This window comes from Archocentrus centrarchus, unplaced genomic scaffold, assembly GCF_007364275.1.
Source record: "Archocentrus centrarchus isolate MPI-CPG fArcCen1 unplaced genomic scaffold, fArcCen1 scaffold_40_ctg1, whole genome shotgun sequence".
NCBI lineage: Eukaryota > Metazoa > Chordata > Actinopteri > Cichliformes > Cichlidae > Archocentrus > Archocentrus centrarchus.
The window spans coordinates 356070-428158 of record NW_022060266.1 but is presented as its reverse complement, the minus strand read 5'-3'; the positions used below and the strand labels follow the sequence as shown (position 1 = coordinate 428158).

Genomic DNA, 72089 nt, shown 5'->3' with positions numbered 1-72089 from the left:
TTTATCTTTTCGAAGACATCCGAAAGATAGGCAAGCTTTGCAACCCACTTCATGTCCTCCATGTGTTTTACCAGTGGAGAGTTGATTTCAGCGAGGAAAAGAAGGACTTCCTCACGGAGATCACAAAGGCGCGTGAGAACCTTTCCTCGGGAAAGCCACCGGACCTCCGAGCGCAGAAGCAGCTGTTTAAAGTGCGCGCCCATCTCGTTGCAGAGGATGGAGAAGAGACGGGCATTCATGGCGCGCGACTTTATAAGGTTAACAATTTTTACTGCCTCGTCCAGCACAGTGCGCAGCTCTTGGGGCATCCTCTTAGTTGCCAAGGCCTGGCGGTGGATTATGCAGTGCGTCCAAATAGCAGCCGGGGCGACCTCTTGCACCTTTTTTACCAGACCACTGTGCCGGCCTGTCATTGCCCTGGCCCCATCAGTGCATATTCCACAGCAGCGGCCCCAATCCACATTATTTTCCCACATGAAATCATTCAAAACCTTGAAGATTTCTTCTGCTGTAGTGCGCGAGGGCAGAGGGTGACAAAACAAAAACTCCTCATGCACATTTAGCTCTTTAACATAACGCACGTACACCATTAATTGAGCACAGTTGGCGACATCAGTCGTCTCGTCCAGCTGAAGGGAGAAGGAGGGGCTTTCACGAACACTGTCCACTACCTGCTGCCGCACATCTGCGCCCATATGTGAGATTCGGCGTTGGATGGTGTTGTCAGACAACTGGATGACATTCAGTTTGGCAGCAGCAGCTTCTCCCATCATTACTGAACACATGTCCTTAGCAGCAGGAAGGAGTAAAGTTTCACCGATGTTGTGGGGTTTCCCCGTCTTTGCAATGCGTAAGGCCACCCGATAAGATGCTTCAGTTGCCTTAGCGTTAACAGTACTGAACGTCTCTATTGTTTTTTTCTGTGTGCACAGCTCCTTCAGCTTCCTCTCAAAAAACTCCCGCGGCTTGGTCACTAAACATGGGTGCTTTGTTTCAATGTGACGCCGGAGCTTACAGGGTCTCATGCTATCATTAGCCAGAACCTCCTTGCAGATTACACATTGCGGCCTTGGAGCATCATCGGGAGCAGTCCAGGAAAATCCAAACTTTAAGTAGTCGTGGTCATACTTCCTCTTTTTTCTACTTACGCCAGAGCTTGTCTCCCCTGCCTTTTTCTTTACTAAAAATTTGTCCATTCTTTCTCTCACATCAGTAGACAGCAAGCAGATAGCTTCTTTTCCCGGTTTATTTTTTCCCTCGCACCGCGCCTCCCCTAAAGTGCTCTGGCGCCCCCTAGGGGAGGCGCGCCTCACACTTTGAAAACCGCCGGTCTAGTATACACGTTAGTGTACTTGGCTCAGTTTTTCCTCTGTCTTCTACTTACCGTCGCAGTTCTGCTGGTCACTTGTTTGCTTCTCTCTACACAGATCTCCCCGGTGTCCCCGAGTGAAAAGTAGTGGTGAGAGGCTCAGCTGGAGTTAGTTTGTTTGGGAGTTTTGGGACCCTGTCTGTTGGTGTGGAAGATCAGGATCGTTGCAAACCTGTCTCCTCATGGGAAACCTCCTCCATTGATTCGCAGTTTGTGTCTGATGAATAAACCTTTTATTCTTATTCTGCAAAGTCCGCGTTTGGAGTCCTTACTGACTGAGCCATGACAGAACCATCCAGCCACACATCGGACTGGCTCTCGCTCAACAGGAAGCGCAATTGGGCCGTCATGAGCGAATGCTTCATCAGCTTTCTGGTCGTATGGATGAAATGATCCAAATGATGGCAGCCTGGGGGGGTGTGTTAAGACCGGTGGCACCACAGTCGCATGTTTATTCTGCTCCTGCTTCTGCTTCCGCTTTCCCTCCACAGCCGCCGCTGCAGGTCGCTCAGCCCGCGACGCCACCTGAGGTCCCAGAACGGCCTCTCCCTGTCCCTGAGATCTTCACTGGTGAGTTAGAGAAGAGTGGGAGATTTTTGATGCAATGCTCACTAGTGTTCAGACAGCAGCCCCGCACTTATGCCACAGATTGCGCTAAGATTGCTTTTATGGTGGAATTATTCCGCGGTCGGGCGTTACAGTGGGGGCAGGCAGTGCTAAACGCACGCCCGGAAATCAGCTATGAGGATTTTGTGGCCAAGTTTAACAGCGTTTTTCTCAAGGGGACCGATACTGACGCTGCAGCGCATAGACTGTTCACGTTACGACAGGGTAAACGCTCCGTGGCCGACTATTCCGTGGAGTTTTGGATTTTGGCTGAGGAAGCGGGTTGGGAGGAGAAGGCACTCAGAGCCGCTTTTCTGCACGGGTTGAGCGAGGGTTTGCGAGGTGAATTAGCAGCTAAAGGTTTACCTGATTCTCTTGACTCCCTCATTGCCATGTGTATCAGAATGGACGACCATATCCGGGAGTTTCGACGGTTCAAAACACACAACCCCTCAGAGTCCCGGCCTCCAGCAGTGTCGTTTGAGCGGTTCCGCGAAACAGGGGAGCTCGAACTGGATAAACCTGAACCCATGCAAGTGGGCCAAGCTCACCTCTCACCCACTGAAAGGTTAAGGAGAATAACCGCCGGTGAGTGCGTCTACTGTGGTTTAAAGGGGCATTTTATCAACACATGTCCGCGGCGACCAAAAGACCGAGCCCGGCAGTGAGGGTGGGGACACTGGCGGGCAAAGGTTACTGTGAAACTTCTCTGCCAAGATGTATGCTGTCAGCTACACTAACCTTTCAATCAGTTTCTTTCCCTCTCCAAGCACTCATTGATTCAGGGGCTGAGCAAAACTTTTTGGATACCGAGGTGGCGGAGCAATTGGGCCTACCGTTGGAGCAGTTGTTAGCGCCCCTCCGGGTGTCAGCCTTGGATGGATTTTTTTTTTTTTTTTTTTTTTTTTCCTGCTCTTGTCGGAGACGGTCGCACTATCTCTCTGTCCCTGCCCTCCCCATCTCTCCGCTTGCTGCTTGCTGTGAGAGCGTCTTTTACACACTGTCCGAATAAGAACAAGATTGAAACCAGGAATTCGGCTCCCCTGCCGGCCTTGGGTTGGCAACCATATCTCTCTCCAGGGCTCTGTGTGCGGCTGCTCTTTCCCCCACTCCGCGTTGTGATTTGTGAAGCTGGGTCTGGTGTATCACGGCCGCTGATGAAATTCCACCACTATCAGCGAACTGTTTTGGCGGGATCCTGGCATCTGGCTCCACAATGCCCCCACCTCTCGGCTCCGTCTGCATCCCCTCCTGACCTGACCTCACCTACCGCCGCTGTCCTTGCTTTACATGTGCAAATGCTTTGCTAAGGTGGTTTTTTTGGACCCTGGTATAGTGCTCTTTCTGAGCACTGTACCAGATGACTTTTTTTTTAACCTAACTTCCCCATGATGTGTTGTTTTCTCCTCCTGCCAAAGGTAGCGCTGCAAGTCGGCTGCATGACCCGAGGACACATATCCCCCTATGTCTGTTGTGTTTGTGTATTCTTGGATGGTGTTCTGTAACTGCAATTTCCAATGTGTGAACTTGTTCACCCACATGGCAATAAACTTCATTCATTCTATGTTCTCTATTCTCTATGACTGCCGGAGGTAACCCACAGAACCCTCCCAATCTCACTCACTCTGTCAGGTAACCATTCTGAGCTTATCCAATTCTACCTGTTCAAAGCCCCCCTTACTCCATTGGTCTTAGGACATCCCTGGCTTAGTAAACACAACCCGAACATCAATTGGAGTAAAAGCAGCATAACTAGTTGGAGCAATTATTGTCACTTGGACTGCTTGCGATCAGCCGCCTCATCCATCCCTTGGTCACCGCACCCCAAACCCACTGAACCTCTTGATCTTTCTTCTGTTCCCAAAGCTTATCACGACCTCGCTGAGGTTTTCCGTAAAGATCTGGCCTTGTCGCTTCCTCCACACCGTCCCTATGACTGTGCAATCGACTTGTTACCTGGGGCCTCCTTCCCCAAGAGTCACTTGTACAGCTTAACCCAGCCAGAACGAGAAGCTATGGAACAGTATATCACTGAATCATTAGCAGCGGGTATCATTCAGCCCTCTTCATCACCTCTTGGGGCTGTTTTTTTCTTTGTAGCTAAGAAAGACAAAACCCTTCGCCCATGCATTGACTTTAGAGGTCTGAATGAGATAACAATAAAGAACAAATATCCACTTCCACTGCTGTCATCTGCTTTTGAACTCCTTCAGGGGGCCACAATCTTCAGCAAATTGGATTTAAGGAACGCCTACCATTTGGTCAGGATAAGAGAGGGAGACGAGTGGAAGACAGCATTCAATACCCATCTTGGTCATTTTGAGTATTTAGTTATGCCATTTGGTCTCACTAATGCTCCCGCAGTTTTTCAAGCTCTAGTCAATGATGTCCTCCGGGATTTTCTCAATCGCTTTGTCTTTGTCTATCTAGATGACATTTTGATCTTCTCTACCTCCCTGTCGGAACACGAGAATCATGTCCGCTTGGTGCTCCAACGCCTGCTTGAGAATCGATTATTCGTGAAAAGAGAAAAGTGTGAGTTTCACATTAAGTCTGTGTCATTCTTGGGGTTCATTATTGAGAGAGACCAGATCCGAGCCGACCCGGCAAATGTGCGAGCCGTGGTGGACTGGCCTATTCCCTCTTCCCGGAAACATCTCCAATGTTTTCTAGGTGTTGCTAACTTTTACCGACGGTTTATTCAGGACTTCAGTAAGGTCTCTCAACCACTCACCCAGCTAACCTCACCCAAAATTCCTTTTCAGTGGAGCAGTACCGCTCAACAGGCTTTCACCACTCTCAAAGACCTATTTGCCTCCGCACCGGTGTTGATCCAGCCCGACATCTCACAGCAGTTCATTGTGGAGGTCGACGCTTCAGATGCGGGCATTGGAGCAGTCCTTTCCCAACAGAGAGATGGTAGACTACACCCTTGTGCTTACTTCTCTTGTCGTTTATCACCTGCAGAGAGGAACTATGATGTGGGAGATCGGGAACTTCTGGCTATCAAAGTGGCTCTGGAGGAGTGGAGACATTGGTTGGAGGGAGTGGCGCATCCATTCATTGTCTGGACTGACCACAAAAACCTCACTTACCTCAGAACATTTCCGAGCATTTCCCTCCTGACTGCTTTCAGCTTTAACTCCTTTTCTTTGTGTAGCTGTCACTCGGTGTTGGCTCTCACTGCGGTATTGTATCACTTCCTGTTCCTGTTTCGGAGCACAGTGTTTTGCTGTCAGCTGTTATATCTGTATAACTCGATTTATCTGGATAATAACATATTTTAGTGTAATCTTCACCTACTTTAAATAGCATACTCTTTGCTGAATCACCTGTATTCACATTACTCACTTTATTTGTTTTTAGAAATTCGCTAGCTTAGCTTAGCTAGTAGCTTAGCCCTTAGCCGACTCACTACCAGCATGGCTTCTTCTCCTGTCTCTCCTGCACTTTCCTGCTCTGGGTGTCACATGTTTAGTTACTCCTCGGCCTCCTTTAGCAGTAACGGTACTTGTAATAAATGTAGTCTGTTTGTAGCTCTGGAGGCCAGGCTTTCTGAACTGGAGACTCGGCTCCGCACCCTGGAAAATCCTGCATCTAGCCAGGCCCCTGTAGCGGGTGCGGACCATGGTAGCTTAGCCGCCGTTAGCTCCCCCCCAGCAGATCCCGAGCAGCAGGGAAAACAGGCCAGCTGGGTGACGGTGAGGAGGAAGCGTAGTCCTAAGCAGAAGCCCCGGGTACACCACCAACCTGTTCACGTCTCTAACCGTTTTTCTCCACTCGGCGACACACCCGCCGAGGAACAAACTCTGGTTATTGGCGACTCTGTTTTGAGAAACGTGAAGCTAGAGACACCGGCGACCATAGTCAAATGTCTTCCAGGGGCCAGAGCAGGCGACATTCATGGAAATTTGAAACTGCTGGCTAAGGCTAATCGTAGATTTGGTAAGATCGTTATTCACGTCGGCAGTAATGACACCCGGTTACGCCAATCGGAGGCCACTAAAATTAATATTGACTCGGTGTGTAACTTTGCAAAAACGATGTCGGACTCTGTAGTTTTCTCTGGGCCCCTCCCCAATCAGACCAGGAGCGACATGTTTAGCCGCATGTTCTCCTTGAATCGCTGGCTGTCTGAGTGGTGTCCAAAAAATGACGTGGGCTTCATAGATAACTGGCAAAGTTTCTGGGGAAAACCTGGTCTTGTTAGGAGAGACGGCATCCATCCCACTTTGGATGGAGCAGCTCTCATTTCTAGAAATCTGGCCAAATTTATTAACCCTCCTAAAAACTGACTACCCAGGGTTGAGACCAGGAAGCAGAGTTGCAGTCTTACACGCCTCTCTGCAGCTTCTCTCCTCCTGCCATCCCCCCAAAACCCCATCCCCATAGAGTCGGTGCTGCTCCCAGACCACCAAAAACCAAAGCTAAAATCAGCAAAAAGCTATTTAAGCATAAAAATTCAAAAACAATAAATAATACAGCTTCATCAACTGCACCAAAGAATAAAACAATTAAATGTGGATTGTTAAACATTAGGTCTCTCTCTTCCAAGTCCCTATTAGTAAATGATTTAATAATTGATCAACGTATTGATTTATTCTGCCTTACAGAAACCTGGTTACAGCAGGATGAATATGTTAGTTTAAATGAATCAACACCCCGAGTCACAGTAACTGTCAGAATGCTCGAAGCACAGGTCGAGGAGGAGGATTAGCTGCAATCTTCAATTCCAGCTTATTAATTAATCAAAGACCCAGACAAAGTTTTCATTCTTTTGAAAGCCTGACTCTTAGTCTTGTCCATCCTAATTGGGAAAATCAAAAACCTGTTTTATTTGTTATTATCTATCGTCCACCTGGTCCTTACTCAGAGTTTCTGTCTGATTTCTCAGACTTTTTATCTGATTTAGTGCTCAGTTCAGATAAAATAATTATAGTGGGTGATTTTAACATCCATGTAGATGCTGAGAATGACAGCCTCAACACTGCATTTAATCTATTGTTAGATTCAATTGGCTTCTCTCAAAATGTAAAGGAGCCCACCCACCACTTTAATCATACTCTGGATCTTGTCCTAACATATGGCATAGAAACTGAAGACTTAACAGTATTCCCTGAAAGCCCCCTCCTGTCTGATCATTTCTTAGTAACATTTACATTTACTTTAATGGATTACACAGCAGTGGGGAATACGTTTTATTACAGTAGAAGTCTTTCTGAAAGTGCTGTAACTAAGTTTAAGGATCTAATTCCTTCATTGTTGTGCTCTTCAGTGCCATGTGCCAACACAGTGCAGTGCAGCTACCTAAACTCTGCTCCCAGTGAGGTCGATTATCTCGTCAATAGTTTTACATCCTCACTGCGTATAACTTTGGATACTGTGGCTCCTCTGAAAAGGAAAGCTTCAAATCAGAAGTGCCTGACTCCGTGGTATAATTCACAAACGCACAGTTTAAAGCAGATAACCCGAAAGCTGGAGAGGGAATGGCGTCTCACTAAATTAGAAGATGCTCATTTAGCCTGGAAAAAGAGTTTGTTGCTCTATAAAAAAGCCCTCCGTAAAGCTAGGACATCCTACTATTCATCATTAATTGAAGAAAATAAGAACAACCCCAGGTTTCTTTTCAGCACTGTAGCCAGGCTGACAAAGAGTCAGAGCTCTGTAGAGCCGAGTATTCCTTTCACGTTAACTAGTAGTGACTTCATGGATTTCTTTACAAATAAATTTTAGACATTCGAGAAAAAATTATTCATAACCATCTCAAAGATTATTCTTCATGTTCGGCTGCTTTCAGCACTGCTGGTATTTGTTTAGACTCTTTTGCTCCAGTTGATCTTTCAGAGTTAACTTCAATAGTTACTTCCTCCAAACCAGCAACATGTTTGTTAGATCCCATTCCTACTAGACTGTTCAAAGAAGTCTTTCCAATTATTGATGCTTCAATCTTAAAAATGATCAATCAGTCTTTATTAGTTGGCTATGTACCACAGACCTTCAAGGTGGCTGTAATTAAACCTCTGCTTAAAAAGCCATCAGTGACCCAGCTGCCTTAGCTAATTATAGGCCAATCTCCAACCTTCCTTTTCTCTCAAAGATTCTTGAAAGAGTAGTTGTAAAACAGCTAACTGATCATCTGCAGAGGAACGGTTTATTTGAAGAGTTTCAGTCAGGTTTCAGAATTCATCACAGTACAGAAACAGCATTAGTGAAGGTTACAAATGATCTTCTTAGAGCCTCTGACAGTGGACTCATCTCTGTTCTTGTCCTGTTGGACCTCAGTGCAGCTTTTGATACTGTTGACCATAACATTTTATTACAGAGATTAGAGCATACTATAGGTATTAAAGGTACTGCACTGCAGTGGTTTGAATCATATTTATCTCATAGACTCCAATTTGTTCATGTAAATGGGGAGTCTTCTTCAGACAGTAAGGTTAATTATGGAGTTCCACAGGGTTCTGTGCTAGGACCAATTCTATTTACATTATACATGCTTCCCTTAGGCAGTATTATTAGAAAGCACTGCATCAATTTTCATTGTTATGCAGATGATACTCAGCTTTACCTATCAATGAAGCCAGATGACACACATCAATTAGTTAAACTGCAGGAATGTCTTAAAGATATTAAGGCCTGGATGACCTCTAATTTCCTGCTTCTAAATTCAGATAAAACTGAAATTCTTGTACTCGGCCCCACAAATCTTAGAAACATGGTGTCTAACCAGATACTTACTCTGGATGGGATTACTTTGGCCTCCAGAAACACTGTGAGAAATCTTGGAGTCATTTTTGACCAGGATATGTCCTTCAATGCACATATTAAACAAATATGTAGGACCGCTTTTTTGCATTTGCGCAATATTTCTAAAATTAGAAACATCCTTTCTCAGAGTGATGCTGAAAAGCACATTCATGCATTTATTACTTCTAGGCTGGATTATTGTAATTCATTATTATCAGGCTGTCCTAAAAGCTCCCTGAAAAGCCTTCAGCTGATCCAAAATGCTGCAGCTAGAGTACTGACAGGGACTAGAAAGAGAGAGCAGATTTCTCCCATATTGGCTTCTCTTCATTGGCTCCCTGTTAAATCTAGAATAGAATTTAAAATTCTTCTCCTCACATACAAGGTCTTGAATAATCAGGCACCATCTTATCTCAAAGACCTCATAGTACCATATCACCCCAATAGAGCACTTCTCTCTCAGACTGCTGGCTTACTTGTGGTTCCTAGGATACTTAAGAGTAGAATGGGAGGCAGAGCCTTCAGCTTTCAGGCGCCTCTTCTGTGGAACCAGCTTCCAGCTTGGATTCGGGAGACAGACACCTTCTCTATTTTTAAGATTAGGCTTAAAACTTTCCTTTATGATCAAGCTTATAGTTAGGGCTGGATCAGGTGACCCTGAACCATCCCTTAGTTATGCTGCTATAGGCCTAGTCTGCTGGGGGGTTCACATAATGCACTGTTTCTCATTCACCTTATTTACTTTGTTTATACTCCACTCTGCATTTAATCATTAATTGATATTAATCTCTGGCTCTCTTCCACAGCATGTCTTTCTCTCCCCTCAGCCCAACCGGTCGCGGCAGATGACTGCTCCTCCCTGAGCCGGGTTCTGCTGGAGGTTTCTTCCTGTTAAAAGGGAGTTTTTCCTTTCCACTGTCGCCAAGTGCTGCTCATAGGGGGTCGTTTTGACTGTTGGGTTTTCTCTGTATTATTGTAGGGTCTTTACCCACAATACAAAGCGCCTTGAGGCGACAGTTTGTTGTGATTTGGCGCTATATAAATAAAATTGAATTGAATTGAATTGAACAGCTAAACGTCTGACTGCACGCCAGGCCCGGTGGGCCCTTTTTTTCTCCCGCTTTAACTTTGTCATTACCTATAGACCTGGCTCCCGAAATATCAAACCCGACGCTCTCTCCCGTCAGTTCATTTTGCCTGAGTCAGATTCTGAGGAGGCCACCATACTTCCTGCAACCTGTGTCGTTGGCGCCCTCACCTGGGAGATCGAGTCCGCCATCCGCGACGCCCTTCGGAATGATCCTGATCCAGGCGGTGGTCCACCTGGTCGCCAGTTCGTCCCGGCAAGTGTTCGTTCTAAAGTGATTCATTGGGCCCATTCGGCTAAATTTTCTTGTCACCCTGGAGTATTCCGGACCATCAGGCTGCTTCAGCGCCATTTTTGGTGGCCTACGCTGGCCAAAGATGTCCGCGAGTATGTGTCAGCTTGCTCTGTCTGTGCCCGGAATAAATCACTGACTTCTCCCCCAGCTGGACTCCTCAGACCCTTACCTATACCTGTGCGACCCTGGTCTCACATAGCCCTGGATTTTGTCACCGGATTACCACTGTCTTCAGGAAACACTGTTATACTAACCATTGTCGATCGTTTCTCTAAGGCAGCCCACTTCGTGGCATTACCAAAGCTTCCATCAGCCCTGGAGACGGCCCGGCTACTAACTGACCACGTGTTCCGCCTGCACGGGATCCCTCTGGACATTGTGTCGGACCGAGGTCCGCAATTTACTTCACAAGTCTGGAAAGAGTTTTGTACTGCCTTAGGAGCCAAGGTTAGTTTGTCTTCTGGTTTCCATCCCCAGACTAACGGCCAGACTGAAAGAACCAACCAGGAACTCGAAGCTGCCCTCCGGTGCGTCGTCTCTACTGAACCCTGCCATTGGAGTACCCAGCTTGCCTGGATCGAATATGCTCACAACTCTCTGACATCAGCAGCTACTGGTCTCTCGCCGTTTGAAGCAACCCTGGGCTATCAACCACCCTTGTTCCCTTCAGAGGAGGGTGAGTTGGCGGTCCCGTCGGTTCAGCACCACCTACGCCGTTGCCGTCGGATCTGGAGAACCACCCGGGCGGCACTTCTTCGGTCCACGGGGCAGAACAAGCGGCTGGTGGATCGGCGCCATACTCCAGCACCAAACTACCGGGTTGGTCAGTCTGTTTGGCTCTCCACTAAACACATTCCGTTGCGAACTGAGTCCAACTCTCACCCACTTTCATCGGCCCTTTCAAGATTGAGGCCATGATTAATCCTGTCTCTGCTCGTCTCCGGCTTCCTCGCACTATGCGAGTTCATAGGGTGTTCCACGTGTCCCAGCTCAAGCCTGTTCGGTCCAGTTCGCTGTGCCCTCCTTCCGACCCCCCCTCGCCCGCCCGGGTCGTGGGAGGTGGTCCTGTTTATACGGTGCGGCGTCTTCTGGGCGTCCGGCGCCGGGGTCGTGGCCTTCAGTATCTGGTGGACTGGGAGGGGTATGGCCCGGAGGAGCGTTGCTGGGTTCCCCGCTCGGCCATCTGTGACGCCTCCTTGGTTCGTGATTTCCATCGGCGGTTTCCCGGTGGTTCTGGTGGGTCGCCGGGTGGCTCCCATTGCGGGGGGGCCCTGTCACAGCCTGCCTCCCTGGAACCTGTGTCTTTCTTTTCTGTGTGTGGGTGTGTGTGTGTGTGGGTGTGGTGTTTTCGTGGGTGTGTCCGCCTGAGTCTCCAATTGGCCTCTGCAGCACACCTGTTGGGGATTCACTCATCTAGCCAGTACTTATGCTGTGCGGTGGCTATCAGTCGACGCTGGATGGTCTAGTATACACGTTAGTGTACTTGGCTCAGTTTTTCCTCTGTCTTCTACTTACCGTCACAGTTCTGCTGGTCACTTGTTTGCTTCTCTCTACACAGATCTCCCCGGTGTCCCCAAGTGAAAAGTAGTGGTGAGAGGCTCAGCTGGAGTTAGTTTGTTTGGGAGTTTTGGACCCTGTCTGTTGGTGTGGAAGATCAGGATCGTTGCAAACCTGTCTCCTCATGGGAAACCTCCTCCATTGATTCGCAGTTTGTGTCTGATGAATAAACCTTTTATTCTTATTCTGCAAAGTCCGCGTTTGGAGTCCTTACTGACTGAGCCATGACAACTATATAAAAGTCAGTCTCTGGAGCTTGAAAAGGCGACTGGACTTCTTTTTGTTTCTTGAAGACGTTTCACCTCTCATCCGAAAGGCTTCTTCAGTTCTCAACCAAATGGTGGAGAGACCCAGGTATTTAAACCCCTGTGGGCGTAGTCCCCTGGAGGTGGTTATGACCCTCTATTGATCATGTGCTTGAACACATGTGCCCAGGTGTGAAGGGGGCGTGGGTCATATTTAATCAGTGGTTTCAGTTGAAACCAATTTAGGACTCCGCTCCATTGTTTCCTGTGGCCTATTGAGGTCACTGGAACAAAGGTGTGAATGGGGGTTGAGACGTCTGGGAAGGGAGCTCAGGACAGCACTGTAAGCGGGGGAAAGTTGGTGACGTAATCCACCTCCTCTGTTCAATGATGGTTGTTCACAGTGGACATAGATGGCTTCTTTCACTCCTCTTTCAAACCATCTGTTTTCCCTGTCCAAAATGTGGACATTGGCATCCTCAAAAGAGTGCCCTTTTTCCTTCAGATGCAGATGTACTGCTGAATCTTGTCCTGTCGAGGTGGCTCTTCTATGTTGTGCCATTCGTTTGTGAAGAGGCTGTTTGGTTTCACCAATGTAGAGGTCCGAGCACTCTTCACTGCACTGAACAGCATACACTACATCGCTGATCTTGTGTTTGGCGGGTTTGTCCTTGGGATGAACCAGTTTTTGTCTTAGGGTGTGACTTGGTTTGAAGTATACTGAGATGTCATGCTTGGAGAAAATTCTTCTGAGTTTCTCTGACAAGCCTGACACATATGGGATGACAATGTTGTTCCTCTTGTCCTTCCCATTCTCTGTAGTTTGTGTTTGGCCTTCATTCCTGTGCATCTTAGCTGATTTGATGAAGGCCCAGTTGGGGTAACCGCATGTTTTGAGGGCTTTCTTAATGTGTGTGTGTTCCTTATGCTTCCCTTCTGCCTTAGAGGGAACACTTTCCGCACGGTGTTGTAGGGTCCTGATCACCCCAAGTTTGTGTTCCAGAGGGTGGTGGGAGTCAAAGAGGAGATACTGGTCTGTGTGTGTGGGCTTCCGGTAAACTTCAATGTTGAGGCTTCCATCTTCCTCGATAAGCACCGCACAGTCCAGGAATGGTAACTTGTTATCTCTGGTGTCCTCCCTGGTAAAACGTATGTATTTATCCACTGAGTTAATGTGACGAGTGAAGGCTTCTACTTCTTGGGTTTTGATTTTGACCCAGGTGTCATCTACATATCTGTACCAGTGGCTAGGTGCCTTCCCTTTGAAAGAACCAAGAGCTTTACTTTCCACTTCCTCCATGTAAAGGTTGGCTACAATGGGAGACACTGGGGAGCCCATGGCACATCCATGCTTCTGTCTGTAGAATCCATCATTGTATTTAAAATATGTTGTGGTAAGGCAGAGATCTAAAAGTGCACAAATCTGATCTGGGGTGAAGCTGGTTCTGTTCAGTAAGGAATCGTCTTCCTGTAGTCGTCTTCTGACGGTCTCCACTGCCTCAGTTGTAGGTATGCAAGTGAAAAGTGAAACCACATCAAAGGACACCATGGTTTCATCTGGATCCAGTACAAGATTCTGGACCTTGTTAGTAAAATCTGTAGAGTTTTCAATGTGGTGGGGTGTGATGCCAACAAGCGGTGATAAGATGGTGGCGAGGTGTTTGGAAATGTTGTAGGTGACCGAGTTTATACTGCTGATAATGGGTCGAAGTGGGACTCCTTCTTTGTGGATCTTTGGGAGTCCATAAATGCATGGAGTGGCTTCTCCAGGGTACAGGCGGTAGTAAGTGGGGCGGTCAATGGCTTTTTCCTTTTCAAGTTGTTGCAGGCAGCGAACAACTTTTTTCTTGTAGTTGCTTGTGGGATCACGTCTCAAGACCTCATAAGTATTGTTGTCACTGAGACCGTCAGAAGACGACTACAGGAAGACGATTCCTTACTGAACAGAACCAGCTTCACCCCAGATCAGATTTGTGCACTTTTAGATCTCTGCCTTACCACAACATATTTTAAATACAATGATGGATTCTACAGACAGAAGCATGGATGTGCCATGGGCTCCCCAGTGTCTCCCATTGTAGCCAACCTTTACATGGAGGAAGTGGAAAGTAAAGCTCTTGGTTCTTTCAAAGGGAAGGCACCTAGCCACTGGTACAGATATGTAGATGACACCTGGGTCAAAATCAAAACCCAAGAAGTAGAAGCCTTCACTCGTCACAGTAACTCAGTGGATAAATACATACGTTTTACCAGGGAGGACACCAGAGATAACAAGTTACCATTCCTGGACTGTGCGGTGCTTATCGAGGAAGATGGAAGCCTCAACATTGAAGTTTACCGGAAGCCCACACACACAGACCAGTATCTCCTCTTTGACTCCCACCACCCTCTGGAACACAAACTTGGGGTGATCAGGACCCTACAACACCGTGCGGAAAGTGTTCCCTCTAAGGCAGAAGGGAAGCATAAGGAACACACACACATTAAGAAAGCCCTCAAAACATGCGGTTACCCCAACTGGGCCTTCATCAAATCAGCTAAGATGCACAGGAATGAAGGCCAAACACAAACTACAGAGAATGGGAAGGACAAGAGGAACAACATTGTCATCCCATATGTGTCAGGCTTGTCAGAGAAACTCAGAAGAATTTTCTCCAAGCATGACATCTCAGTATACTTCAAACCAAGTCACACCCTAAGACAAAAACTGGTTCATCCCAAGGACAAACCCGCCAAACACAAGATCAGCGATGTAGTGTATGCTGTTCAGTGCAGTGAAGAGTGCTCGGACCTCTACATTGGTGAAACCAAACAGCCTCTTCACAAACGAATGGCACAACATAGAAGAGCCACCTCGACAGGACAAGATTCAGCAGTACATCTGCATCTGAAGGAAAAAGGGCACTCTTTTGAGGATGCCAATGTCCACATTTTGGACAGGGAAAACAGATGGTTTGAAAGAGGAGTGAAAGAAGCCATCTATGTCCACTGTGAACAACCATCATTGAACAGAGGAGGTGGATTACGTCACCAACTTTCCCCCGCTTACAGTGCTGTCCTGAGCTCCCTTCCCAGACGTCTCAACCCCCATTCACACCTTTGTTCCAGTGACCTCAATAGGCCACAGGAAACAATGGAGCGGAGTCCTAAATTGGTTTCAACTGAAACCACTGATTAAATATGACCCACGCCCCCTTCACACCTGGGCACATGTGTTCACGCACATGATCAATAGAGGGTCATAACTACCTCCAGGGGACTACGCCCACAGGGGTTTAAATACCTGGGTCTCTCCACCATTTGGTTGAGAACTGAAGAAGCCTTTCGGATGAGAGGTGAAACGTCTTCAAGAAACAAAAAGAAGTCCAGTCGCCTTTTCAAGCTCCAGAGACTACTATGACCTGGATAACTGAGAATCTACACAGACATATATAAAAGTCACTTTGCCAAAAACTGAGTCCAGCTTCTAGCTTGTGATAGAAATGCTGTTTCTCACTCAAAATGACCTGATATCATTCATGAGAGATATGTTTGATATATGCTTCACAGATTATAGGTCAACAAGTCATTCACAGCCGTTTAAATACAGGGAATGATTTTTTTTTTTTTTTGGCAAATAACAAAAATTGCTGTTTGGCAGACAATCACTACATACTGTAGCAGAGGACTTTTCAACTTCTTCAGCTCCCCCCCACTTACTGGTTTGTACTGAAGTCCAGCTTTTGTTGTTTGGGTGCTGGGGGGCTCCTGCATAAGCCGCAGCTCTGCTTCGCTCCACCTGTTGTGACTCGCTCTGTAAGTTTGACTGCGCCGTGACTCCAGATGTTTCCTCATATTTGACGTAGTGTTTTTGAAGCTAGATAGCACTTTGTCGCCAGCACAGAGCGCACAACTAACCTTGATGTTGTCATCTTTAGCTGACACAGACTCACAATAGTGCCCGAATTTCAGCTAGAAAACGCGCATCTCTCTCCTCCCTCCAATGTTTATGTTTGTGTGTCTGTGCTGTTGTTGTCCTCATGATGAAAACAGTCGTCGCTCCCCGAGACGCAACAAGAAAGCAAAAATACATCTTTGTACTGAGGAACATGACAAAAATAGTAACGCACAGTGACTTGGATAAAAAACTTTAATCTGATTACTGGACTGCAAATAGTAACGTGTTAGATTACTCGTTACCGAGGAAAAGCAGTCAGATTAGAGTAACGCGTTACTGACATCACTGGTCTTGGGTGACTTCGATAGCAAAGTCTCTCATCAAAACATACAACAAGTCCAGAAGCCAGAAACCAGCCGGTGGAACCTGTGTGCTATGGCATTCCTGTAGCATTCCTGTAGCATTCCTGTAGCACACTGCTTCCCCACTGTCCAAATTGTGACCTTCTTTAATTCCTATCACAGGCTTGAGACTGCTGGGACCATTATTTGGTCATGCTATGACAGTGTGGCAGGCGTGGTTTGTAACCAAACACAGTACTCAGCAGACAGATGTAAAAGCTTTATTGTTCAGCTTTGAAACAAAACCAAGAGACCTGAGGCCAAAAACAGGAACAGACAGACAAACGCACCACCAAGAGGGAAGCTACTGATGACCATGACGCAACAAAGAACTGACAAGAACACAGACAATACATATACACCAGGTAATGAGACAATGGGAAACAGCTGGGAGGGAAACACAGAAAGGAAACCTACACACAGCAGAAGGACTAAAGACACTCTCAAAATAAAACAGGAAGTGTGAAAACAAGGAAACAGACTCGACAGGGGAGGCAAGAACACTGAGGAAAACCAGCAACACACTAACAGAACCTAAACAGTGAAAAGCAAACTCGAAACAGCGGGCAAAAGGCCCAGGACCACAACAGTTAGCAGTGCTGGAGTTCCTCCTCTGGCTAAGCCCAAAGGCCCATTAGGAGGACACTTAAACATACGCAGCATCACTGCAGAGTTTTTTTATGTCTATCTGAGACATGGCTTCACAGCAACTCTCCATCTGCAGCTCTGACTGTACCTGGTTATACCTGGTTATAAAAATTAGTTCTGTAATAGTACGATATCCATTCTTCATAATAATTGAGCTTATGTATATATGTATTGCTCATTGACTGTGATAAAGATGATCTAGAGATGCCTACATAAGGGGAAACTTTTTATAATGTCAGTAACATGTTACTGTAATCTGATTACTTATCTAGCGTGTTATTACCATATTTTGCGGACCATAAGGTGCACCGGGTTATGAGGCGCATGATAAAACATATGTAGAGCGAAACAAAAGCGTCAGGTAAGTCCAACTTTATTCAACTTATTCACAATAACTCAGAATAACTCAGCTGTAACAAATACAGAAAAATACCCTCACATTTTAAATCATTCATCTTCCACAAATCCATCAAATTCCTCATCTTCAGTGTCTGAGTTGAGCAGTTGGGTGATTTCAGCATCAAGCATGTCGGGTTCCGTCTCCTCATTATCAGAGTCAGTCTGGTTGTTGTTACTGTTTTGTTTTGGTTGCGTCACACAGCAACCATTTAATTGTTAATAAAAGGGCAACTTTTGCTGGCAATCTGTCGCCATCTTCTTCAACGTCTTACCAGACGCTGCAATATATTCTTTATTAATGAACAAGTCATACCTTCATTTTATATATAAGCCCTTCATAAATCCTGTGCACCAGTATATTTATTGATATAAGCAAAGAAAAAAAAAAGGAAATCCCTTTTTGACACAACACCAGAAACCTGAAAACTCCGCTGTCACCGTGTTTTGCGTATATACAGCGCTTGTACTGCGTCCCTTCATACGCTGTGGCATCACCTGGACTTCTCTTTGGCACCAAGGGGGACAGCACACACACCCCCATGCCTCGATTCGTCCTTTAGCGACTTCTAGCTATTTTTGAGACAGCCGACAGCGAGTTTTGTTGCACAAAAGCTGGCAACAGCCGATCGCCAGATTACGCACAAATATCCGGGCCAGCATAGATAGAAATAGGCCGGAACATGTAGAATAAAATCCATCATCGTTTTCTGCGGTTTACTGCGTACGGTTTCCATTTTTGGAACAATGTTTCCACTTCTTGTTGAATTTATCTCCGGCGGCTTTGGCTGCTTTCCACACCTGCTGTGCTGCACTCACAGCTTGTTCCTGTCTAATATCATCAGTAGAGTCATTTTGTGAATTGATGATGGACTATTTTAGAGAATTCAATGAGGCCTTTGAATCACGGAATGGTGCAGTGGTGTGGATTCTTCGGCCATCGGCGATCAGACGGCAGCGCTCAAATTACCCAAACGGACCGACATTTTCTAACTATTTGCAAAGCGTACACTGGGTATTACCCCCCTGTCGTACGATTTTTACACTCTGGAAAATGTCAATATTTGTGAAGCGTCCCTTAACAAAGTTGCACTAAAACATTTCAACAGATTTTTGAGTGCAGTGTACCACATAAAATTGTTTCAAGGTCAGTAAGCACAACAAGAATTCATACATAAGGTGCACTACCGATTTTTGAGGAAATTGAAGGATTTTAAGTGCGCCTTATAGCCCGAAAAATACAGTATTTGCACTCCAGTAATCAGATTAAAGTAACTTATCCAAGTCACTGCGTTACTATTTTTGTCATTTCTTCAACAGTTAAGTCCCGTTTTCATCACGAGGACAATAAAAACACAGCGACACAAACAGAAACAATAGAGAGAGGAGCTAAAGATGATAACATCAAGGTTAGTTGTGCTATCTAGCTTCAAAAACACTACGGCAGATTTGAAGAAACATCTGGAGTCACAGCACAGTCACACTTACAGTGGAGTCCCACCAGGTGGTGAAGCAGAGCTGCAGCTAATGCAGAAGCCCCCCAGCACCCAAACAACAAAAACTGGACTTCAGTACAAACCAGTAAGTGGGGGAGAGCTGATCAGACAGTATGTAGGAGAGGAAATGCTGCCCTTAAACACGGCTGACTCGCCCTCGTTTCCTGGTTGTCATTTGCCATAAAGTGATCCTGATGTTTCTGTGTGCTTTTAAGTGTAATGTCTTTGCTTATATTGGTAAATAGAGTGCAGTCAGCATGATTTATTATATAAAATGCAGAAATAACCTGTTTTTCAACAATCTTTAGGAGTCTGTGTTATTGTACCTACATTATAATCAATCCAGAGCGTTTTGGCCACTTCAAATATCTTTATAGATCTGTGATGTTATATTTGTTTTGATTTCTGAGCCAGATTTCTGTTTAAAAAGACAATTTTAATGTCAGACAGTTTTTACTATATAAAAGTCACTTTGCCAAAAACTGAGTGCAGCTTCTACCTTGTGATAGAAATGCTGTTTCTCACTCAAAATGACCTGATATCATTCATGAGAGATATGTTTGATATATACTTCACAGATTATAGGTCAACAAGTCATTTACAGCCGTTTTAAATACAGGGAATGATTTTTTGGCACAACACTGGCGGCTGCTGAATGTAACTAACAATGAAACATGTAATCTAACTTGTTACTTCTAAAATTAAGTAATCAGTAAAGTAAGTTACTTTTTGAAGAAGTAATCAGTAATCAGATTACCTTTTCAAGGTAAAGGTAACGCTGAGTCAGGATGTTTCTAATTTTAGGAATACTGCACTAATGCTAAAAAGCGGTCCTTATAGGTGTCACAGTGTGTGGAAGTGGACTGTGTGATGTGTGGAGGTGAGGGAGGACCCACATGCAGGACTCAGAGGCAGGCAGTCAAAGTCCATTAAAGTCAAAAACACTAAGTTTCAGGCCTCGGACCATGACAATAGTACAAGTATTTATACTTTGCATTCTACAACTATTAAAATGCAAAGTATTTATACTTTACATTTTAATAGTAGTAGAAATAGTAGCACTTTACTCAAGCAGTAGCATACAAATATACACTGCTCCAAAAAATAAAGGGAACACTCAAATAACACATCCTACATCTGAATGAATGAAATATTCTTATTGAATACTTTGTTCTGTACAAAGATGAATGTGCTGACAACAAAATCACACAAAAATCATCAATGGAAATCAAATTTATTAACCAATGGAGGCCTGGATTTGGAGTCACACACAAAATTAAAGTGGAAAAACACACTACAGGCTGATCCAACTTTGATGTAATGTCCTTAAAACAAGTCAAAATGAGGCTCAGTATTGTGTGTGTGGCCTCCACGTGCCTGTATGACCTCCCTACAACGCCTGCGCATGCTCCTGATGAGGTGGAGGATGGTCTCCTGAGGGATCTCCTCCCAGACCTGGACTAAAGCATCCACCAACTCCTGGACACTCTGTGGTGCAACGTGACGTTGGTGGATGGAGCGAGACATGATGTCCCAGATGTGCTCAATGGGATTCAGGTCTGGGGAATGGGCGGGCCAGTCCATAGCTTCAATGTCTTCATCTTGCAGGAACTGCTGACACACTCCAGCCCCATGAGGTCTAGCATTGTCCTGCATTAGGAGGAACCCAGGGCCGACCACACCAGCATATGGTCTCACAAGGGGTCTGAGGATCTCATCTCGGTACCTAATGGCAGTCATGCTACCTCTGGCGAGCACATGGAGGGCTGTGTGGCCCTCCAAAGAAATGCCACCCCACACCATTACTGACCCACTGCCAAACCGGTCATGCTGAAGGATGTTGCAGGCAGCAGATCACTCTCCACGGCGTCTCCAGACTCTGTCACGTCTGTCACATGTGCTCAGTGTGAACCTGCTTTCATCTGTGAAGAGCACAGGGCGCCAGTGGTGAATTTGCCAATCCTGGTGTTCTCTGGCAAATGCCAAGTGTCCTGCATGGTGTTGAGCTGTAAGCACAACCCCCATCTGTGGACGTCGGGCCCTCGTACCATCCTCATGGAGTCGATTTCTAACCTTTTGTGCAGAAACATGCACATTTGTGGCCTGCTGGAGGTCATTTGCAGGGCTCTGGCAGTGCTCCTCCTGTTCCTCCTTGCACAAAGGTGGAGGTAACGGTCCTGCTGCTGGGTTGTTGGCCTCCTACGGCCTCCTCCACATCTCCTGGTGTACTGGCCTGTCTCCTGGTAGCACCTCCAGCCTCTGGACACTACACAGACAGACACAGCAAACCTTCTTGCCACAGCTCACATTGATGTGCCATCCTGGATGAGCTGCACTAGCTGAGCCACTTGTGTGGGTTGTAGAGTCCGTCTCATGCTATCACGAGTGTGAAAGCACCACCAACATTCAAAAGTGACCAAAACATCAGCCAGAAAGCATAGGTACTGAGAAGTGGTCTGTGGTCCCCACCTGTTGTCTATTTCATTTGCACAACATCATGTGAAATTGATTGTCAATCAGTGTTGCTTCCTAAGTGGACAGTTTGATTTCACAGAAGTTTGATTTACTTGGAGTTATATTGTGTTGTTTAAGTGTTCCCTTTATTATTTATTTTTGAGCAGTGTATATAGGGGATTCCTAAAATTAATTAGTGAATGGGGTTCAAGCCTACATGCTGGTCGACATCATAAAAATATCCAAACCTGAAGATACATTTAGAGATAGCTTTCATAGATCTGGAATGTACTGTCTTAGCTACCAACAGCTATAGCTATAGGATAGCAAAGTGTGCAGGTTTAACTTTAACTTACTTCTGAGGGTAGACTACCGTGATGCCCCGCCATAACAGTCTCCTACTCTTCCTTCGTGCCTCTCAGAGTTTGACTGGCTGTTTTCCCCGCCAGAGAAGCATTGCACCACCTAGTGGTCGTTTTTTTAACGAAGTAATTACATTTGTACAACTCACAAATGCACATATAAACAGTCTTAGAATATGAAAAGAAGATGTAGGTGTATGTGTGTCTCTGTACAACCGCAGTGAGAGCTTGGTCCGTATAGCCGGCAATAAGTCGGATTCGTTTCCTGTGGGTGTTGGACTCCATCAGGGCTGCCCTTTGTCACCGATTCTGTTCATAATTTTTATGGACAGAATTTCTAGGCGTAGCCAGGTGGTGGAAGGCTTCTTCCTTGGTGGCCTCAGAGTCTCATCTCTGCTTTTTGCAGATGATGCGGTTCTGTTGGCTTCATCACGGGGTGGCCTCCAGCTCGCAGGTTTGCAGCCAAGTGTGAAGTGAGAATCAGCACCTCTAAGTCTGAGGCCATGGTCCTCAGCCGGAAAAAGGTGGAGTGCCCTCTCCGGCTCAGGAACAAGTTCTTGCCCCAAGTGGAGGAGTTCAAGTATCTCGGGGTCTTGTTCACGAGTGACGGGAGAAGGGAGCGGGAGATCGACAGGCGGATCGGGGCTGCCTCTGCAGTGATGCGGACGCTGCACCGGTCTGTCGTGGTGAAGAGGGAGCTTAGCAGGGCTTTCAAATTATGCCTGCGGCAGGCACATTTTCTGCCTACTCCATCAGTCTGCGCCGTCTACTTTTTAATTTTCCTTAAAAAAGATTTTTTTTGCACCGTCCGCAGTCTCCATTTCCAGCGCCATGTGGCAATATTTACATTCTTTCAATCTGAGCCATTTGATTGGTTTACGACTGCCATGTGACCACTCATATCATCTGCTGCTGTCATGGCTTCTCAGCATGTAAGAGAAATAAGAGAAAACAGTAGTCGTCACAAGTGGCCGCCAGGCATGCTGACCAGATGATCGGGCTTAAGAAATGGTTCAAGCCCACGTCCGAGGTTGAAAGTAAGTAATCTAGGTATACATGAACAATGTAAACAATAGAATTCTAATGATCAGATGAGATGCGATCGTCTGCATGATTTGATGATGAATTTCATAGCCGACCGTGCTGTTCATTCAGGGGCAAGTTTGACGATAAAATAATATGCATTAGCAGAGCTTCTGTACTTTTTAAGATTAACTTTCAAAATTATTTAAAATCAGAGGTGGGAAGAAACAAAGTACAAATACTTTGTTACTGTACTTAAGTACATTTTCAGGTATCTGTACTTTACTTGAGTATTTATTTTTCTGACTACTTTTTACTCTGCGTCTTGTTCACCAGTGACGGGAGAAGGGAGCAGGAGATAGACAGACGGATCGGGGCTGCCTCTGCAGTGATGTGGACGCTGCACCGGTCTGTCGTGGTGAAGAGGGAGCTTAGTGTAAAAGCGAAGCTCTCAATTTACCGGTCGATCTACGTTCCTACCCTCACCTATGGTCACGAGCTTTGGGTAGTGACCGAAAGAATAAGATCGCAAATACACGCGGCAGAAATGAGTTTCCTTCGAAGGGTGGCTGGCCTCTCCCTTAGAGATCAGGTGAGGAGTGCCACCTCCTCCAGCTCATCCGGGAGGGGCTCAGAGTAGAGCCGCTGCTCATGCACTTCGAAAGGAGCCAGTTGAGGTGGCTCGGGCATCTGATTAGGATGCCTCCTGGCCGCCTCTTGGGTGAGGTGTTCCGGGCATGTCCCACCGGGAGGAGGCTCCGTGGTAGACCCAGGACACGCTGGAGAGATTATATCTCTCGACTAGCCTGGGAACGCCTTGGGGTCCCTCCGGATGAGCTGGAGGAGGTGGCTGGGGAGAGGGAAGCCTTGGCCTCTCTGCTTAGGTTCCTGCCCCCGCGAAGCGGAAGAGAATGGATGGATGGATGGATGGATTTGGTCTTTGATGCTTTGATGCTCTCATACCCCTTTTCCACCGTCAGGGTTCCGGTGCTGATGTGGGAGCCCGTACTGTTTCCAAAAGAACTGGCGAAAAGCTTAGGAATGGGCCCGCATTTCCACCGTGCTTGCGAACTGCTCCTTTCCGTGTGAGTGTGGGCGGGTCCTCGTCTGGACACGGAAACCGCGGAGTGCAAACGAGGGAGAACACACTCCCCTTTCTTGTGCTGCGGACACATTTAAACTCCAAACCAAACTACCACAGCATCTGTGTGCAGCACAGAGTTAAACACAGACAGATTAGAGCAAGACGACAAGTACGCACTTTGTGTCCTTTTATCTGTGATATGAGCTGGAACCAAGAATGCTTTTGTCACGCTTTCTTGGTTTCAGACCAGCTAGTGGCACGGCACTGGAACCCGTCGGTGGAAAAGCGGCTATTGTGTTCAGCTGTGCTCCCTGCTGTTTCCACTTTCCCTTGTTATTCCTACGTGTATTTAAGTCCTGTGTTTCATCTGCATGTTGTTGCGTTGTTGTTTTGTCATGATTGGAGTGCCTGTGTGTTTTTGTCAAGCCTTGTTTTGTTTTTGGATTACTTTATACATTTGGCTCCCACACGGATTTTGTATTTTGTTTTTTTTTTGCAATAAACTCTTTAAGTTATGTCTGTATCCAGAGTCCTGCATCTGGGTCCATCTCTGCCTATCACACAGCCTGACATGACAATAACCTTTTGTAGCTTTAAGATCTCCATACTGCACACAGTTGTCAACATTCCTGCTATGTTGGGCCACACTGACCCATTTTACAGTTTAAAATGTATTTTTGGATGAAGTCATTTTCAGTACGTCTCTTGTGCTTGGCTTCAGTGTATCAACATATGTCACAGCTCTGCCCCAACCGCATCTTTGTGTTACACAGGAACTGTTCAGCTCAGGCTGACCTGCAGTCACGGTGGAGGTCAAAGAGGTCAGAGGGTTAAATACTGCTTGTTTCTTTGCAGTGGTGAGACACACACTATACTGCCACAAGGATTCACTTTTCTGCCTTCACACACATGAACCTAAGGAACATTTGTTCTTAATCCAGAGGCTTTAATAATATCTGGGGCCACCTTCTGCAGCTGTAACAGCTTCAGCTCTTCTGGGAAGTCTTTCCACAGGTTTAGGAGTCTTAATGGGAATTTCTGACCATTCTTCCAGAAGCACATCTGTGAGGTCAGACACTGATGTTGGAGAGAAGGCCTGGCTCACAGTCTCTGCTCTAATCCATCCCAAAGCTGTTCTATCACTGGAACTCAGTGAGCTCCGGAGAGCGAGCCATTCTCTCACAAACGTTTGTAGAAGCAGTGCATGCCTGGGTGCTTGGTTTATACACCTGTTGAGGCTGTGTGCTGGGAGGGGTGGAGCCAAACGCAGGACGCAGGAGACAAAACTAAACTGCTTTATTTGCAGAGGGAACAAAGGAACAAAAACCCAAAATCTCCATCAAGCTAACCAAAAGGCAGAAAGCCAAGCCTGGGAGAAAATACGAAACAAACCACTACACTCGAGAACACACAGCTAAAGGGTAAACACAGAAGAAAACTGAGGGCTTAAATACACACAAGGTAATTAGACAGGGAACAACAGGTGAACCAGATGAAACTAACAACACGGAGGAAGCAAAACTAAACACAACACACAAGGAGCAGAAGACTATCAAAATAGAACAGGAAGTGACCAACATAACACACATGCAGACCTAACGTAGAAAAACTTGACAGAGGGAAATTAAACATGACACAAGGAAACAATGGAAAGGGAAACTAAACAAGGGCCAAGGCATGGGAACAAAACAGACACAGGAACATAACAAAGGGAAACCTGAATACATACAGATAACTAAAACAAAACACCTAACCATAACAAACTGAGGATCTAAACAGTAATAAACACACGCCGAAAATACAACAAAACGGAACTGCACACAAAAGGAACTCAAGACTCTGGGCCACCGACCCACAACTGTGACAGGAAGGAAGGTGTGTTTGAGAGGAGAAGTGGACAAAATGCACTTCCATGCATGTTTGGGGGTCTTCATCTTTACTGAGTCTATAAGTCAAAGGATGGATCAGCAGCCAGAATGTGGGTGCAGAGACAGGGAGGGCTTTATTTTATGCCACAGCGTCTCTGGACAGTTTAAATATTTTCTCCAGCGCAGTGAGATTTGATCATGGAGAGGAGAAATCAGCTGGCAGCTGTTAGGACCCTGTGGGACAAGTGGACTGAGCAGCTCCCACTCCCTAATGTCACAGTGGATCACACGCTGATGGCATTCAGAGCTCACTGCTCATTTCAGCCACATATGCCTTCCACATGAGCCCAATAAATGAATCACATTAAAGATATGAATTAAAATGAAAAATCAGTGTGACGTATGTGCAGGTCTTTGCAACACATGTTAAAAACTTTTTCAATACAGTTTTTGGGAAAAGTGAGTGAAGTATCATCATTGTGATTTCTGAGAGGCAAAGATCACCACAGCACTAAATATGGATTGAAATGTTAGTGATGGATATAATAATGAAATCTACTTTTCTGGTTTCTGAACCTTTGGGATCATTAAAATATGCTGCGGCTCCAAGTGACTCAAGAACTTCATGGCTGCTCCTGAGAAACAACCAAAACAGGAGGGTCAAAGAGCTGAAACTGTATGAAAAACTGTAAACATGTGTTTGAAATCCGCCGGCTACATCACATGGAAGCAACACACCAAGAAGACCCACTTCCACCATGAAGCTCACAGGACTTTCGGTGTAGACCAGCTTCCTCTGTGGAGTTTCAGAATGGCGTGGAGGTATGGCGGTGCCCTCTTACCTGCAATCAGGTGATCTTGATGATTTCTTTGGTCTCAGATTGTTTTTTTTTTTTTTTTTTTTTTTTTTTTTTTTTTTTTAGCCTGTCATGTCTGGTAGATCTTGCAAGCAGAACTGTGATCTGAATGCGTTGTTGTGCCAAACATATTTGCTATTTCAAGATGAGCTCTATAGGTTCTCAATAGGCTCTTCTTGTTGTTGTTTTAACCCTTTATTTTTTTATCTGAGTTATTTTTCCACATACTATGTAACAGCCAGAGCTGACAGGCTGAAGAAGAGGAAAATAAAGAGAAGAAAAAGGGAGAGAGAAAGGGAGCAAAAAAAAAAAAAAGGGGAAAGAGCACAAGTCTATTAATCAGATACTTCATCACTTTAACATATAAAAAAATACTATCAATACTTGCAAAAATAAATTTGTGTGTGAAAAACAAAACTAACAAAGCATGTTACGCACACCAATTTTGTTGAGTTGTGATTGAGTGGGCGTTTGTGTCTGTGTCATGTTTGTGTCTGTGTCATGGAACGTACTTACCAATGAGGGCAAAGCGCTGCAGCTCCACCCATCAGAAGCCAGAGGCAGGTACGGAAAGCCCCCAGAACCCCAGGCCACCAGCAGCCCACCAAGGGCCAGGAAGACCCCCGGCCACTCAGTCCAAAGACAACCGCACACCTACCCCAGCAGACGGGAGAGGGTGGTCTCAGACGGAGCCCCCCCAGTCGAGGAGCGAGGGCTCCAGGGAACCCAAGGCGATGAGAAGCCAGCCCCCCCCCAGCGGCCAGCCCCCTGCACTGGCCGGCGGCAGGGCTCCCGGGCCCACGGCACCCAAGGACCGCCCGACCCTCCACAGAGCCCCCCCCACGCCGAAGAAGCCAACGCAGCCCGCACCGCACCACCAAGGGGGGCAGGCCAGTACCCACGCCAGAACACCCAGCCCCACCCAGGAACCCCGAGGCACCCCCATCCCAGGGGGGTAGGGGGGGGGAGGCAACCAGCAAGGAGCGGCCAGGAGGCAAGGCACAAGGCCCAGACCCAGGTCCAGCCATACATACAAACACACCAGACACCCGTGTACACATTTATACACAGATACTCATACATGCCCATACATACTTACCCACACAGATATGCCATACATACACATTCACTCACCCACCCATACTCACGGAGACGGTGACAAATACACAAAGACACACATTCATCCATAGCTACCCACCCTCTGAAGGCGGGGCAAGTGGAAACCACCCCAGGGCCAACAGCGACCCAGGACGCCACCAGCCCGATCCCCAAGGAACCACCCGACCCCTACCCGGGCGAGACGCAAGAAATCGGGGGTGTAAGATGACCCATCCACCCCTCCTCCTCCCCAACTTGTAGGTCTATGTGTAATGTTTGTGAGTGAATGAGGTGTATAGGGTGCAGTTAAAATTGAGGGGACAGTTATGCCACAAGCGCCAACTGTTGGTCGTCAGCGCTTGCCCACACTGCCCCCCCAAAACCCTCCATGTCTAAAGTGCAAATAAAATTTGGAGACAGACAGTGACGAGGATCCGAGTGGGGCCACCTCAGCGGCCCATCTCATCAACCTCTGAGTAACATGCCTGCCCCAAAGGTCCTATGTGTATCAGGGTGTAAGTGTGTGTGTGTGTGAGTTATAATGACTAAAGTGCAATTAAAACGGAGAGGCAAGTGGTGGTGCAGCTCTCCACGTGGCCTCTCCATCCTACATCTGTGGAGTGATGTGTATTCTGTGTGTGTGTGTGTGTGTGTTTGTGTATGGGGAGGGGGAGGGGGGGGGGGGGGGGCATATGACCAGGAAAAATCCTGGAAGAAGAGAGCCAGCTAGCCGCTGGCTCAATAGGCACCCCGACCTCCCACACCCCAGCACAGGGCAGGGGGAGGTGAGCCCGGGGCCGCGGTGACAGCATCCCGGAGCACTGCAGCACCCGAGGTTGGCGCCCTCGCCCCCACCGCAGAGGGCGGCCCGCTCCTCCTAGATGCCCATTCACTCAACAATAGACACAAACAGGCGACAGGACATACTGGCCTGGGCATGGAAATGCAGTGCCCAGTCCCCCCCAACCACCCCACCGCGGCCCCATCCCCCACCCCACCCCCCTGCAATGCAGGCACCCCCGGGCCCCAAAGCGTAGACCGGACATCCCGACGTCAGGCCAACCCCCCCCACCCGGCGGCGCGGCCGGGACAGCAGAGGCCCCCCCCGCGCCCGGGGGGGCCCACCGGGAGCCGGCGCGGCCCCAGTGCCGGGCCCCAGACCCCAGCCCCCAAGCCATACAGGGAAGACCAGCCAACCGACCGAGGGCCGGCACCACCCCCCCAAGCACCCCGCCCACACCCCAGGACCGAAGGCAGCACCATCCAAGCCCCCACCACCATCAACCAGGACAGGCACACAGACATCACCAGAAGGTCGCCCCAGGACCCCAGCCCCAGGAGGCTACCAGCTACCCAGGCCCCCGGAGTCCCCCCCCACCCCCCCACAAAGCACATCAGGAGCAGAGCCCGCAGCCCACCACCCCCACTAAGTAATGGAGCTGAGCAGTGGGAACCAAAGAGAGTCAAATTCCTCCAATTTGTTTTTAGAAGAAGCAGACATTCTCTCTAAACTAACATGATCTACTAATAAATTTCTGTACTGAGTAATACATAGTTTATTTTTTGTCTTCCAGTTCATGAGGATCATCTTCTTAGCGATGCACAAGGCAGTAAGAACTATGTGTGATATATTTAACTCCATAATTAATTCACTGACATCACCCTAAGATGCATAGTCTGGGGGAAGTTGGGATATGACAGCTAAACCATGTGGATAGATCTTCACAAATCCTCTGCCAAATCTCTGAACTGGTACACAAGACCACAGAGCGTGTAGATGATTATCCCTCTGAATTGCTTGTACAGTGGGTGCATATGTTTGAGTGTGTAAGGCCCATTTGGAACATCCTTTGTCCAGTGTAGTATGTTCTATGGAGAATCTTATATTGTACAAGTTGTATTTGGGGTCTTTTAGTCATTTTGAAGATATTTAAACATATTTCTGTCCATAAATTTTGATCCAGGTTGACAGAAAGATCACGCTCCCCATTTGTAATTGGGAGGGAAACTGAATCATCAGTTTTATTAATAATTTATATAATTTTGATAGCAATTTTGGGTACAGAGGTTAAGAAATTCTGTTACCCAAGTAGGCATTTCTAGATTCAATTGATTAAGGTTAAATCTTCCCTGTAGGACGGACTTAACTTGTTGATATTCCAGAAATCTACCGTTGCCAATTCTATATTTGATATAAGTTCTTGGAACGTGATAAAATTTCCATCTTGGATAATATGTTCTAAGTTATTTATACCCTTATCACGCCATAACGGAAAATTCAGCATTTTCTTTTTCTGACAAATATCTGGATTGTTCCAAATGGGTGTTAGTTTACAGGGGGATGAGTGAAGACTTAGTTAGTTTTAAAAATTCCCACCAGGCTGTCAGAGAGGTATTTATACTAAGGACTTTATAGCAGTTATGATGTTTAATACTGGAACTAATGAAAGGTAAATCTGAGATTTTTATTTTTCCACAAAACGCCTGTTCTAGATCCAGCCATGGGTTGTCTAATGATTGGATTTGATCCCTTTGAAATATACTGCAATCTACTGCTTAAGAAATAGTAATAAAAGTTTGGTAATTCTAGACCTCCACTGGTTTTGGCTTTTGTAAGTTTTTAAGCTTATTCTTGACGGTTTGTTTTTCCATAAAAATTTTGAGATGTTTGAATCTAGTGACTTGAACCAAGGAATAGAAGGTTTATTAGGGATCAATGAAATAGATAATTAATTTTTGGTAAAACCATCATTTTAATGGCAAGCAACTCTCCCCCATAAGTGATATAGGTAAACTGTTCCAACGTGTGAGATCATCCTCTATTGTTTTTAATAAGGGGATTATGATTTAATCGATCCAAGTCTGAGAGCCTGGCGGAAAAAATTTATGCCTAAAGATCTAATATTTCCTGACTTAGTGGGGTCCTAGAGGTTCTCTGGAAATTACAATTCAGAGGCAAAACTGTTGATTTACTCCAATTGATAGAGTAATCAGATATAGATGAGAACTTATCTATCAGTGTGATAGTCTTCAAAAGAGAGCCTTGTGAATTCCCAAGGAAAAAGTAATACATCATCAGCATAAAGGCTAAGTTTATGGTCCCATATTTTCAGTTTGAATCCCTTTAATATTTGCATTTTGACGGATTGCTGCTGCTAGCGGCTCAATGAAAATTACAAAAAGAGAGGGAGAGAGTGGGCAGCCCTGCCTAGTGCCCCTCTGCAGACTGAAACTTTGTGAAATGAGATCATTTGTCCTAACACGCGCATTCGGAGAGCTGTGTAGTGTTCTGATCCAGTTTATAAAGGATGAACCCGAATCCAAATTTTTGCAGAACTGCTAGTAAGAATTTCCAATTTACCCGATCAATGCTTTCTCTGCATCTAAAAGACACGATTGTCGTCTCTAATTTGTTAATAGAACAATAGTCTATTATATTATCAGACGACCGTGTATTATTGGCTGAGTGCCGACCCTTGATAAGCCTGTTTGATCTGGATGTACAATAAATGGAGTAATACTTTCTAATCTTTTGGCAAGGGCTTTGCAAATTATTTTAAGATCTACATTAATGAGAGAGATTGGCCTGTAGCTGGATGGGAGTGTGGGGTCCTTTGCCTGGTTTAAGAAGCAGGCTAATGTTAGCAGAGTTTAAGGTTGGAGATAAGATGTGGTCATTCTGAATCTGAGTTACCATTCTGAAAAAAATGGGAGCTAGCTCAGACCAAAATTCTTTATAAAACTCGGCTGGAAAACCATCTGGGCCTGGGGCTTTATTATTTGGGAGATGCTGTAGGGCTTCACTAAGTTCAGACAATGAAAGAGGTAAATCCAGAGCTGCAGCCTGGCTGTCATTTAGTTTTGGTAGATTTATATTATTAAGAATTCTTCAATTTCAGTATCAGATGGGTTAATCTGTGGTGAATATAAGGCTTCATAGAAGTCTCTGAAAAGAGTTATTTATTTGTTGTGGGTCATGAGTAATAATACAGTCGAGTCTTTAATAGAAAAAATAGCTGTTTTTCTTTATTCAGTTTTAATTGCTTGGCCAGGATTTTCCAGATTTATTTCCCTGCTCAAAGTTTTCCAAACGCAGCCTCTGCACATAATTGTGTCCTTTTATCAATTATTCATTTAGCTCCAGTTTCAGTTTCCTCAGGCTGATAATTGTATGTTCTTGTGGTGAAGCGGCATAAGCAGTTTCTAAAGATTTAATTTTTTGTTCTAATTCTAACACAAGTGCTTTTTCTTTATTTTTCCTATGCGAGCAGTAAGATATTATTTTGCCCGCATTACTGCCTTTCCTGCTTCCCAAAGAACACATGGTGATATTCCTGGAATATCATTATATTCTAAGTATGCTGACCATTCCTTTTTGAAATAATTAATAAAATCTTCTTCTTTAAGTTAATGATGTATTAAATCTCCAGTTCCTGATTGGTGGTGTGACTCTTTGCTGTGTCAGAGACATAGACACCGGTGCATGATCGCTAATAGTGATAGGGTGAATCTGAGTGTCTGTGATATCCATCATTATGGAGCTGCTAACTAAAAAGTAATCTAAGCGGGAATGAGATTTGTGTACTTGTGAGAAATAACTATAATCTCTCAAAGTAGGGTGATGTGAACGCCAAGCATCGCAAAGTCCAAAATCCTTCATGTACTGTTTAAGAATGTCTGCAGACTGCCAGTTCCTCTGACTCGCTGCTGTACTGAGCCTGTCAATATCTGCATTAAGTACCAGGTTGAAGTCTCCTCCTATTACAAGTGTGGTGTCAGAGTGATCTGAGAGTGAAGTGAACAAAGCATGAAAGAAGGAGGGTCATCAACATTTGGTCCATATATACTAGCAATACATAAATCTGTATTCTGTATAGATAAATTAAGTATTATAAATCTACCTTCAGGGTCTATTGTACTGTTGCTAATGTTAAAGTTTATCTTCTTGTTAATCAATATAGCTACACCTCTTTGTTTGGAGTTATAGCAGGCTGAGTACGTGTGAGGGAACTGTGGAGAGGAAAGAGTGAGCACAGATGTTTTGGACACATGTGTCTCTGTAGAAAAACAACATCTGCTTTTAAGTCTTTTAACCGATTAAAAAATTTTTAGTCTCTTTTCCCTCGAACCAGCCCCGTGCACATTCCATGAGACAAATCTGAGTGTGCTCATATTTAAACTAACTGATGGACTGTTGTGTGCTCACTAAGGATGTGTGTGTGTGTGTACATATGTTCTGTATGTTGGCGTGTGCCCTTTATATTGATGTGTGCGTGTGTATGTGCGCTGTATGTTGGTGTGTGTGCATCTGCGCTGTATGTTAGTGTAGTAAACTGTAGCATTGTAAGTGACGTAAACATATTGCTGAGTGCAGAACGAAAAAAGACGTGTAAAAAGTGAACTAAGTGACATAAGAATAAAATTAGATGAGGGGAAACAAAAACAGAACAAACAAACAAACAAACGATCACGGGTACTATGCTGACTCGTCGGCGTTAATGGTACTACTTAGACAGATTTAGACTATTTAATGGTACTGTTTAGATAGTTGAAAAAAAAAAACTCAGAAAAGAACGTTAATATGGACACAGATCACCTGATCGATCAGCTGAGCCATGGCGTGGTGTTTTTGTCTCGGTAAAGCTGTCCGTTTACATACAGTTTTGTCCACGGCGATGACAGCCCGGGAGCCTTCCTGCATAAGCTTCTTCCGGATGGGGAATAGGGCCTTGCGTCGCTCCAGAATCTCCTTTGGAAACTGGTCGTGACGCTGAAGTCCGTCCCTCTCAGCTCCCGGCCGCGGCTCTTCACCAGCTCTTTTTCTTTGAAGTGTTTCGAATTTGGCCACGATCGGTCTGGGTCTGCGTGCTCCGGGTCCGCTTCCTCCCAGGCGATGGACTCTATGGAAGGCGATGGTCTTCACGGCGTCCCTCCGGGAGCTTCAGGTGAGTTTGGATAAATTCCTTCACTGTAGCCTCCGGGTCCTCCTCTGCTTCTCCGGGATACCTGAAAACACAAGATTTTCTCTCATGCTGCGGGCCTGAAGCTCGATAATCGATTCTTTAATTTTCTTATTTTCTTCTGAGAGCCGGGTCGTTTTCCTCGGTGAGGGAATTCACCGACTCTCTGAGGACAGCGTTTTCAGCAGCCAGTGTTTTCCACCTGATGCTGGCTGAACTCGACTGACTCCCGCAGGGCCTGAAACTCCTTGTGAAGGATTTCAACCAGGGCCAAGCGGGCGTCAAAGCTGGACAATTTGTTATTAATGGACTCCAGAATGTCCACAATATTGGTGGTGGGTGGCGAAGTTGCCTCTGGGGAATCTTCTGGGCGGCTTCTTTTTGTGGACGGCGTTGCTTTGCTGGTGGAGGGAGTCGGCGTCTTGTCTGTTTTCCCCATGACGACTCGCTCAAAACACCCGTCGATGTACCGCAGCAAACTATCCAGGTCCTCTCCACCGTCCTCCAGATTGTTGAAAATAATTTAAGTTAGGCTAAGAAACTACCTATATTTTTTTAGTTTTAAGCCTGTCTAGTTATAAATTGGCGAGAAAAAAAAAAAAAGGCTAATCACGCAAATGTTTGCTGATAGAGTCACGCCGCCATTAACGATACTGGCCGAGATTCACAAAGTCTCGCGTGACATACAGCATAGTCTCCGTCTCCCGCATGGGTCTCAGATATGTTTAAGTGAAGATACAGTGGTATGCAAAAGTTTGATCACGCCTGATAATTTTTCATGATCTTTATAAATCATTGGTTGTTCTGATCAGCATTTTAAGTTAAATCTATCATATAGCAGACGAACACAGTGATATTTGAGAAGTGTGCAATAATTATTTAAACAAAATTAGGCAGGTGCATACGTTTGGGCCCCCCAACAGAAAAATGACATCAATATTTAGTAGATCCTCTTTTGCAAGAATAACAGCCTCTAAACTCTTCCTATAGCTTCCAATGTGAGTCTGGATTCTGGTTGAAGGTATTTTGGACCATTTTTCATACCACTGTTGGACACGTGACACCATCTAACTCCATCATCTGGGACGGGGACACGGCTGTTCGCATTGTCCTGGACCTGACTAACATTGATGAGCACACAACTGCTAAAATATCACAGAAAAAGTGAACCTTTGGTGCTGAGCTCAGCTTTTTATGGCTTTCTGGAACGCCCCGGGAACAAATGAACATGATATGATAGGACATGACGGACACCAGCACATGTTGGTGTGAAAGGAAATGATGCTGCAGAGAAGGCTGCAAAGGAAAGCAGCAAAAAGCATGAGCACTGATTTAGCTGTGAGCTTCAGAGGGACTGAAATCCAGAGCTTAACAAGGAGACACTGAAGGAAAGAAGGAAACAGCAAGGAGAGGAGAGGAGAGGAAAGGAGAGGAGAGGAGAGGAGAGGAAGAAAGGAGAGGAGGAGAGGAGGAGAGGAAGAGGGAACGGAGAAGAGAGGAGAGGAGAGGGAAGAAAGGAGAGGAGGAGAGGAAGAGAGGAATGGAGAAGAGAGGAGAGGAGAGGAAGAAAGGAGAGGAGGAGAGGAAGAGAGGAACGGAGAGGAGGGGAGGAGAGGAGGGAAGAAAGGAGAGGAGGAGAGGAAGAGAGGAACGGAGAGGAGGGGAGGAGAGGAGAGGAAGAAAGGAGAGGAGGACAGAAGAGGAAGAGAGGTGGAGAAGAAGGAGAGGAGGAGAGGAGAGGAATAAAGGAGAGGAATTAAGCAGAGGAAGCTGGTTTTCCAGGATCCAGAGGGAAACAGGAGGAATGAGCAGAGAGGAGACTCAGATGGACACTCGCTGGATTAAACAGAACATTGTTCATAACGGAGAAGCTCAGCAGGGAAATGTGATCACTGTGGACAGCATGAAAGCACAGAGCAACCTCACAGAGGTCAAAGTTCACGCACAGCTCAATGTAGCTCCTCCTTCAGCTCCTCCACACCAGCTGGCGGCAAGTAATGCGCAACATTTATTGTTTGCCAGCCGGAAGTAGAGAAGAAGAAGAAGCGCTGCTGCTTTGTTTGTCTCTGCGGTCCGGGCTCATCTAAAGGTAAGCAGGAGCTACTTTAATGTGAGCTCAGTTCATCTGCAGCTGAGCTCCTGAATGAGCTCTTCTGCTGCTCTCCTCGGTGTCTGTTCACTTTATGGTGAACACGCTGAGAGGAGAGTGAGAGAGTGTTTGGAGACCAACAGCAGCTAATCATTAGCTCAGCATGCTGGCAGAAGGTGGAGCACAAACTCTCTCAGCAGCCTGTGGGGCTGTTATTGTAGCAAAACTCTCTGTGTGCGTGTTCAGATCCGTGCGTGGAATGAGTTTGTAGATGTGGAAATAAATATGCAGCCTGCGGAGAGATTAATGGTTGGAAACTCTTAAAGTTTGCCTGCAATCAGCCACACACAGACGTAGATGTAGATCTGTAACTGGAACAGCTGATTACTCAGTCGATGGTTCAGCAGTCTGCTGCAGTCTGTTACCTCTGTCAGTGCTGACTGCACAATTTATTACTTATGATATTATTAATTTTACACGCAGATAATACTCATTACAAGTAAGTATCTGGCATTCAGAAACTACTAAATTATGCATGTATTATCAGCAAAGTCTCAAAAAGTCAACTTTATTACACACAGGCATAGTTGTGCTACAGCCTCATAGCAGCACTGCAACTGTTTTTCTGCCTGCTCCAAACCTCTGCAACCCCTTTACTATTTGAATAGGAAATAGATGAGAGCGATCTGCTGCAGGATCAGGGTCACAATAAACTTTATGTCCAGCTGCTGTGGATGAACACGTGAGAGGAAGGGAACTCCTAAAATGATTGCAGAGAGCAGCTGGACGGTGAGGAACACAGAGATCCCAGCAACAACACACAGGACAAACACAAAGTGGCAGGAGACAAAAAGCTAAAGACACGCAGCAGTGACCGCTGCAGCTGGGAGAGGAGCTACAAAATAATCTGCGCATCTACATCGTAATGTATGTTCAGTGTTGAGCCTGCATTCCCACCACGTTTCTGTGAACTGCTCCTTACGTATGAGTGTGGGCGGGTCCTCGTCTGGACACGAAGCCGAAGCGCACAAACGTGGGAGAAACACGCTCTCCTTTTCTGTGCTGCAAAACACGTTTTAGGGTCCAAACCAAAATACTGCAGCATCTGTGTGCAGCACAGAGGGAACCACAGAACAGCGATTAGAGCAAGACGACAAGTACGCACTTTGTGTCCTTTTATCTGTGATATGAACTGATACAAAGCAGCAAGTTCAGCCTTAGAGCCCAACCTAATTCACGCCGTGAAAATCACTTTCTCCTGTAATACACATGTAATATGGTAGAAAAACTTGATGTTGAGACGGCAGAGTCACGCCTTCTGCCGCTTGATTTGTCCTGTTTCTCCTGTGAGAACTAAATTGTTTTTGTTCATCTTCCACCCACTGTTGATTCATCTTGCTCAAAAATTGTGTGTGTGTATGTGTGTCTGTGTGTGGTGTATGTTAGGGGGGTGTAAATCATGGCAGTGGAAAACCTTAATAGAGTGGCAGAGTCAAGCCCTTCTGCTGCTTTGTCACCCATTCTTGATCTGAGAACAGCTAGCTTGCGGGGCCTGAGTTGAACCCGTTTTTCGGCTGAGCACTGAGTTCATTTGTGGTGGAAAAAATGCTGAATGGTTCAAAGACTGGCACCGGAACCCGATCGGTGGAAAAGGAGCTTGAGTGCAGGGACTGGGGACTTCACGGTGCCTTTAGGTGCACCTCTTAAACTCAGGCAATCTGTACGTTAGTTGTGGAAAAAGAGAAACATGAGGGATCCAGTGTTTACTTGAGTCAGAGTGACATACAAGTCACTTGGTGTTGGCTCTCATTGCAGTATTGTATCACTTCCTGTTCCTGTTTCAGAGCACAGTCGTGTTTGCTGTCTGTTAGCTGTGTAATCTGTGTAGCTTGATTTATCTGGATAACAACATATTTCAGTGTAATCTTCACCTACTTTATCTATAGCACGCTCTCTGCTGAATCACCTGTATTCACATTATTCACTTTGTTTGTTTTTAGGAATTTGGTAGCTTAGCACAGCTAGTAGCCTAGCCCTTAGCCAACTCACTAGCAGCATGGCTTCTTCTCCTGTCCCTCCTGCACTTTCCTGTGCCACATCTTTAGTTACTCCTTGGCCTCTTTTAGCAGTACTCCTTTAATGGTACTTGTTGTCTGTAGTCTGTTTGTAGGAGGCCAGGCTTAGTCAACTGGAGACTCGGCTCCGCACCCTGGAAAATCCTATAGCTAGCCAGGCCCGTGTAGTGCGGACCCTGGTAGCTTAGCCGCCGTTAGCTCCCCCCAGCAGATACCGACCGGCATGGAAAACACTCCGGCTGGGTCATTGTGAGGCATAGTCCTAAACAGAAGCTCCCGGTACACCACCAACCTGCTCACGGCTCTAACCGCCCCCGCGGACTCCGCCCCGGCTAGATTGCTGCTTATACCTGTATTATTTCACTGCAATTTGCAATCTACCACAGAGCACGGAAAGTTCACAATGTGCACGTTTGATCTCCCTATGGTCGTGCGTGCGCTTGATTTCGCAGGCTAAAGAAATTGAAATGACAACCGGCATGAAAACAAGAAGTAAGAGGAAAAACGAAAACACGAGTGGATCATCGCTGACAAGTTCTTCCACACCTCCACTGTTCTGTGCTGTGAGTGTGCGTTTTGCTTGCTGTGCAGAGCATATCAGCTGTTATTTTTTTCTTTGCGTCAGCTGTAGCCACCAGAACATCACTATAACCACAGTTTGCTAGCTGGGGCTGTCCTAACACTAGCGATCGTTTGGTGCCAGCCCCCACCCCCGCCCCCAGTATCGAGGGGCTCTATCAGAATATTTTTTATGCTTTAATCCCTGGTTAGCGAATAAAAATAGACCTGCAGTAGAAACATAATTTGGAGGATGCTTGTGAATTAAAAGATTTACAGTTAAGCTAATGCAGCCCCCAATTTATCTACAAAAAAACACAAGAATCACTGTTTTACTGCAGTCTGTCTGCACATATGCAGCAAGAGCAAAGAGGTGGAGCCGTTATTGAGACGGTGCACTCAGGTGGAGTGAAAGATGTCCAAAGCAGAAGTGCTTGTTCCTGTAACCACCTTAAAACCTTTACTGGGAAACAGCTGGAGGTCCTTCATCAACCACCTGATCAGCAGCATGAAGAAAAGTGAACTTTGTAGCTGCTCCATCCACCGCTGTTTGTTTCACTGCAGTAAAACTGCAGTATGGAAGTTAAAATGTGCAGATGAAAAACGCACAATGTCAAAGATTCAGGGGCCGCATCGTTCGAAGGACCCGGCCCACGTAGAACTGGGTCCTTCGCAGCCCACAAAGACCGCAAAGGGAGGAAGTGAGCAGCTAGCCTTCATATCAGCATCACCTGTCCTCACCTCTGCGTAGCTAATGTCGCCTAGCAACCATGACAGTGTGAAGCACAGCTGTGTAAAAACAGCTGGTTAAACAGAGAACGAACTTTTTCTCCTTTTTGTGGTTTAATTTTAAGTCTTTATTCAAAATAAGCTGTTAAAACAAGCATAACAACATCAAGGAATACAGCTGAGCGAATGATTAATTTCCAGCTATATTAAGTGAGACATTAATGTTGAATAAAACTATCCAGTTATGATGCTGAACTTTAATTTCAGGACTTTGCTTATCACAGGAGCACTTCGTTGGTCTGTAGTATGGCAGTGGCACAGTGAGTAGGTGCTCACCTTGCAGCCGGAAGGTTGCAGGTTCAAGCCCCTGTCCCTGCCCTGCGTTGTGTCCTTGGGTAAGACACTTAAACCACATTGCCTAATGGTTGCGCCGATCTCTGGCTGCATGACCGCAGATGCTCGTCTCTGGATGAGTGATCTGGAACCATCATTTCGTTGTGTGCACAATGACAATGAGTTGAATCTAACATCTAGTAGACTGGTGGGAAATAAAAAAAATTTTGAAGTTTAAACTTATGTATATTGATTCATTCATCAACCAAACTTAAATTAATATTTATCATGTTAAATATTTAAATGTGATTAAAATGCGATTAATTTCGATTAATTAATTACAAAGCTCCTAATTAATTAGATAAATTTCTTTAATCGAGTCCCACCCTAATTATAACCTATACTGCTGGGTGATCGCGCTGAAGCACCCGTTACCTGCCCCTACAAGCCGTGGACAGCTGGTTAACACCGAGCCTGAGGCGGCTGATCAAGGAAATTGAATTACCGTAATAACATGACCATTTGTCCTATTGGAAAAAACTCAAATGGTTTCTGAAAGCTGAGAAATTGCACTTCATAACCAACATAAGGTATTACTATTGTTTTATTAAGGTAATTGTTCCCATAAGTCCACTAATGGCAGCAGTTTTGAAGTACACTGAGCCGATTGTGACATGTTTAGGGGGTATAGGGTTATACTTATCAATGATAACCTTCGTCCATGAAAATATTTTACAGGGCAGTTATGCATGATGATGATATTAAACTGTCATTAGCTGTCATTACATCAAACGACGTGGGCTTCATAGATAATTGGGAAAGTTTCTGGGGAAAACCTGGTCTTGTTGGAGAGACACAAATGCTCTCATCTAATCTGACTGAGCTAGGATACCTAAGAGTAGAATGGGAGGCAGAGCCTTCAGCTTAGGCCCCTCTCTGTGGAACCAGCTCCCAGCTTGGATTCAGGAGACAGACACCCTCTCTATTTTTAAGATTAGGCTTAAAACTTTATGATAAAGCTTATAGTTAGGGCTGGATCAGGTGACCCTGAACCCTCCCTTAGTTCAGTGTCTTTCAACCTTTTTTGAGCCAAGGTACATTTTTTTAATTGAAAAAATCACGAGGCACACCACCAGCCAAAAATGGTAAAAAATGATACTCTGTAGCCTATATTAACAATATAGTCATTCTCATCAAAGTGTCTTGAATAGAAATCAAATAAACACAAAGAAAAAAGTACTTTATCATCTTTTGTATTTCTTCTTTCAAATAAAAAGTGCAATTTAATTAACAATATAGCCATTCTTAACTATAATAAGTCATTCTTATCAAAGTGTCTTGAATCAAATAAACACAAAAAATAACTTTATCATATATATTATCTTCTTTCAAATAAAAAGTGCACTTAACATGTCCACTTCAAAAACACAGCTTGAACATAACAAATGCCACAACAATGTGGTCTTAAGCAGAAAACTTCAGTGTTTTGCAAACTCTATAATTTTGTCCAAAAGCATTCTTTTATCAGAATACAGAAATATAGTGTTTATTCTGATAGAGCAATAATATTTGGGAAAGATTTCACTGTTCCACACTGAGAAATATGAAGAGTTGCATGTACAAAACGTCAGTCTCAGTGTATTTTACTCTCTCAATGTGAAACCTGTGCCTGTTTGGATGAACACAGAGCTGATATCTTGGCACAAATTGAAGACAGACGCACACAAAGCTCTTCGTCAGCAGCTCTCAGTCTCTCTCTGCTTTTAGTTATTATGGTAATTCAAATTTCCTTTGATCAGCTGCCTCAGGCTCTGTGCTAACTAGCTGTTCAGCTAGTGGGGGCAGGTAAGGGGTACAGCATAGGGTTATAATATGTATGCTGTGTGTGTGTTTCAGATGGCTCTCCTGTCGCAAAACTAAGCTGCAAACTGTCGGTCTGGGCATTCAACCGGTGCTTTGCATGCCTCCAGTTTCTTGTTGTGGGGTTTTAAAAATGGCAGGCTTGGTTCTGGTGAAGGAGTCGCTCTAATGCCTCCACTAGTGACGATACTCCCTGGCCAATCAGTGGCAGGCTGTCCTCGAGTCGAGTCGACCCGCAGTGAGTCGTTCCGTATGGAAAAGCGGCTCAATTCTCTTGTCTCTGTGTACAGTGCAATTCGCTACCTGCTGCTATCTAGTCTGGTGATATAGAGTATTACATGATTATGCTCCAGTCACTACTACAGCACAGACACTCGTGGCATATTAGGTGAAACTGGATAATTTCCTACGGCACACTGGTTGAAAAACACTGCCTTAGTTATGCTGCAATAGGCCTAGGCTGCTGGGGGGGTTCCCATAATGCACTATTTCTTTTCATTTATCTTATTTACTTTTATATTTCACTATGTAATTAATCATTAATTATTATTTATCTTTGGCTTTCTTCCACAGCATGTCTTTTATTAAGCACCTTGCAGCGACTGTTGTGATTTGGTGCTATATATAAAAAAAACTGCACTGACTCCTCTACAGAGACTTTAGATCAGGATGCCCTTTTTTTTTTCGCTGCCTGCTAAAGGTAGCGCCGGTAAAACGGCTGCATGACCTCAGATTGTTTTGGAGTAGCAGGGGGGCACGCCAAAGTAGCAGGCACCTTATGACCAAGACCTTTGCTGTTCTCCAGGGGCGTCTTTTCCCATCTGTTTTGCTGTTATGAGTACTATTCCCTAAATTTTACTACTTTTTTAAAGACTTTCATTCAGTACTCCCATAAATATATCAAATTTACTATAAATGAACAACTTCTACTATGAAAGGAAGAAATGCCACGGCCGATGTGTTCACAAACCATTACTTATATACAATACCTCTCAACAATGTTATGGTTTAATTTTAAACAGAGGTGGCAAAAGTACTGACATTCTGTACTTCAGTAGAAGTACTTGTGTGAAAAAAGTACTGTTTCTCTGTGTCCTCCATAGTAGAGGGTGACTGTGCCTCCACCTAAACACCAACATGAGGATCCTCAGGGGTTACAGTGGGATTCAGAAGGTGGAGGAACCCTAAGATCAGCTGTAGTGGCTCTGCACGGGGAGAAGAATCACAGCTTTCTATTGTAGCTGCAGTAAATGATGTTGGTGTGCAGGCTGTGATCAGCTGACCTGCTGCTGCTGCTCTGAGGTGTACTGCTCTGTGTGGATGAACTGAACTCACAAAGATGTAACCCAGTATTTCACAGCTATCTGAGCTGATCTCCATCCCCTACACTGACAGCATACAGGCTGTAGAAATGTTGGATTCAGTGAATGAATCTCAGCATCAGCAGCTTTGATTCAAACTCATCTCTGCTGCACTGATGTAACCTGTAACTCTGACCATGAACACAGCCTCTGTGCACCAACACAGAGCTTTACTGTAAATACAGTACAAGCTACCTATTTATTACACACTAAACTGCAGTATTTTCATACAATCTTTGAATAACACAAAGTCAGCATACTTCAGTTTATTTTCCAGTCCTTACCTTTAAATCTAACCGCTCTTCTTTCTCTCTCTGTCCTCTTTCCTCCATCTCTGAGTGAACTTCTCTCTCTTTGCTCTCCCTGAAATACAGCAGCTCTTCTTTTAGCTCTCAGACACACTGTGTGACAAACTGCACACACTTTGTGTGTTTGCTGATATTTGTTGAGCATTTAGAAACGTTGCATTTACCTGCCACAGTTACTCCCTTTATGACTGCTCCTCTTCAGTAGCGCCAGCTAAGCTGTTTATGTCCCACGAGCACAACTGTAACCCCTAATTATAGCGCTATAAATGAGACATTATTTATATGGGTTTGCATATTTAATCCCTTTGTACCCGATAAGCCCAGTGATGGAGGATACGCCAGTACGATTGTTTCTTATGTGTTATTATTCCTCCGTTTAGGCTCAGATCGTTTGATGTTTGACGGAAACGCAAACTGCAGACATGTTAAACCTAAAGTAACGAGTCTGTTTGAAAATGTAAGAAGTAGAAAGTACAGATACTTGTGTAAAAATGTAGGGAATAAAAGGATAAAGTAGTCAGAAAAATAAATACTCAAGTAAAAAACAAATACCTGAAAATGTACTTAAGTACAGTAACGAAGTATTTGTACTTCGTTACTTCCCACCTCTGATTTTAAATAATTTTGAAAGTTAATCTTCAAAAGTACAGAAGCTCTGCTAATGCATATTATTTTATCGTCAAACTGAACAAACAGCACGGTCGGCTCTGAAATTCATCATCAAATCATGCAGACGATCGCATTCCACGAGGCCGGCGACTTTTCTCTCATCTGATCATTAGAATTCTATTGTTTACATTGTTCATGTATACCTAGATTACTTACTTTTAACCTCGGACGTGGGCTTGAACCATTTCTTAAGCCCAGTCATCTGGTCAGAATGCCCTTTCGGCCACTTGTGACGGCTGCTGTTTTCTCTTATTTCTTTTACATGCTGAGAAGCCATGACGGCAGCAGACGATATGAATAGTCACATGGCAGTCGTGAACCAATCAAATGGCTCAGATTGAAAGAATGTAAATATTGCCATGTGCGTCCACTTGGCGCTGGAAATAATTTTTAGGAAAATTAAAAAGTAGACGGCGTAGAGTGGTGGAGTAGGCGGAAAATGCGCCTGCCGCCGGCTTAATTTGAAAGCCCTGAAATTCTCATAAGGTTCAAACTGAGCACCAAACTGCAGTTAGTCAGTGGAGGTCAGCAGTGCAGTTTCTCAGCAGTGGTTTTAACTGGTGTCTGGCACATTGACTGAAGACATTTAGTCTGAGTGGATCTGAACTTTCCTTCTTGATGGTTTCCATCTTGCTTTGACTGCAGCTGTAACAACACTGATTCTAGCAGGATGTGTACAAAGCATTTTGACAGATACAAAAAGCTGGACAGCTTTTGTTCTGAGGGTTTGGAGAGTGTCTCTGTGTATGTCTGCATTCACTTTGTTCCTCTAATACAAAATCAGTGTGCAGATGTTGATTCCTGCACTGACTGCTGTTCTTCAGCCTGTAGAAACCATCTGGAACAAATGAATCTTCTAAATGTTGCTTTGCTCAGGTTTTTGGTTGCTCTGCTTCTTTTTGTCAGGATCAAATACAAACAGTCGTCTCAGAGACGTCAGCATCTGAACAGGGACTCCAACCACAAACCTGTGGGTTACTAGTCGGCTCTTCAGACCTTCTGTCTTAGTTTCAAACAAGTTTCCCACCTCCTGTTTCTAGATGCCCACCCTAACATAACAGGCCGGAACCGGCTGTATCCCACAGAAATGTATAAATCCAAATGCAGCCTTAAAGGGCTCATTCCCCCAAACAGTGCAGTGTGGTAGCTTCTAATAAAGATCTGTTCTCCTGCAGCTGATCATCAGGAGGAGGAGAGTCTGACGGAGCAGCAGAGGAACATTTTCAGCCTCTACAGAGGAAACAATGAGTTCAACACAACAGGTGAGAAAAATATCAGTGTTACAGTATTATTGAAACTGTGTGACTTCATCAGCTGCTGTTGGTTTTGTTTTATTATGGTCCCAAGTATCCTTGAAGTTAAAATAAGACAAACCACTGCAGTTTTTAAAAATAATTTTATTTAATAGTCTCCAATTTGTTCATGTAAATGGGGAGTCTTCTTCACACACTAAGGTTAATTATGGAGTTCCACAGGGTTCTGTGCTAGGACCAATTTATTTACATTATACATGCTTCCCTTAGGCAGTATTATTAGAAAGCATTGTGTACATTTTCATTGTTATGCAGATGATACCCAAATTCATCCATCCATGAAGCCAGTTGACAAACATGAGTTAGTTAAACTGCAGATGTAATTTTTATGCACTAGCTTTTTTCTTTTTTGCTAAAGGATTATTAAATAAATGTCCACAATTTAGACTTCAAATGCAATGCAAATCAATTTTATTTATATAGCACCAAATCACAACAAAGAATTGCTTCAAGGCGCTTTATATTTCAGAGAAATAGTATAAAATGACCCCCTATGAGCAAGCATTTGACGACAGTGGGAAGGAGAAACTCTTCTTTAACAGGAAGAATCCTCTGGCAGAACCAGGCCCAGGAAGGTGCGGTCTCTTGCTGTGACCAGTTGGGCTAGAGGGGACAGACAGGACAAAAGACACACTGTGGAAGAGAGCCAGAGATTAATAATAACTAATGATTAAATACAGAGTGGGGTATAAACAGAGTAGCACTCACTGCATTATAGGAACCCCCCCAGCAGTCTAGGCCTATTGCAGCATAACTAAGGGAGGGTTCAGGGTCACCTGATTCAGCCCCAGCTATAAGCTTGATCAAATATGAGGGTGTCTGTCTCCTGAATCCAAGCTGGGAGCTGGTTTCACAGAAGAGGGGCCTGAAAGCTGAAAGCTCTGCTTCCCATTCAACTCTTAAGTATCCTAGGAACCATAAGTAAGCCAGCAGTAAGCTCGGCCCGAGGTGCCCAACTGAGCGCAGCCTTGGCACCTGTGGGACATGGTTGTGGAAGGGCGGGAGTTACCCCTCCTTACCGCTCCATGCTGCTCCCCACTGATCGTCACTGCTGCCCCTGGGGTATGGGTACCCGTGGGTCCCGGGGTGCGTGGCCGGATGTCTTGGCATGGTTTTTGACCTGCTCTCTTGGTGGCTGTGGCCTGGGGGGGGGGTTCTTGTAAAAGCAAATATGTTTGGTACATCAGTGCATCCGGATCATCATTCTGATTGCCAAAACTGCCAGACATGACAGGCTTTTAAAAAAAAAAAAAAAAAAAAAAAGTGAAGTGCTCTTTTGGGGTGATGCGGTGCTATGAGGACTGATTCACGTTTACCTGTAGGTATTAATATACATTCCTGAAGCTCCTCAATGAATTGCCACCTTATTGTGGTGGAGGGCTTATTGTGTCCCAGTGATCCTAGGAGCTATGTTTTCCAGGAGATTGTCCCCTTGGTAGGTTCTCCCATTATAGATTGGTCCTGGGTGAGGGGCCAGATAAAGAGTGATTCAGGAGACCCCTTTGGAAATGTCAACAAGGGAACTGTTTACACTGCCCTGGATAGGGTTACCGGGGTCCCATCCTGGAGCCCGGCCTCGGGAGAGTACTCGAGAGAGAGCGACTGGTAGCCCGTGGTGCCCAGCTGGGCACAGGCCGATGAGATGATACAGGCCCGCCCTCCTCTAGGGCCACCATCCACAGGATGCGTTGTAGGGGTTGGGTGCAGTGTGTCGTGTGGTGGCCAAGGTTGGAGACCCCTGCAGACCCGATTGAGACTGGTTACTGGGACATGGAATGTTACCTCTCTGGTTGTGAATGACTCTGTCCTAGTGTGTGAGGATGAGAGATACCAGCTAGACATAGTCGGGATCACCTCAATGCATTATCTGGGCTCTGAAGGGTACTCGAGAGTGCTCCATCTGGTGACTTCATCGTCCTGCTGGAAAACTTCAATGGTTACATGGGCAATGACAGTGAGACCTGATTGGGAAGAATGGCCTGTCTGATCTGGACTTTAATGTTTTATTATTGGACTTCTTTGCAAACCAAAGTTTGTCCATAACTGTGTTCAAACAGAAAGATGTCCATAAGTGCACGTGGCACTAGGACACCCTAGATTGCAGGTCAACGATTGATTTTTGTAATCGTATCATCAGATCTCCGGCTGTATGTTTTGGACACCTGTGTGAATAGAGCAGCTGAGCTGTCAACTGATCACCACCTGGTAGTGAATTGATCTGGTGGTGTGGGAGAATGATGGACAGACCGAGAGCACCTAAACGTATTGTGAGGGTGCCCTGGGAATGGTTGGCAGAGGCCCCAGTCCACAAGATCTTCAACTCCCACCTCAGGCAGACATTTGACAGCATTCCGAGGGAGGTTGAGGACATTGAGTCCGACTGGACCATGTTCCGCACCTCCATTGTTGAGGCTGCTGCTCAGTTCTATGGCTGCAATGTGGTTGGTGCCTGTCATAGTGGTTGTCCCCAAACCGGATGGTGGCCGCTGGAGGTGAAGGGAGCAATCAAGCTGAAGAAGGAGTCTTATCAAGATTGGTTAGCCCTTGGGACTCCTGTTTCAGCTGATGGCTATCGGCAGGCCAAGCGGAATGCAGCTCGGTGTGGGAAGAGTTTGGTGAGTCCATGGAAAAATAGTTTTGGAAGTGTAAGAGCCATATACAACTCAGTGGTGTTATGGTGAACATACGGTGTTGCATGTTTACGCCTGGGATTATGGTAATCACGTAGGTCACGTGGGAGGTGTTTGGTTAATAGGTAGGAAATATAATCACCTGGTCACCGGTGTGTCGGCATGGAATATTGGTGAGTAGGGAGTTTTGACCCTGGACGAGCTTTGGAAGCAGAAGTTTACGAGTGATTTCCCAGAATGCAAACATGATGAACAACTTGCTTTGTCTAGAGAAGACTAAAAATTTATGAAAGTGGTGTCAGAATCAGCCACCCTTGTGGATGGCCATTATGAGATAGCATTGCCACTGAAAAGGACTCAGTTGAATATGCCAAACAGAAAGATTTTTGAGCAATGTACTCTGAATTTAACAAGGAGGTTTAAGAAGGATCCCTTGTTTCAACAACACTACACCAACTTTATGAATGACATCATTTCAAAAGGGTTTGCAGAGCAAGTGTCTGAAGATGAACTGGCATGCAGTGATGGGAGATTATGGTATATCCTACATCATGGTGTGTATCACCCTCAGAAGGGTAAGATTCGTGTGGTGTTTGCCTGTGGAGCTACCTTGCAGTCAGCTTCACTTTATGCTGAACTCATGCAGGGACCAGATCTCACTAGCTCTTTGATAGGAGTTGTAACTAGATTCAGAAAGGAGCCAGTGGTGATTGCAGCAGACATTGAGTCCATGTACCATCAGGACAGGGTGCCAGCTGAGGACATGGATTTGTTGCGCTTTTTGTGGTGGCGCAATGGAGACATCACGCAGGAGTTAGTTGACTTCAGAATGCGAGTGCATCTCTTTGGTGCAACTTCTTCACCAAGTGTTGCCAACTTTGCCTTGAGGAAATGTGCAGAGGACAATAAGGAGGAGTATGATCAACAGACTGTTAATAAACTTCTATGCTGTTTTTATGCGGATGATTGTCTTGTGTCGGTAGCAAGTGAAAGAGAGGCAGTCATGCTCTACCATGACCTCGTTTCCATTTGTTCTAGACTGACAAAATGGATGAGCAATCAGCATGCAGTTGTGGCTGCCATACCAGAGGCACAAAGGACACAAGGCACGAAGGATTTGGATTTGGAAAATGGTTTGTTGCCAGTGGAAAGAGTACTGGGTGTGCAATGGTGCATTCAGTCTGACACTTTTAAGTTCAAGATTATGGTGCAAGACAGACCTCTAACACGAAGGGGAATTCTTTCTGTCATCAGTTCAATTTACGATCCTTTAGGTATCCTGAGCCCTGCTGTCCTGTCTGCAAAGATCATCTTGCAAAGGTTGTGTAGAAGTGAGTTGGGTTGGGATGATCCCATACCATCATCAGCTGAACATGAGTGGAGGAATTGGTTGGACGAGCTTTGTCAGTTGGAACAGTTTCAGGTGGTCAGGTGTCTTAAACCGTCAGACTTTGGTGACATCATTACAGCACAATTGTATCATTTTTTAGATGCAAGTGAAGATGGTTACGGTGCAGTGACTTACCTACTGTTGCAAAATATTCGTGCGCAAGTGCATAGTGCCTTTATTATGGGAAAATCTAGGGTGGCACCTCTGAAGTCAGTGACAGTACCTCGCATGGAACTGACAGCTGCTACTTTAGCAAGTCGTATGGATTCTCTTTGGAAACAGGAGTTGCACATGGACCTTCAGCAGTCAGTGTTTTGGACAGATAGTACTGCTGTTTTGAAGTATATAAACAATGAGACATTAAGGTTTCGTACCTTTGTTGCAAACAGGGTCTCAGAGATTCTAAAAGTGTCACACCCTTCTCAATGGAGGTATGTCAACACTTCGAGCAACCCAGCAGATGTAGCTTCTAGGGGTTTGAAGATAGATGTTTTCTTGAGGACTACGACCTGGCTCTCAGGACCATCTTATCCCTGCAGCCTGAACAGGAATGGCCTGTAAATCCAGATAGTCTGACTGAACCTTTGGTGAATGATCCAGAGATGAGAATCAGTATGGTAGCAAATGCCCTACATTGTTCTAATGCAAAGGATCCAACTATGAGTTTGATGGAGTACTTCTCCTCATGGACTTGATTGAGAAGGGCAGTAGCTTGGATCTTGAGGTTTAAGACTTTGCTCTTGCAGCGTTGTCGGAAAAGGAAGGAGTTGGATTTGGGTTCTGCCCAACCTGAGTCAGTAAATCAAGCCAAAGGTCAAGCTTTTGGAAGTCTGCTAACAGTAGATGAGCTGACAAATGCTGAGAATGAAATAATTAAGTTCTGTCAGAAAACAGCATATTCTGATGAACTTGCATGTTTGCAGAGTGGTAGAAACGTCAAAAGGAAAAGTCATATCTTTAGGCTTTCTCCTGTGGTAAAGGATGGGATTCTCAGAGTTGGTGGATGGTTATCTAGGGCAGTGATGCCGGAAGAGACAAAACATCCGATCATATTGGAGAAGGGATTGTATATAACAGATGTACTGTTGAGGCACATACATCATGAAGTTGGTCATGGCGGACGCAAATACATGTTGTCAAGATTACGCCAAAAATATTGGATTCCAGGTGCAAGTACAGCAATAAGAAAAATTCTTTCTAAATGTGTAATTTGTCGTCGGCTACAAGCAATTCCAGTGTGTCAAAAAATGGCAGATTTGTCTACAGACAGGGTATACCCTGATGAAGCTCCATTCACTAGAGTTGGAGTAGATTATTTTGGACCATTTGAAGTCAAAAGCCAAAGGAACAGAGTGAAAAGGTATGGAGCAGGGGTGGGCAAACTACGGCCCGGGGGCCGTATGAGGCCCGTTATGCTTTTTAATTAGGCCCCCCGAATTTGAATCAATTATAATAGTAAACCTTGTTAATGTTTTACTCTCCCTGCAATTGTGGAGTTTATCGCTAGATGGGATACTCTGACACACTGACCTTTGTTGAGGTGCGCTGTCTTATGCTGCATTCAAGTGGTGTCGGAAGACCCGTCTTGCCGAGTTGTTTTTCCCAGTGGGAAAGTGATTTTTACAGTCATTCCAACACCGCATGAACGCATCATTACTCAGCGTTTTCCCTCTTTGACAGCTCAACCCTTCTGCAATGATGAGCGGAGCTAAAAAAAGAAAGTGGACAGGAAATGTCGAGTGTTTAATAAGGAGTGGACAACTAAATATTTTTTTACCGAACACAGATCTACTGCTGTATGCCTGATATGCAGAGACTGTGGCGGTTTTTAAAGAGTTTAACATCAGCCGTTACTTTACCATAAAACATGCTAACTATGCTAGCAAGCAGTCAGAGAAAGAACGGGAAGCTACTGCTCAGAGGTTGATAGCTAATTTACAAGCTCAAATGTATTTTTCATCGTCAAAGTGCCATCCAAGAGTCAAGTACCAAGGCCAGTTTTATGCTATCATTCAAATTAGCAAAGGCCAGCAAGCCTCTGTCTGAAGGGGAGTTTTTAAAGCAATGTATGGTGGAAGCAGCAGGTGTCTTGTGTCCAGAGGCCAAAGACAAGTTTGAAAAAATCAGTCTATCACGCAAGACAGTGACTCGCCGTGTGGAACTGATAGACGAAGAGCTAACTAGCAACTTTAAAAAATGGCGGAGTCGTTCACTTTTTATTCATTAGCGCTGGATGAAAGCAACGATGTAAATGACACTGCTCAGCTCCTCATTTTTATCCAAGGAATTAACGATACTTTTGAAATAACAGAGGATTTTTTGACAATGGAGTCTCTGAAAGGAAAAACACGGGGGGGAGGACTTGTATAACCGGGTGTCTGCTGTCATTGAAAATACGAAGCTGTCTTGGAGTAAACTTATCAACGTCACCACAGATGGATCTCCAAATTTAACAGGGAAAAATGTTGGCCTGCTGAGAAGAATCCAGGATAAAGTGAAAGAAGAAAATCCTGACCAGGATGTTATTTTCCTTCACTGCATCATCCACCAGGAATCTCTATGCAAATCTGTATTACATCTGAATCATGTTGTGAATCCTATCGTAAAACTTGTCAACTTTATACGTGCAAGGGGACTTCAGCACCGTCAGTTCATCGCATTCTTGGAGGAAACTGATGCAGAGCACCATGACCTACTTTATCACTCCCGTGTCCGCTGGTTAAGCTTGGGAAAAGTGCTTCAACGAGTGTGGGACCTCAAAGAGGAGATCGGTGCATTTTTGGAGCTACTGGGGAAGGCCGACGAATTTCCTGAGCTGAGCAACAAGAACTGGCTTTGTGACTTTGCGTTTGCTGTGGATATATTTTCACACATGAATGAGCTGAACGTGAACATACAGGGGAAGGATCGGTTTGTGCATGACCTGTACACAAGCGTGAAAGCCTTCAAAGCCAAGCTGGCTTTATTTTCCAAGCAAATACTAAATGAGTCATTCACTCATTTCCCCAAACTAGCTACACTGAAAGAGGAGGCTGGCGCAAAAGTGAAGAAATACAGCGAAACACTGGATGCGCTCCACAAAGAATTCTGCCGTCGCTTTGTTGATTTTGAGAAAATTAACAAGTCACTTCAGTTGGTGGCCTGTCCCCTGTCACAAGACCCCAAAACGCACCAGAAGCGATGTAGCTGGAACTGATAGACCTTCAGGCTGACGCTGTCTTGAAAGAGAAGTTCAACTCTCTTAAACTGAATGACTTTTATGCGTCACTTAATGAAGCGGTGTTTACAAACCTCCGGAGGATGGCACAGAAGATTCTGGCATTGTTCGGCTCGACCTACGTGTGTGAACAGACGTTCAGCGTCATGAACTTCAACAAAGCCAGCCACAGATCCAATTTGACTGACCAACACCTCAGATCCATCCTGAGAATCGCCACAACAAAACTGTTCCCAACAAACCAACAACACTGTTCCCACTGAAATCAAAAGTAAGTTTCTCTGCTCTTAAACATGCATTTACGTGTTACATGTCATTTCTGTTAAGGTGTGCTCATAAGTGGTGTGCAGGTGCACTGCCTTCTCAATATAAACAATGCACACCAGATATATTTAACATGGCCACATACTGGCATGTTGTCACTGTTCCGATCTGCATCTCCAACCATTTTTGAAATGCTGAGGAGGAGAGTGATGATAATATCCTGAAGGATATCAAAACTTTAAATGTTTCAAAATGGTAACTGTTAGTATTTTTAAAAAAAAAACTGTATTTTGTTAATGGAATTTTCAGTGTTTTAGGAGTCATTTCAATAAAGAAATACTGTGGGACTTGGAATAGATATTTTGTTGTAATGCTTTTGTTAATTTTCTATTAAAATTAAAGCACGTTTTCTACATATCCCATGTTATTCTTTCTCTTATGAGGTGAATTACCAAAACACTCCATCCATCTGCTCCTGGTCCGGCCCTTCTGTCAAATTTTAAACCCTCTGTGGCCCATGAGTCAAAAAGTTTGCCCACCCCTGGTATGGAGTGATCTTTACTTGCTTAGCTATAAGAGCTGTTCATATCGAGGTAGCAACATCATTGGACACTGATTCTTTCATCAATGCAAGACGGGGCCAGGTTCAAGAGATGAGGGCTGATAACGGTACCAGTTTTATTGGAGGAGAACGAGAGTTGAGAGAAGCGTTGGAAGAGTGGAATTGTGGGCAGATCCATGATTACCTTCTTCAGACGGGCATCAAGTGGTTTTTTTAACCCTCCAACAGGATCACATCATGGAGGCCCTTGGGAAGGTTGATAAGATCTATACGGAATGTTCTCAACTCCACATTTAAGCTACAGACCCTGGATGAGGATGGATTCCACACTGCTCTTTGTGAGGTGGAAGCTATTTTGAATGGATGTCCGATTACTAAGGCATCTACAGATCGTAATGACTTGGAAGCATTAACTCCGAATCATCTTTTGCTATTGAAGACCTTTCCGGTATTACCACCTGGAGAGTTTCAAAGGGATGACATTTATGTTCGTCGTCGTTGGAGACAGGTCCAGTATAAGGCTGACTTGTTTTGGAAGAGAGAGTCTAAGGAGTATTTACTTCAGCTGCAGGAAGGGCATAAATGGAGTGGCGTCAAGTGCAACATGGTGGTGGAAGACATTGTGCTTATCATTGATGAGACTTCTCCTCGCAGTACCTGGCTCATGGGGAGAATCATTCAGACTTTCACAGATGAGAGAGGATTTGTGCGACGCTTAAAAATCAAGACCAAGACTAACTGTTTGGACAGGCCTATAACAAAAGTCTGTTTGCTATTGGAGGCAGATGTATGACGTTCTATTGAAGAGACGATCTGGACAGTGTGCTGACAATTTAGACTGACAGACTTGCAGAACATTGTTTAGTTTGGCCATACGGTGGAACCCTTGGTTTAAACTTTGAACTTTTCTTATTCTTATTTGGGTGTGATAAATTTTGATTCAGAATGTATAGTTTTATGGTTTATAATTATTACATTGTGTAATAATTAGGGGCTGGGATGTAAGAGCCATATACAACTCAGTGGTGTTATGGTGAACATAAGGTGTTGCATGTTTATGCCTGGGATTATGGTAGACACGTAGGTCACGTGGGAGGTGTTTGGTTAATGGGTAGGAAATATAATCACCTGGTCACCGGTGTGTCAGCATGGAGTATCGGTGAGTAGGGAGAATGTATTTTTGTTGACCGCTTTCTAAGCACTTTCTTCACGCTTTCTATGTGCTTATCAATGCCTTGCTTTGTATGGAGTGCCATGAAGTAGCCTGCATATGCTCGGGCTTGACTGCTGTGTGGATGGTTAAAACATGCAAATAAACAACCTGAAGTGCAATGTTGGAACTGAATTGTTTGTCGATTAACCAAGAGCGAGTCATCGGTGCAGTACTCTGCTCAAAGGTGTAGGGGCAAAAGGTGGTGGAATCGCTACATAACAGGAAGGCTTCGAAATGATTCTGACAATCCGTCAGGCAACTAAGTCGGGGAAAGCAGTGGTCTACTCACAAGGTCTGTAGTGCGGGTGGGGTGCTGCTGACTGAGGCTATAGTCAGGCGGTGGAAGGAATACTTTAAGGACCTCCTTAAGCCGACTGACATGCCTTCTTTTGCTGAAGCAGAGTCTGGGGATGAGGGGGATGATTTGGCCATCAGCTCCTTGATAACAGAGCCCCTGGGGTGGATGAGATTCTCCCGAGTTCCTGAATGCTCTGGATTTTGTAGGATGTTGGTTGACATGCTTCTGCAACATCACATGGAGAGGGCGGTGTCACTTGATTGGCAGATTGGGGTGGTGGTCCCCATCTTTAAGAAAGGAGACCGGAGGATGTGCTCCAGCTATCGGGGATCACACTCTTCAGCTTCCCCAGTAAGGTCTATGCCAGCAGGCTGGAAAGGAGGATGCATCAGTTAGTCGAACCTCGGATCCAGGAGGAACAATGCGGTTTTCGTCCTGGTCGCGGAAGGGTGGACCAGCTCTTTATCCTCTTGAGGATATTCCAGTATGTGTGAGAGTTTGCCCAACCAGTGTACATGTGTTTTGCGGACTTGGAGAAGGCAATCGACCGCATCCTTCTGGGTATCCTGTAGGGCTGGGCAATAAGGACCAAAAGTAAAATCTTGATATTTTTTTTTTAGCTGAATGGCGATATACAATATATATCTTGATATTTTTTCTTCCCAAAAGGTATAAACAAAAAGGCACTTCTGAGTCAAAGCTACATGTCCCAAGTGTCACATTGACATTTTTATTAACATTCAGCTGTAGATATACATGAGAAATGCTCAAAATCTGCTGTATGGCATATTTAAATAATAATCCTCCTCAATGCTTTTTCTTCTTCTATAAACAGACTCACAGCTGTGCTATTAAAATGTAAATAAAAAAGACACAGAGCAAAAATAGCAAAAAGCTGACTTATTCTTACAAAGCCAGTCTGGTGAAGTCTACTTCACTGAAAAGTGCTTCCTCCTGTATGTACTCCTGTACGTCCAGTACTGTGACAGACTGAATGAACAGCCATGTCAGTAAATCCGAAGACATATGCGCTGACGTATCACAGCAACGGGCCCCAGCCACTAAATGCAGTGTCTGCAAGCACGCGTAAAAGACCCCACTTCCGCTATTAAGGTCACGTGACTTACGGCACAAACCAACTTCTGCTATGTATGCGGCGCCCTCTTAACCTGCAGCCAGGGACTCTTGGGGGTCCGGGTGATGCCAAAGCGTACGAACGGATGTAGTACAAAGGTTGTATGTACACAAACCCCGGCGACAGCAGAGCATTTCAGGTTTCCCAAACTCTCTAACCTCATTAAATTTGTCACTAGTTTGTCACTTTTTGGGAAAAAAAAATTTACCAGCGCCGTCTGAAAAGCTACTAAATCTAGCAAGAAAGTCACTAAGTTGGGAACACTGCCATGCAGTCGCTTCCTGCATGATTAACGAGTGAAGTGGAGAGAGGTGGGGCAGGTGAAGTTGTGCAGAGCCAAACTGGGAGAAGAGAAAGGTGAACTGGTGGAGTTTCAAATATGATTGTAACGCAAAGTAGACTATATTGATATTAAACGATATTGTCTCATCTTATATCGCGTATGAATATATATTGATATTTTTTAAAAACTCAATATATCGCCCAGCCCTAGTATCCTGTGTGGGGTGCTGTAGGAGTGTGGGGTGTATAGCCCGTTTGTTGCAAGCCATTCAGTCCCTGTATAAATGCAGTGAAAGCTTGGTCTGTATTGCTGACAATAAATCAGACTCGTGTCCCTGTGGGTGCTGGACTTCGCAGGCCTTCCCTTTGTCATCAGTCTGTTCATGTCAAGGCCGAAGACAGGGAAGGTGAACCCAAATGCAGACACAGAAAGAGACAGGTCTAAGATGATTTAGACAATTTATTGTACAGAACAAAAGAAACACAAACTAAGTAGCTGAATGGCTCTCTGAGGATTTCCTAAGATGTAGTCACAGAGGGATCATGCATGGAGAGTGGTCAGTGTGAGGTGAAATAGTCCAGAGGGGAAGCAGGTGCTGGTATTTGGCTCACTTCCCATTTTAAACAAGAATGGAGTGAAAACGATGTGTTTTGGCATTTCAGAAATGCTCCAGCCTCCATTTTTCGTGTAAACACACAAAGATGGTGTGTTTTGGAAACAGGGGCACTCACGCATGCGTTTGCGACCACCACAGTTTTATGCGCATGCACTAATAGATGAACAGCACTCGTTAGGGTTAGGATTCACGTGCTGCAGCAAACTTCAAGTAGCGCAAGTCACAGTCAATCTTTTCTTGTGTTTTTGCCATTTTCTAATTGAAGTGTTGTGTGCAGCAGCAATCCAACCTCATCGTCAGTCCACACAAAATTTCTCACATTGGAAGTTTTGTATATAATGAACAAATCTTTGTGGCATATTCTATGGAGTCCCTCTGCGCATGCGCATGTTGTGTAAACAAGCTTTGCAACAACAAACAAAAAAAAAAACACCACCAGCTTGTGGCCGGCAATGGGAACTACATCGTTTTCACAGTTTCAAGCATCTTCAGGTAGATTCAGATCGTTCTGAACGTATCCATGTGAAGGGGAGGCCGAAATGCAACAAAACAACAGTTTCCAGTAGAAATGATATCATGTAAACGGGACCTCAGACACTCATTTACAGGAGGCCACGGCAAAACCTTCAATATCGGTGATGATGAATGAGAACTTGTTGCAGGTGTGCAGGGCCTCTGTGAGTCAGCCTCCAGCTCCACCTACTGAGGGAGGACAATCCAGCCTTCAAGCCCCCTGAACAAAGCAAGAATGAGAAGTAGCACCTGTAAGTGCTAATTCTGAGACCATGGTCCTCAGCCTGAAAAGCGTTGGCGTGCCCACTCCAGCTAAGAGATGGGTTTGCTGTCCCAGGTGGAGGAGTTAAGTATCTTAGGGTCTTATACAGAAGTGATGGGAAGAAGAGAACGGGACATGGACAGATGGATCTGGGCTTCATTCTGCAGTGATGCTGACACTGTACCATCTGTTGTGGTGAACAGGGAGCTGAGACTAAAAGCACACTGTCAATTTACCGGTCAATCTACGTCCCTCACCTATGGTCGTGAGCTTTGGGTAGTGACAAAAGAATGAGCTTGCGAATACAAGCAGCAGAAAGAGCTTCCACCGAAGGGTGGCTGACCTCTCCTTAGAGATTGCAGCTATTCGGGAGGTGCTCAGAGTAGACCTGCTGCTAAATGCACTTCAAAAGAAGCCAGTTGAGGTGTTTTGGATATCTGACTAGAATGTCCCTGACCGCCTCTTTGGTGAGGTGTTCCGGGCATGTCCTACTGGGAGGAGGCCCTGGGGCAGATCCAGGACACATTGGAGAGATTATGTCTCTCGGCTGGCCTGGGAATGCCTTTGGGTCCCTCCGGATGCGCTTGGTGTATATGGACGGGAGAGTGAGGTCTGGGGTTCTCTGCTTAGGCTGCTGCCCCCTGCAACCCAGCACAGGATAAGCAGAAGAAAGTGGATGGATGGAAGCAATACATCAGTGTGTTCTCCTTGTGAGTCTATGAAGACAAGAAATAAGACAAGCTCCTGGGATTCTATGTTTAATAGGAATCCCGAAAATTAGGGATGTGCCGATCCGATATTAAGATAAGATAAGATAAAACTTTAATGATCCCACGACAGGGAAATTTGCGCATTACAGCAGCTCAGTACAGAGAAAAATGAAAAGGATGAGTAAGAACAAATAACTAAACTAAAACTAAAATAGAATAGAATAAAATAAAATATACACATATACATAATCACTATATATATATATATATATATATATATATATATATATATATATATATTAGGGGTGGGACTCGATTAAAAAAATTAATCGAATTAATTACAAGCTTTGTAATAATTAATCGAAATAATCGCATTTTAATTGCATTTCAATATTTGACATGAAAAATATTAATTTAAGTTTAGTTGATGAATGAATCAATATACATAAGCTTAAACTTCAAAATGTTGTTTATTTTCCCACCAGTCTGCTACACAGACCAATGAAAGGTGGAAGTGCTCCTGTGATAAGCAAACTCCCTAAAATTAAAGTTAAGCATCATAACTGGATAGTTTTATTCAACATTAATGTCTCACTTGTTATAGTTGGAAATTAATCATTCTCTCAGCTGTATTCCTTGATGTTGAAATGTGTTATGCTTGTTTTAACAGCTTATTTTGAATTAAAGACTTCCAATTAAACCACAAAAAGGAGAAAAAGTTCATTCTCCGTTTAACAGCTGCTTTTACACAGCTGTGCTTCGCACTCACGGTTGCTAGGCGACATGAGCTACGCAGAGGTGATGGCAGCTGATATGAAGGCTAGCTGCTCACTTCCGGCCTTTGTGGTGTTCGTGTGCTGCGAAAGATGTGGGCCGGGTTCTTCACAGGATGCGGCCCCTAATTTGGACATTGTGCGTCGATATAATCTGTATGCCGGGAACTCGCGCACTGAGAAACGTTCCACGGTGCAAAGTGCGATTAAAATGCCTTAAAATTTTTAACGCGTTAATTTCCCCGTAATTAATTAATCGAAATTAACGCGTTAAAGTCCCACCCCTAATATATATATATATCTATCAATGTCAATACACACATTTACATATACACACACATCAAAAACACTATATACAGATATCAAAATATTATATACATTTGTAGGCGGTAAGGTACACAGCATACACGGTATGCATTATATGGGTGAGTGTAATAAATAAAATAAAATGTATCTGACTGTATGGATAAAGTGATGGCAGAGGAGGTAAAGTGTCCAAGTGACTCGAGACATTATGATGCGTTATACAGTCTAACTGCTGTTGGGATGAATGAGCTGTGAAAGCGCTCCTTCCTGCAGCGAGGATGTTTCAGTCTCTGACTGAAGGAGCTGCTCAGCTCACCCACGGTCTCATGCAGAGGGTGATGGGGGTTGTCCATGATGGATGTCAGCTTTGCTAACATCCTCCTCTCACCCACCACCATCACAGACTCCAGAGGACATCCCAACACAGAGCTAGACCTCCACACCAGTTTGTCGATCCTGCTCCCGTCCCTTTCGGTGCATCCACCCCCCCAGCAGGCCACTGCATAGAAAAGGGCAGATGCTACCACTGTGTCATAAAAGGTCTTTAACAGAGTCCTGCAGACACCAAAGGACCTCAGTCTCCTCAGCAGGTGGAGTCGACTCTGGCCCTTCTTATACAGGACGTCTGTGTTTGTACTCCAGTCCAGCTTGTTATTGAGATGAACACCCAGGTACTTGTAGGAGACCACTGTCTCAATGTCCTTTCCCTGGATGTTCACCGGTGCTGTAGGGGGTGGCTTCCTCCTGAAGTCTATGACCATCTCCTTCATCTTGCTGGCGTTGATTTGCAGTGCATTGTTCTCACACCAGCCGACAAAGTCACTGATGACCCCCCTGTATTCCTGGTCGTTCCCATCTGATACACATCCGATGATGGCCGTATCATCTGAGAACTTCTGTAGGTGGCAATTGTCTGAATTGTACCTGAAGTCTGAGGTGTACAGACTGAACAGAAAGGGTGAGAGGACCGTGCCCTGTGGCGCCCCCGTGCTGCAGACTACCACATCAGACACACAGTCATGGCACCTCACATACTGTGGTCTGTTGGTGAGGTAGTCGATGGTCCATGCCGTTAGCTGACTGTCCACTCCAGCTCCCTCCATCTTCCCTCTCAGCAGTGCAGGCTGGATGGTGTTGAAAGCACTGGAGAAGTCCAAGAACATGACCCTCACAGTGTTCTCACCTGCTCTAGGTGAGAGAGGGATCTGTGCAGCAGGTAGATGACGGCGTCGTCCACCCCGATGCCGGGCTGGTAGGCGAACTGCAGGGGGTCCAGCGATATTCAGTATCGTATCGGTCCGATTACCGGATTACCGGATCGGATATCGGAAAGAAATAAAAAATGCAATCCGACCCACATTAGCTGAATTACAGTTCTCTGTCATCATCTTCTTCTTGTGGGTCTGTGGTTGACCAAACCAGCTGCATTACCACCACCCACTGGAATGGAGTGGGGATCAGGAGGTAGAAAATAAACCCCTCAGATTCTATAAAGTTCTCTGTCGCTGCGACGGATTCCTTTTGACACTGAGCGATCATTGCTGACATGTTTTTCCATGCCTCCACCACTCTCTGTTGTGTGTTGTGCTCGCTGTGCTAAGAATTTCAGCTGTTATTTTTTTTTCTCTACTTCAGCTCCTAGCTACTGCTAGTGAGCGCAGCTATTAGCACTAGTGATCATCTGGTAGTGGAAGGACCCCTTACCCCATCAAAATATTTTTTATACTTTAATCCCTGATTAGTGACTACATATAGTCACTAATCAACCACCTGATCAATAAGTGAAGAAAAGAGAACTTTGTAGTTGCTCCATCCACCCTGTTTATTTCACACAAGGAAAAACTGCGGAACTGTTAGGGATTTTTTTTACTCACTGAATAAAGGACAAATGTTTAAAGGTAAACTCCAGTAAATTAATTAATAAACAGTGAATCAACCAAATAATAAACAATTAAATAATACATTAGACAGAGAGCAACAGATCAGAAAGTTCTTGACTAACTCCGCTGTATCAGTGCATCTTATCTTGAGGACCAGCCACCGAACGTACAGTTAAAACATCACCAACGTCACCATGTTCTGTCATTAATCTGGACAAGATTTCACTGTATTGATTAAATTAGAACATTAGGAAGAAAATGTGCTCATGACTGAGAGGAATCTGGGTCATCAGGACGCTGCACCTGAAGCACCACCCGACTCCCACCCCGGGCGAGGTGCAGGAAACCTGGAGTAAGAGAGCCAGCTGTCCGCTGGCTCAGTAGGCATCCCATTTCCCCACACCCCAGCACAGAGCAGGTGCAAGTGGACCTGGGGCCCCGGCGACAGCACCATGGAGCACTGCAGCGCCTGGGACCGGCACCACAGCCCCCGCCACAGAGGGCAGCATGCTCCACTCCATACTCATTCACTCAACGAGAGACACAAACAAGAGACAAGACAAACTGGCCTGAATTGGGAAAACGGTGCCCCGTCCACCCCATGATGCAGGCACCCCAGAGCCCCAGAAGCGCAGACTGAACATCCTGACGTGGGCCGGTCCAACCCACCCCACCCGGTGGCGCGCCGGGACAGCAGAGGCCCCCCCCAGCGCCAGGGGGGACCCACCGGCAGTCGGCGCGATCCCAGAGCCCCAGGCCCCAGACCCCACGCCCCGAGCCCCACAGAGAAGACCGGCCAATCTGGCCAAGGGCCAGCAGCCATCACCCCAAACACCCCGGCCACACCCCAAGACCGTAAGGCAGCACCCATCCAAGCCCCCCACCACCATTAACCAGGACAAGCACACGGACGCCACAAGAAGACAGCCCCAGGATTCCAATCCCAGGGGCTATCGGACACACACGGGCTCCGGGAGTCTGCCCCAGGCCACCCACAAAGCACACCGGGAGCAGAGCCCACAGCCAACCACCCCCCACGAAGTAATGGAGCTGATCAGTGGGAACCAGAGAGAGTCAAATTCATCCAATTGGTTTTTAGAAGATGCAGACATTCTCTCTAAGCTAACATGATCTAATAATAGATTTCTGTATTGAGTAATACACAGTTTATTTTTGATTTCCAATTTGTGAGGATAGTTTTCTTAGCAATGCACAAGGCGGTAAGAACTATGTGTGATATATATGACTCCATCAATAATTCACTGATGTCACCTAAAATACATAGTCTGGGGAAGTTGGAACACAACAGCTAAACCATGTGGATAGATCTTCACATATCCTCTGCCAGAACTTTTGAACAGGAATACAAGACCACAGAGCATGCATATAGTTCTCCTCTGAATTGCTTGTGCAGTGGGTGCATATGTTTGAGTGCGTAAGGCCCATTTGGAACGTCCTTTGTCCAGTATAGTGCGTTCTATGGAAAATTTTATATTGTATAAGTTGTAATTGGGGACTTCATTTTGAAGATATTTAAGCATATTTCTGTCCAGAAGTTTTGGTCCGGGCTGATAGAAAGATCACACTCCCATTTTGTAATCGGGAGGGAGACTGAATCATCAGTTTTTAGTAATAATTTATATAATTTTGATAACAATTTTGGGGTACAGAGGTTTAGAAGTTTGGATACCGATGTAGGTATTTCTAAATTCATTTGATTGAGATTAAATCTTCAAATCTTTCTTTCTTTAAATTTTCCTTGCAGGATAGATTTCAGTAGTTGATATTTGAGAAATCTACTGTTGCCAATTCCATATTTTAATATAAGTTCATGGAATGTCATAAGGTTTCCATCTTGGATAATATGTTCTAACTTATTTATCCCCTTATCACACCATAATGGAAAATTCAGCATTTTCTTTTTCTGACAAATATCTGGATTGTTCCAAATGGGCATTAATTTACAGGCGATAAGTGAAGACTTAGTTATTTTTAAAAACTCCCACCAGGCTGACAGAGAGGTGTTAATACTAAGGCTTTTAAAGCAGTTATGATGCTTAATACTGGGGCTAATGAAAGGTAGATCTGAGATTTTTACTTTTCCGCAAAGTGCCTGTTCTAAATCCAACCATGGGTTGTCTAATGAACTTGATTTGATCCACTTTGAAATGTACTGCAATCTGCTTCCTAAAAAATAGAAATAAAACTTTGGTAGTTCTAGACTGCCACTGTGTTTTGGCTTTTGTAAAGTTTCAAACTAATTCGTGATGGTTTGTTTTTCCTATATGAATTTTGAGATGTTTGTTAACTATAAAACTGTCTAACAATACAGTAGCGGAGAAAACTGATCACTAAGTGCTTGCAGTCAGTGGCGCGCCGCTGTTGGAACTGCCGAGTTTCTCGTTGAGTTCCCACGTCACACCATGCCGTCTCCTGCCTCTTCACGACAGATCTAAGATTTGGCTTTTAGTCTTTCTTAAATCTTTCTTCATTCTTTGGTATTTCAAAGTTGGACTGTCGTGATTCTTTATAACCAAGATGTCCAATTAATGCATTTCCACTTTTGTCCCCTGCTCATGGCTGCATGTAATACGCTATTATCACCAATAGGCAGTGCTAATAGGCCTTCTAGGTGTTTGGAGGCTACCAAAAACCTCTAATATTAATGGAGTTTGAAGGTTCGGTTTGTTCCACGACTGCATTTCACTCACTGCCTTTGTTTGTGTCTCTGTCCCTGCAGGACCAACATGGACCAAGAAGTCTGTGCTCTCAGGAGGCTCACAAACCTCACAGAAGGAAGGGAGAAAATAAATACACCTGTGCTCTGTGTGGGAAGCATTTTACTAGTAAGGGTTCATTAAAAAATCATCAAGTCATCCACACTGGAGAGAGACCATTCAGCTGTGAGTTGTGTGGAAAGTCTTTTACCCAGGCTGGAAACTTAAAAAGTCACCAACTCATCCACAGTGGAGAGAAACCGTACAGCTGTGATCAGTGTGGTAGAGGTTTTACTCAAAGAAGCAACTTATGGAAGCATCAAGTTACCCACTCTGGTATTAAGGCATACAGCTGTGACTATTGTGGAAAAACTTTCAGCTTGCCAGGGAACAGAAATAGACACCTACGCATTCACACTGAGCAGGATGTGTACTGCTGTGATCAGTGTGGCAAAAAGTTTGCAACAGATTCAGATTTACAATCCCACATGTTTACCCACACTGAGGAGAGCCCTTATCAATGTGACCTGTGCAATAAGACTTTTAAAGCTCCACGTTCCCTGAAAGAACACCAACAGATCCACAGCAGAAAGAGACTCTACAAGTGCAGTTACTGTGAGGTATGTGTTTTTATTTTTATTTTGATCTTGTAATTTTAGCCTGACTGTTTGGAACAATTCTGTTCAATGTAATTTGTGGGGCTGAGTACAAGAATTTCAGTTTGATCTGAATTTAAAAGCAGGAAATTAGAGGTCATCCAGGCCTTAATGTCTTTAAGACATTCCTGCAGTTTAACTAATTGATGTGTGTCATCTGGCTTCATTGATAGGTAAAGCTGAGTATCATCTGCATAACAATGAAAATTGATGCAGTGCTTTCTAATAATACTGACTAAGGGAAGCATGTATAATGTAAATAGAATTGGTCCTAGCACAGAACCCTGTTGAACTCCATAATTAACCTTAGTGTGTGAAGAAGACTCCCCATTTACATGAACAAATTGGAGTCTATCATGCTATAGGTACCTTTAATACCTATAGCATGCTCTAATTTCTGTAATAAAATGTTATGGTCAACAGTATCAAAGCTGCACTGAGGTCCAACAGGACAAGCACAGAGATGAGTCCACTGTCAGCGGCTGTAAGAAGATCATTGGTAACCTTCACTAATGCTGTTTCTGTACTGTGATGAATTCTGAAACCTGACTGAAACTCTTCAAATAAACTAAATGAGTCGCTGAACACAGCGAGTCATTGATTTAATTAGTGTTTGCTGGAAAACTGCAAATTTCCAGTTACTGATAAGACAAATATGGAATAATATTTAAGTCAAAAGAAAAAACACACTCTGCACAAATAATGTCATTCTGTGACCACAGGTATTCATTCCTTGCAAGTAAATTCAACAATGTAGAAGGCAGCAACCACGCATCCATAGATGCATCCACTCATTCACTTGTACACCACTGTGCCACTGCGTGGTCTGCCGTGATATGGCCTCCGGTCTGGTGGATTAGTTCAGTGAAATAGCAGTAAAATGCTTTACGTTGAAATGGCAGTCACACCCTTCTGCCGCTTTTGTCACTCGTTCATGGTTCAAGACCAGCTAGCTTGTGGGGCCCGAGTTGAACCCATTTCTTGGCCGAGCACTGAGTAGTCCGTTCGCAGTGGAAAAACTGCTTAAAGGTTCATATACTGGCACAGGCACCAGAACCCCATCGGTGGTAAAGCGACCTTTTTGGCACAACACTGGCATAAATCCAAAACTCTTCAAAAGTCCCTGATGACACAGAAAAAGTTGCTAAATTTGTTGCTAGTTGCTTTTTGGAAAAAAAAGTCCTAGTAACAAAGTCACTAAGTTGGTGACACTGGCGGTAGGTGTTGCCAAAAACTGATTGCAGCTTCTCTGCCGTGTGATAGGAATTTTCTTTATGACTCAAAATGAATTGATATGATTCATAAGAGATAATGTTTGAGATATGCTTGACAGATTCTAGGTCAACAAGTAATTTTACAACAATTTAAATACCAGCAATAATTTTTTTTTTGTGGCAAATACAGTAAATTACTTTTTGGCACAAGACCAGGTCTTCAGATGATAATTACTCCACTGCGACTGTGGAAATTAAAATTATGGAGTGGTCAGCCCAATCCCCGGATCTTAATCCGATAGAAAACTTGTGGGGTGACCTCAGAAATGCTGTTATTGTGGCACAACCAAGAAAGGCAGAGGGATTTTCTGTGTCAGGAAAAGTTGTCACATCGTCCTGGGCTGGAATACTCAAAAACAGTGGCTATACAACTAAATATTAGTTTAGTGATTAACAGGAATGCTAATTCCTAAAGATTTTTCAGTTCATAAAGTGAATATTTGAGTTTATAAAGAAAAATGTAGACACTGCAATTTTTTTGAACAGCCCAACATTCATTTTTCTTCATTTCCTGTGAAGTAATTGGAAAAATTATACATTTTTTCTATATGTTTTGATTTAGAATATAATGTGCAGTGTTCCCAAAGCCTGGAAATAAAAACAATTTAAGGATTCTGAGCTTTACTCGTGCTTTTAAATGTGCTGCTATTATTTTGAACACAACTGTATATCTGACTGTCGTCTGCATAAAAATGAAAGGAGATCCCATGTTTTCTAAGTATTGAGAATAAAGGAAGCAAATAAAGTGAGAAAAGCAGGGGACCAAGGATTGAGCCCTGCAGAAACCCATAGAGTAAGGGAGCAGATGAGGATTCAAAATCAGGTAGTCTTACAGACATGGTTCTGCCCCACAAGTAAGCCTAAACCATTTTAATACAGAACCACTAAAGCCGAGTTGGCTCTGTAGGCGAGCTAATAAAATATTGTGGTCCACTGTATCAAATGCAGCAGTTAGTCAAGGAAAACAAGAACAACATAATCCCAGCATCATTTACCCTGAAGATATCATTAAAGACTCTCACTAAAGCAGGCTCCGTGCTGTGCTGGGTTTTAAAACCTGACTGAAAGCCTCCTTAATGTTGTGTTCCTCTAAGTAGAACTTGACCTGAGAAAAAACAACTTTTTCTAAAACTTGAAATAAAAGGCTATGTAGAAGTAGGCCTAAAATTTGCTAAAACAGTTTGGCCAAGGCCAGGTTTCTTAAGAAGAGGCTGCACCACAGCATGCTTAAAACTCACAGAAACAATATCTGACAGCAAGCTACTATTTACAATAGCAAGGATAATCTGTCCTGTGCTGGAAAAAGCCTCCTTAAAGAACTGAGGATGATCACGAGGAGAACCCGATGGCTTAATATGTTCAGCTACATCCTTTAGGAAGGTCAGATTCACTGGTTCAAATTTATCTAACACAGCTGAATATGGAGTCTACAGGAAGGATCACAAACAGGTGTTGAAATAAGGGCTCTTGCAGCAGCAACCTTATCTATGAAAAAGTGCATAAAATCATTATGTTTTAGAACATACTTCTAAACAGACAGGCTGTGGGGCATTAAGAGCAGAATCAATCATTTTAAACAGCATACGTGAATTGTTATGATAGGACACAATAATGTTGGGTAGATATTCCCTTTTCGCGTCCTTAACCGCGTTCTGATGATGCCGCCAACAGTTCTTGAGGATCTGGAATGAAACTTGCAGTTTATCCTTCCTCCATTTCCGTTCAACTTTATGACATTCCTGTCTGGCAGTGCAAGTTTTGTCATTAAACCACAGGTTGATTTTAACCTTAGGCTGCATGATTGTCTTAGGGGCCACAGTATCCAAAATACTCTTACAGGATACATCCAACCAGGAACTTAGTTGCTCTGTATCTAAATCAATGGGAACGCTAAGCTGCTCAAAGGCGGTAGAAAACTGACTAACAGTAAAAGGGTTAAAACTCGATGAGGACAAACAGGAACGAGAGGTTTAACCGTGGCATCAGAGAAAACAGCATTAAATAAAACAGGCATATGATCAGAGATAGTATTGTCACCTATTTCCAGATCAATCACAGACAGTCCATAAGAGAGGATGAGGTCCAGTGTGTGACCATGTTCGTGTGTGGGACCAGTCACCCACTGCACCAGGTTAAGAGAGTCAATAAGAGTAAGAAAGCCCTTCGCCATCAGTTTCACAGGACAACATACATGAATATTAAAATCTCCAAATATAAGCACATGATCATACTCAATCAGAGAGTTCACTTAAAAAGTCCTTGTCAAATTTTGGCGGGCAGTAGACGACGGCACACAGCACGAGGTCAGAACGACTCACTTCAAATAAAGTGCACTGCAAACTACCCAGTTTAGCCTGCAGTTACTGTCCAGTATAAACTTTAAATAACATGGAATTATCATTTCATTTCATCTAGAAGATGAAACATCCTGTATAGATCCAATATCTGACTAAAAACTCTAAAATGAATGATAACGTTACCTGTAAGCTTTAAATTAGTAGTTTATCAAATGAGACTTGCTGAGCAGTCTTTACCTTAGAAAGAATCTCCTCTTCCTCTCATGTCCTCTCTTTGTTCCATCGTTTTCCAGCTCACAGAGTCAAAGTGGGACTTGTTTGAAGGCTGCAGGAGAAAGTCTATCTGAAATGAGCAGTTTGAAAAATGGACAGACAGCTGTGTCCAAAATCACTCACTGCTCACTTATAGTGAGTCCACAGTTTGTTGTGCTGTATGACTATACTATTTAAAGTATGGTGGTGTTCATACAGTACTGCTAATGTAATACTGTATGGTGGTGTTCATACAGTATTACATTAGCAGTGTTGTCGTATTAAGGTGGTATTCTGGTAATGTATAAGCATTGTATTATTACAGTCATGTAATTGCACATTTACATGGGCAATAATGTGATACTACAATATTATTGTAATATTACATTAGTAGTATGTCATGGATGAATACATTAGTATTATTATGATGTGACATTATTATTGTAGCACTATACTGGTAGCAGATTAGTAGGGTAGTGATATTTCAGTATTATGGTAGCATTATTGCAGTGTTACAGTGGTAGTACTTCAGTATGACATTAAGGTTATTATTGTATTAAATGAGTATATTGTAGTATTATGGTGGTAGTACTGTAATTATTGTATCCAGTAAGCTGAGTGTTCTAATGTAAACAGTAAACTGTAATTGGACGTTGGCAGAGATGCTCTTTATTCCAGGTGACGTACAGGATAAAAATGTTGAAGGATTCTCTGACTTGCGCTGTCTTTGTGTCTTTGTTTAGAAGCAGAGCCACACAGATGGATCCAGTTCTCAGCCCTGTCGTCGCTGTGATGGTGGGAAAGCATTTCGCTGTGACCTTTGTGGGAAAACTTTCAATCAGCAAAGGATCCTAAAAATACATCAACGTAGACACACTGGACACAAACTGAACTACTGCAAAGAATGTGGGAGAAGCTTCCCCACAGCAGGTGAATTAAAACTCCATGAACTCTTCCACAGTGGGGTTAAAAAGCATCTCTGTGACCTGTGTGGGGCATCCTTCCACACTGCATGTCACCTTAAAGCACATAAACGAGTCCACACAGGAGAGAAACCATACAAGTGCAGACACTGTGACAAAAGCTTCTCATGTTCAGGTAATCGTAACCTTCATGAAAGCACACACATTAAAGGGAACTACAGCTGTGACCAGTGTGAAAAGAGCTTCAAGAATCTCAGTTCATACTCCCGACACAAGCGATCCCACGCTTCAAAGAAACTGTTTCACTGTTACCAATGTGCAAAAACATTCACTTCATTATCTGCTCTGTCCAAACATCAGCATGATCATGCAGGGCTGGAATCATTCCCATCACTGGATCACAGTGAAGCTGCAGACACAAAGATCCTCTTCTGGTTGCAGGATCAAATTTAAAAATCTTGACATCCGGCTCCACAGAATTCCAATGGAATCTTCTGTAAAGAGTGTCAGCTAACGTCACACTTGGATTTGATGAGGTAGCTCTGATTTCTGGACTTCTAGTGAATAATCCTGAATCTCACATTTAGGATGCTGCAAGTATGGATATATATACATCAAGGTTTTTCTTTTTTCTTTGAATAATTGTATTGCTTTAAAGCAGGGCTTTCAAACTCAAGTGACCTGGGGTGCACTGCTAACTCTGTCATGTAAGTGGAGGACCACTGATTCTGTTTTTCTTTTCTTTTCTTTTCTTTTTTTTTTTTTTTTGATAATATATATAAAATCCCAGCTTGCCCTGTGGGATGTCTTTGTCCCCCAAGCTTGGGTCCTCTACCATAGGCCTGGGAGCTTGAGGGTCCTGCTCAGTATCTTAGTTGTTCCCAGGACTGCTCTGTTCTGGACAGAAATCTCAGATGTCGTTTCTGGAACCTGCTGGAGTCATTCTCCTAGGTTGGGGGTCACTGCCCTGAGTGATCCAATAATGGGAACCACTTTTACCTTCACCTTCCACATCCTTTCTAGCTCCTCTCTGAGCGCTTTCTTGTGTTCCTTCAGTTCAATTCAGTTCAATTTTATTTATATAGCGCCAAATCACAACAAACAGTCACCTCAAGGCGCTTTGTATTGTGGGTAAAGACCCTACAATAATACAGAGAAAACCCAACAGTCAAAACGACCCCCTATGAGCAGCACTTGGTGACAGTGGAAAGGAAAAACTCCCTTTAACAGGAAGAAACCTCCAGCAGAACCAGGCTCAGGGAGGGGGGGTCATCTGCTGTGAGGGGGGCTGAGGGGAGAGAAAAAAAACATGCTGTGGAAGAGAGCCAGAGATTATTAATAATTAATGATTAAATGCAGAGTGGAGTATAAACAAAGTAAATAAGGCGAATAAAAACAAACAGTGCATTATGAGAACACTCCATCAGCCTAGGACTATAGCAGCATAACTAAGGGAGGGTTCAGGGTCACCTGATCCAGCCCTAACTATAAGCTTGATCATAAAGGAAAGTTTTAAGCCTAATCTTAAAAATAGAGAGGGTGTCTGTCTCCTGAATCCAAGCTGGGAGCTGGTTCCACAGAAGAGGGGCCTGAAAGCTGAAGGCTCTGCCTCCCATTCTACTCTTAAGTATCCTAGGAACCACAAGTAAGCCAGCAGTCTGAGAGTGAAGTGCTTCTTGATGTTCCCGTCACTTGGTATTGCAACGTCTATCACTACGACCACCACTACACTACGTCCACCACTACAATGTCTGGTTGGTTATCCATCACAGGTTTGCTTGTCTGTATCTGAAAGTCCCACAGGATCTTAGATGAATGAATAAAGGTTTTATTGCCATGTGGGTGAACAAGTTCACACATTGGAAATTGCAGTTAACAGAGCACCCATCCGGGGGGACATGTGTCCTGAGGTCAGTCATTCTCAACTACCTTTCAGGACTTCCAGGTCATACTTGGCACAGATGTTATTGTATACTATGCTGCCCACTTGGTTATGGCGTTCCATGTATGCCCTGCCTGTTAGCATCTTGCACCCTGCTGTTATGTGCTGGATTGTCCCAGGGGCATCTCTTCACAGCCTGCACCTGGGGTCTTGCCCAGTGTGGTAGACCCCAGCCTCTATCAATCTTGTGCTCAGCCCTTGTTCCTGTGCTGCCATGATTAGTGTCTCTGTGCTGTTGGTCGAGCTTTGTCCAGCCATTGGTAGGGTTTCTCTATGTCAGCCATTTCTTTAATCTGCCAGTGCCGTGACTGTCCTTCCATGATGGTTCCTGTTCTTGCCCCTCTTTTTTTCTCAGGTTTCTGCTCCCTGAGGAACTCATTAAGCACCAGATCCTTTGTGGCCATCATCCTGATGTACTCATGGATCTTTGTTGCATCATCTAGGACAGTGGTTCTGACACTCACTAGTCCACAGCCTTTTTCTTTCCGCTTAGCGTACAGTGTTAGCGTGCTTGATTTGGGGTGAAACCCTCCATGCATGGTAAGGAGCTTTCATGTATTGATTTCAGTGGTTTCTATTTCCTCCTTTGGCCAGCTTATTATCCCAGCAGGGTATTTGACAACTGGCAGGGCATATTTGTTGACTGCCCAGATCTTGTTCTTCCCGCTTCCTGTATAAGCGCTTTGGGTGCTCATTGTAGAAAAGCGCTATATAAGGACTAGTCCGTTTACCATTCCCATTCAGCTGACTCTTCAGAACTTGGGTTACTTTCTGCAGGTACTTGGAGGTTGCAGCTTTCCTAGCGGCCTCTTCTAACCTCACAGACATCATGTCTCATTAGAGTTTAATTATTAAACCAAATAATTTCTCACAGGTGACCCTGTCTGTGGTTATGGATATTAGCAGGGCATTAATATCCATTTATATCACTGCAATAAACATGTCTGATTTGTTATAGTTTGTTTTGAATTACTTTCTATTTTCTTTTTGTAATTTTAGTTTTAATCCAGTTTAATCTTTGTTTCCTTTTGATTAGTTTGTGTTTTCTTTGTATTACAGTAATATGTGGATGTGTTGTCAGGAAGTGGACAGATTTAGGAAGTACAGAGCAGATATTACAATTTAAACACAGCATTTTTGTGAATGCAGCTGACTCACAATGATGTAGATACCCAAGTCTTAGACATCTGCCCACCAAGTTACCTTTGACTCTTTTTATAATCCTTTTGATTTTAGTCATTGATGTAAACT

General features: G+C 44.5%; 1 protein-coding gene across 1 annotated transcript; it reads left to right on the top strand.

The window, feature by feature from the left end:
* Nucleotides 1–44620: 44620 nt before the first annotated feature.
* LOC115776904 (zinc finger protein 135-like) lies at nucleotides 44621–69677 on the top strand. Its single transcript, XM_030724714.1, has 3 exons — nucleotides 44621–44674; nucleotides 63518–64114; nucleotides 68717–69677. Exons 1-3 carry the CDS (start codon nucleotides 44657–44659, stop codon nucleotides 69347–69349), a joined length of 1248 nt encoding a protein of 415 aa, XP_030580574.1. The 5' UTR covers nucleotides 44621–44656; the 3' UTR covers nucleotides 69350–69677.
* Nucleotides 69678–72089: the final 2412 nt, after the last annotated feature.

Bases quoted from the DNA above. Each gene is read 5' to 3' on its own strand.
- LOC115776904 (XM_030724714.1), top strand. The intron at 64,115-68,716 runs GTATGTGTTTTT...GTCTTTGTTTAG, and splicing joins ACAAGTGCAGTTACTGTGAG to AAGCAGAGCCACACAGATGG.